General features: G+C 36.9%; 2 protein-coding genes across 2 annotated transcripts; one reads left to right on the top strand and one right to left on the bottom strand.

The window, feature by feature from the left end:
• Positions 1 to 8,146: 8,146 nt before the first annotated feature.
• On the bottom strand, positions 8,147 to 12,945 carry LOC142336719 (uncharacterized). Its single transcript, XM_075385631.1, has 3 exons — positions 11,559 to 12,945; positions 9,360 to 11,306; positions 8,147 to 8,805 (listed from the first exon to the last, which is right to left on the bottom strand). Exons 1-3 carry the CDS (start codon positions 12,943 to 12,945, stop codon positions 8,147 to 8,149), a joined length of 3,993 nt encoding a protein of 1,330 aa, XP_075241746.1.
• Positions 12,946 to 32,880: 19,935 nt separating this feature from the next.
• On the top strand, positions 32,881 to 64,851 carry LOC142337256 (uncharacterized). The gene is made up of 4 exons (XM_075386411.1): positions 32,881 to 32,899; positions 38,306 to 39,215; positions 49,831 to 50,517; positions 64,596 to 64,851. The coding sequence occupies exons 2-4, from the start codon at positions 38,309 to 38,311 to the stop codon at positions 64,826 to 64,828; spliced, it is 1,827 nt and encodes a 608-aa protein (XP_075242526.1). The 5' UTR covers positions 32,881 to 32,899; positions 38,306 to 38,308; the 3' UTR covers positions 64,829 to 64,851.
• Positions 64,852 to 72,089: the final 7,238 nt, after the last annotated feature.

The following is a 72,089-nucleotide window of genomic DNA, read 5'->3' as shown; positions in this document are numbered from 1 at the left end:
TTGCAAGAATTTCGAAATGTTTTGAAAGATTAAAACCAGAGAAAAACCTGTTTTTTTAAAAATCAAGCTTTTCTAAAAAGTTTTTCAACCCTTTTATCGACTATTTTGTAAACTCTTACCAAGTTCAAATTTAAAACAAAATTCAATTTCAAATTGAGGGTATGATTATAAAGCAATGATAAGAAGTGCAAATAAAATTAAAAGACAAAAATATCAAATAGCAAACTTTCCAAAGAATTAATAACGAACTGTGCATTGTTTAAACGCTGATAAACACACTATTAGAGTTCAATGATTTCTGTTGGCATTGCTCGAAAGGAAACCTCCAAAGCTATTCCACCCTTGGATAACTGGTTTACCACCCCAGAGAAATCTTTTTTTTTCCTTAAAAATAGTTCCTAAATAATATAGCATCTCCTGTCGTTGGAGAGGAATTCGTCCGATATTAGTCGATTTATGTTTTTTTGCTATGTTGCTCAAAACTTGCACTTTATCATGAAGGGGACAGTTATAGCTAATGCTTAACAGCTCGGATTGGAATGTTAACCTTGGAGTATCTAGCACGACTAACAGCCTCTGGCAAGATTTTCGCAATATTTTGAAAGATTAAAGCCGAGAATAAAAATATGTCTTTTTTTATATCACGCTTTTCTAATAAATTTTTCCAACCCCTTTATCTACTATTTTGAAAACTCTGACCAAGTTCAAATTTAAAACAATATTCAATTGCAAAGTGAGGGTATGATTATAAAGCAATGATAAGAAGTGCAAATAAAATTAAAAGACAAAAAATTTCGAATAGAAAACTTTTACCAAAGAATTATTAACGAACTGTGCATTGTTTAAACGCTGATAAACACTTTTACAGAAATCAAAGATTCTTCAAAGTTCTGTTGGCATTGCTCAAAAGGAAACCTGCATAGCTTTCCCACCCTTGGACAATTGCCTTACCAACCTAGAGAAATCTGCTTTTCTTCCTGAAAAACAGTTCCTAAATTAGATTGCATCACCTGTCGTTCACGAGGAATTCGTCTGACATTAGTCGGTTTATGTTTTTTTGCTACGTTGCTCAGAAATTCGTACTTTATCATGAAGCGGACAGTTATAGCGAATGCTTAACAGCTCGGGTTGGAATGTTAACCCTGGAGTATCCAACATGATTAACAGCCTTTTGCAAGAATTTCGCAATGTTTTGAAAGATTAAAACCAGAGAAAAACCTGTTTTTTTAAAAATCAAGCTTTTCTAAAAAGTTTTTCAACCCTTTTATCGACTATTTTGTAAACTCTTACCAAGTTCAAATTTAAAACAAAATTCAATTTCAAATTGAGGGTATGATTATAAAGCAATGATAAGAAGTGCAAATAAAATTAAAAGACAAAAATATCAAATAGCAAACTTTCCAAAGAATTAATAACGAACTGTGCATTGTTTAAACGCTGATAAACACACTATTAGAGTTCAATGATTTCTGTTGGCATTGCTCGAAAGTAAACCTCCAAAGCTATTCCACCCTTGGATAACTGGTTTACCACCCCAGAGAAATCTTTTTTTCTTCCTTAAAAATAGTTCCTAAATAATATAGCATCTCCTGTCGTTGGAGAGGAATTCGTCCGATATTAGTCGATCTATGTTTTTTTGCTATGTTGCTCAAAACTTGCACTTTATCATGAAGGGGACAGTTATAGCTAATGCTTAACAGCTCGGATTGGAATGTTAACCTTGGAGTATCTAGCACGACTAACAGCCTCTGGCAAGATTTTCGCAATATTTTGAAAGATTAAAGCCGAGAATAAAAATATGTCTTTTTTTATATCACGCTTTTCTAATAAATTTTTCCAACCCCTTTATCTACTATTTTGAAAACTCTGACCAAGTTCAAATTTAAAACAATATTCAATTGCAAAGTGAGGGTATGATTATAAAGCAATGATAAGAAGTGCAAATAAAATTAAAAGACAAAAAATTTCGAATAGAAAACTTTTACCAAAGAATTATTAACGAACTGTGCATTGTTTAAACGCTGATAAACACTTTTACAGAAATCAAAGATTCTTCAAAGTTCTGTTGGCATTGCTCAAAAGGAAACCTGCATAGCTTTCCCACCCTTGGACAATTGCCTTACCAACCTAGAGAAATCTGCTTTTCTTCCTGAAAAACAGTTCCTAAATTAGATTGCATCACCTGTCGTTCACGAGGAATTCGTCTGACATTAGTCGGTTTATGTTTTTTTGCTACGTTGCTCAGAAATTCGTACTTTATCATGAAGCGGACAGTTATAGCGAATGCTTAACAGCTCGGGTTGGAATGTTAACCCTGGGGTATCCAACATGATTAACAGCCTTTTGCAAGAATTTCGCAATGTTTTGAAAGATTAAAACCAGAGAAAAACCTGTTTTTTTTAAAAATCAAGCTTTTCTAAAAACTTTTTCAACCCTTTTATCGACTATTTTGTAAACTCTTACCAAGTTCAAATTTAAAACAAAATTCAATTTCAAATTGAGGGTATGATTATAAAGCAATGATAAGAAGTGCAAATAAAATTAAAAGACAAAAATATCAAATAGCAAACTTTCCAAAGAATTAATAACGAACTGTGCATTGTTTAAACGCTGATAAACACACTATTAGAGTTCAATGATTTCTGTTGGCATTGCTCGAAAGGAAACCTCCAAAGCTATTCCACCCTTGGATAACTGGTTTACCACCCCAGAGAAATCTTTTTTTCTTCCTTAAAAATAGTTCCTAAATAATATAGCATCTCCTGTCGTTGGAGAGGAATTCGTCCGATATTAGTCGATTTATGTTTTTTTGCTATGTTGCTCAAAACTTGCACTTTATCATGAAGGGGACAGTTATAGCTAATGCTTAACAGCTCGGATTGGAATGTTAACCTTGGAGTATCTAGCACGACTAACAGCCTCTGGCAAGATTTTCGCAATATTTTGAAAGATTAAAGCCGAGAATAAAAATATGTCTTTTTTTATATCACGCTTTTCTAATAAATTTTTCCAACCCCTTTATCTACTATTTTGAAAACTCTGACCAAGTTCAAATTTAAAACAATATTCAATTGCAAAGTGAGGGTATGATTATAAAGCAATGATAAGAAGTGCAAATAAAATTAAAAGACAAAAAATTTCGAATAGAAAACTTTTACCAAAGAATTATTAACGAACTGTGCATTGTTTAAACGCTGATAAACACTTTTACAGAAATCAAAGATTCTTCAAAGTTCTGTTGGCATTGCTCAAAAGGAAACCTGCATAGCTTTCCCACCCTTGGACAATTGCCTTACCAACCTAGAGAAATCTGCTTTTCTTCCTGAAAAACAGTTCCTAAATTAGATTGCATCACCTGTCGTTCACGAGGAATTCGTCTGACATTAGTCGGTTTATGTTTTTTTTTACGTTGCTCAGAAATTCGTACTTTATCATGAAGCGGACAGTTATAGCGAATGCTTAACAGCTCGGGTTGGAATGTTAACCCTGGAGTATCCAACATGATTAACAGCCTTTTGCAAGAATTTCGCAATGTTTTGAAAGATTAAAACCAGAGAAAAACCTGTTTTTTTAAAAATCAAGCTTTTCTAAAAAGTTTTTCAACCGTTTTATCGACTATTTTGTAAACTCTTACCAAGTTCAAATTTAAAACAAAATTCAATTTCAAATTGAGGGTATGATTATAAAGCAATGATAAGAAGTGCAAATAAAATTAAAAGACAAAAATATTAAATAGCAAACTTTCCAAAGAATTAATAACGAACTGTGCATTGTTTAAACGCTGATAAACACACTATTAGAGTTCAATGATTTCTGTTGGCATTGCTCGAAAGGAAACCTCCAAAGCTATTCCACCCTTGGATAACTGGTTTACCACCCCAGAGAAATCTTTTTTTCTTCCTTAAAAATAGTTCCTAAATAATATAGCATCTCCTGTCGTTGGAGAGGAATTCGTCCGATATTAGTCGATTTATGTTTTTTTGCTATGTTGCTCAAAACTTGCACTTTATCATGAAGGGGACAGTTATAGCTAATGCTTAACAGCTCGGATTGGAATGTTAACCTTGGAGTATCTAGCACGACTAACAGCCTCTGGCAAGATTTTCGCAATATTTTGAAAGATTAAAGCCGAGAATAAAAATATGTCTTTTTTTATATCACGCTTTTCTAATAAATTTTTCCAACCCCTTTATCTACTATTTTGAAAACTCTGACCAAGTTCAAATTTAAAACAATATTCAATTGCAAAGTGAGGGTATGATTATAAAGCAATGATAAGAAGTGCAAATAAAATTAAAAGACAAAAAATTTCGAATAGAAAACTTTTACCAAAGAATTATTAACGAACTGTGCATTGTTTAAACGCTGATAAACACTTTTACAGAAATCAAAGATTCTTCAAAGTTCTGTTGGCATTGCTCAAAAGGAAACCTGCATAGCTTTCCCACCCTTGGACAATTGCCTTACCAACTTAGAGAAATCTGCTTTTCTTCCTGAAAAACAGTTCCTAAATTAGATTGCATCACCTGTCGTTCACGAGGAATTCGTCTGACATTAGTCGGTTTATGTTTTTTTGCTACGTTGCTCCAAAATTTGTACTTTATCATGAAGGGTACAGTTATAGCGAATGCTTAACAGCTCCAGTTGGAATGCTAACCTTGGAGTATCTAGTACGACTAACAGCCTTTTGAAGATTTTCGCTATTATTTGAAAGGTTAAAAACTAAAGAATAAAAATATGTCTATTCTTTATATCAAGCTATTTTAAAAACTTTTCAACCCCTTTATCGACTATTTTGAAAACTCTGACAAAATTCAAATACAAAACAATATTCAATTTCAAATTGAGGGTATGATTTTAAAGCAATGATAAGAAGTGCAAATAAAATTTAAAAATTTCAAATAGCAAACTTTTCCCAAAGAGTTATTAACGAAATTTGCCTTGTTTAAACGCTGATAAACACACTAACAAAATTCAAAGTTTTTGCAACGTTCTGTTGGCATTGCTCTCAAGGAAACCTGCAAAGCCGACTGAACAATAGTTTTTTTTGCTAAAACACAGATAAAGAATGGATTTTTGGTTTATTTATATTTTAAGACACTCACGTCTATATCTCATGATTTTTCTGCTCAAAAACTAAAAGGTTGCGTTTGTAACATCTAATGACTGTAGAGTTTTTATGGAGAAAAAAGTTTGTGTCAGTTTCTCGGCAAAAGTCCTGCTAGATCTTGCTAGATGACCCCAGTTATCCATAAACTTGAGTGCTAAATCAATTATCTGATCAAGGTTTCAGTTTTTTTTTAAATTTGGCCATAGACAATTCAAACTGAAAGATTTTTATCCGCCATGCTATTCCAAGTGGCGAGGCCCAGAATGCTCTTGAATCAACAAAATTTATTTTTACAAAAATCACCTCACTGTTTTTCAAAAACTGTATTCCATTTGTGGGGAACATGAGTTACAACTGAAGCTGCCACTGTTCGTAAACAATTCAACATTTTTTTTATTGCAATCAACTTATTAACTTATCAAAACTTTTGTTATCAGAACTTAGTTTAGATTTTTAATATATTCTTACGCCCAAAACTAAGCGCAAATAAGTTAAATAACAGATGATATAGCACAGTCGAGTTGATAAATGCGGGAATAATAATTTTTTGTTCAAATCTAAAATAGATGTGTTTATTGTTTAGGATAGAGGTATTTTTATCTTGAAGCATAAATAGGAAAGCAATATATTTACTCCAAATGACCCAGTAGGAATTGGTTTGCCCTTCAAAAACCATAGTTAATCTAAAACATGCCTAATCTTGTCAAGATCTAACTGTGTTAAATGACATGATAAGATCAAGATAGGTGCAAACTTGTACATATTTCAATTGGTATTAAGAAACAAGATTTTGAGATGATAACAAAAAAAACTACTTCGACATTGCAAAATATGCAACGTTACAAAGAATTGTCAAAAATGTCAGAAAAATCTGCTCCCAATAAATAATTTAACAACAATTTAGCCAACTTTTCCCAGTAAAATTAAATCTATAGACAGATGCAAGCTCTGTATGTTCATTTTACACACCTCATACAAGACCACCGCCTGGAGGACACCCTCACTAGGGTCACATGAAAAAATTTTCAAAATTTTTATAAAAAAGTCAACATCACAACTAATTGAAGTTAAAAAAAATAATATAGCAAATTTGAGAAACAATCTGCAATTTTAGGCCAGGTACGTTACACATTTTCAATTTATATCAAATTTGCATTGAAATTTGCAAAAATCACAAGGCATAAACTTCTTCCTCTTTTGGGGCAAGGTTCCACTAAACTTTCTTCCCAAAATTTAGTAAATTTTATGGGAGTCAAATTTTGGTCCTTTGTGTTTGGTCTCTGTACATAGTACCCTGCATCAATTCTTAACAAAAATCACAGGACTAGTGTTGATCATTTTCAACTGCAAATTTGATTCAGAAAATGTTTTTTTCCATATCTTACTTCCTTAAAAATTTGTTTTTATGTGCCAATATTGATCAAGGTTTTACCAAGTTTCGCTTGGAAATTTTCGTGACATGTCTTGATAATATCTTGGCAAGATTTTAACAATGTGTTGCTAGAAAATTTTCCCTATCAAAATCTCTCGCAAGATGTTTCAAGTTTTGCAAGAGTTATCAAGATCTGAATGTAATTAACTCTTGTGGGTTAAGAATGTTTGACTGTATCAACTGATCTGTTTGACTTGATCTTCATTTATGTCTGCAGAGTCAAAATTGAAGACATGCTGCTTGAAATTTTGTAATTCGTTTCCTCATTGAGCTTTTTAACTGTCTTCTTGCTGTGTTCTTAATTTTAGATGGGTCATTACGAAAAACAAATGATTTTTATAGGTAGCTTAAAAGCATCAAAAGTTGTTTTTTTATGTGGTAGTTGATCAGCTTTTCAATGATCCGATTCTGTTGTTATGGTGTACTATCATATCTTAAGCTCTATTTTTTTGTAAGTATCCATCATTTAACTTTTGAAATTTCTCGATCACATTCATTTTGCTTCAAAATATTATTTTTGTGCTTTTTCTTATATGAGGCTTCACTTGAAATGAGCTTTTGCCGGCAGAATTTTAACTCCTTTTATTTGAAAAAGGAAAGCTTCAGTTCCCAGATTTTGAAAAAAAAACGTCTCCTTTAGTGGCTGACTATAGTTTTTATTTGTTGACGAGAGTGCTCTGTCAAAAGCTACCCAAATGTTAAAACATGTATCAGTGCTGCGTGGAGTGACATTGCTTCTGTCATGAGAATACGAAATGGAAATCAGTAAATAAAGCATGATAAATCCAAAAACAAACCCAAAATAACCACACTCTTTCGTGTGCCATTTCAGCATACGTTTCATACACCGTGTATGGCTCACTAAAGTTCATGCTAGACATGCAAGATAAGATAAGATTTACCCCCCGGTGAGTTGGGGTTGGGAACGATTGAAAGGTATACGGAAGGCTGACGAAAAATAAATTAAATTTCGGAAGCTTAGTTTAATGTTAATTCGTAAGAAAGACTGTTCACCGAGTTTCTTAACAAATTTGGTTAGTTGGTGTTTCTTTTCTTTCAATCGTTTTTTTCCTGTTGATTTGCTCTTGCTGTATTGATTTCCTCGATCTGTGTTTATCTGTTTGTTCTGTGCCAAAAATAATATGTATGATTAACTCCCAGTCATTATCATTTAGGTTAAATTTCTTTTGTAATTCATCATTATCTCATTATCTCTTTATCCGGTAGGTAAATCTTTCAAACGTCATGAGTTACTCACTCAAATTTATGCCTAGTGTAGTGAAAACATATTTCTAGCATTGAAAAGGTCAAATTCAGATGTTTTGTTTCCATGTTTTTTGGTAACTGACAGTTAGCAATGTGGGACATAAAGTCAAGTTTTTTGCGGCAAATCATCTTAACTTCCGTATTTAGCCCTCTTGAAGTTGCATCCGCAACATGCTCCACGGGGGCAACAGGTATAAGAGGGTAAACCACGAATAAATCCACCAAATAAAATATTGTTTGCAATTCCAGTTAGAATCCATAAACCCAAATTAATTTGAATAAAACTATATGCAAACCCATTTGCCTAAAACCGGAGCGCAAAAAATATTAACAAAAAGCTAATCAGCGAAAACACGGGCGAGACCGGACACGGGGCGGACGAAGGTGCCGTAAGCCGTTTTCACTTTAACTACTCTGTTGTTACCATCTCGTCCAGGGAACACTTCTTCTACTCTTCCCAGAGGCCAAATACCACGTGGGGTGAAGTCTTTCAGGACCCACACCACATCGTTGACTTTGAGTGAATTCCCGTCGTTTTCGGTCCATTTTGGTCGCTTTATCAAGGTCGGTAGGTATTCCCGGACCAGTCTCCTCCAGATGTGGTTGAGGAATTGTTGAACATTCTTCCAAGACTTCATGTTAGCTGGCTTGGTTGACGGGAAGATACCAGGGGGAAGAGAGTTGCAAGGACGCTGAATTAGAAAATGGTTTGGCGTCAATGGTTCTTCGTTTTCCATGGCGTCCGACACGTTTGTAAGTGGTCTGGAGTTCATCATAGCTTCTGCTTCAACCATGATTGTGTGGAAAACGTCAAAAGTAAACTTTCTTGACCCTAGAATGATCAAGAGCGTCCGCTTGACACTCTGGATCAGCCGCTCCCAAGCGCCGCCAAAATGAGGGCCATAAGGTGGGTTGAAGTGCCACTTGGTGTTCTGTGCTGCGAGTGCTTTGTGAATTTTGTCCTTGTCGAGGTCATTCAGACACCTTTTGAGTTCTTCTTTGGACCAACAAAAGTCTTACCGTTGTCACTGTACAAATCAGCGGGCTGACATCTTCGCGAAGTGAAGCGGCGGTAGGCGTTCAGAAAAGTGTCTGTATTCAAATCTGGACAGGTTTCCAAGTGAACAGCTCGCGTTACCAGACAAGTAAAGATGAGGCCGTAGTGTTTCTGAAGCTTATCTTTTTCTTCCTCAATGTAAAATGGGCCGAAAAAGTCTAATCCGCAGTTGGCAAATGTAAATTGTTTGTTTTCAGTCGGGAAGCGGCAATCAGGTAGCGGTGCCATAAAAGTCTCAATGCGTTGCGGTTAAAAACGTCGACAAAGGAAGCATTTGTATCTAATGCTCTGCAGTGTTCTGCGGAGACCAATTACGTAGTACCTTTGCTGTACAAAAGCCTTAGTGGCTTCTGTTCCCTGATGCACACAGATGCGATGGGCATGTTCGAGGTATAAACGACAAATGTGATCTTTTGCATGAAGTAGTATTGGCCGCTTGGCCAACTCGAGTTCACTGGGAGCAAAAATTAGCCTTCCACAGACGCGTAATATACCGTTCTTATCAAGCACTGGGTTTAACGACCTGTGTTTGAATTTCGGGTCCAGTTTACGGCTACTTTTTAGCAACTCGATGACGGTTGGGAAGCTATTGACTTGCGACATTTGTATCAAGAAAGATTTTGATAATTCAATGTCGTCAACAGTGTATTGATGGTGGTTGTCACGCTGTTTTTTCGCTCTGTAGATCAGATTGAAAACAGTAGCTATCGTTAGCAAAATCTTTGTCCATGTTGAAAACTGTTTAGGGTCGAGTACTGGTTTCTTGGTTCTTAAGGCGGATCGTGTTGTTGCAGCACAAATTTGCATTTGCTTTGTAGATCTACAAAAGACATCATTTGTGGAGAGAAAATCTGGTGGCTTAAACCATTTTGCTTCAATTTCCTTGGGTTCTAAACCACGAGTACCATGATCTGCAATGCGATTAGCAACAAAAACTGGTTGCTTCTTGGAAGAACCAATCCAGTCAAGGACAACTTGACTATCCGTCCAATAAAAAACATTGCTGATTTCAACAGAGAGTTCATGTCTAACAAAATTCAGGAGTCGAACACCTGTGACAGATGCCTCTAGTTCCAACTTTGGAACGCTCAACTGTTTTACGGGCGCTACTTTGCATTTCCCGATAACGAATGCAGTTTGTACTTCGTTGCTGGTCTTATTCAAGCTCCTGAGGTAGACAACAGCACACGTTGCAACAATCGATGCATCAACAAAAAAATGCAACTGGTTCTCTTTCTCCAGTAGATTCTGTGTTGTCATCTGTCGTGGAATTTCAAGTTGAGGCATAGAGTGATAACTGTTAAGGAGCTTTTGTAAGGGATGTAGAAGTTCAATTGGGAGTGGCTCGTCCCATTTTCTACCTAACTTCCAAAGCTGCTGAAGAAGAATTTTGAACTTTATTGTCATTGGACCAAGAAACCCAATTGGGTCAAAAATCGATGACACCAGACTGAAAAGTTTCCGTTGACTGTATTGTTCAGCTTCTTTAGGGAATTCTCCTAGGGATTTCATGAAAAATGTATCTTTTTCAAGGTTCCATTTTTGTCCGAGGACTCTTGTTTCACTCTTGGGCTCCTCGAGGTCTTCTGGAGTAATACACTGAAGAGCCTGTTGATGATTTGACAGGAATTTTGTGAGGCGGAAACCACCGGCTCGCAGGCAGTTCTTTACTTCAAATGCAGTCGCGTTGGCATTTTCAGGAGAGTCGAAGGACTGGATGTAATCATCCATATAAAAATAAGACTTTATAGCGCTCTGTGCTTTTGGATATGTCTCGACGTTGTCCTCTGCGCATCTGTTTAAGACAAAAATTGCACAAGATTGTGAGCAAGTTGCACCGAAAATCAATCTGGTAAATTGAAACTGTCGCACATAATTGTCAATAGACCATAGAAAACGTAGTGCAGATTGATCTTCATTTCGGATGCCGATTTGCATGAACATTCCTTCAATGTGTGCCAAAATAGCAATAGGTTTTTCACGAAATCTGACCAAAATTCCTATTAGACTGTTTAAGAGGTCTGGTCCTGTTAGAAGATTGGAATTTAGTGACTCGCCTTTGAATTTTGACGCTGCATTGGCGACACGACGCACTTTGTTTGGTTTGTTTGCGTTTTGAACAGGGTGATGCGGCAAGTACCATATTTTCTCAGGGAGTGGGTCTGTCATTTCCACCGGCTTGACGTAATTTTTCTCGAGATCTGTGACAAGAGTCTCTTGGTACATATCATTTAGTTTTGGATCATTATTAAGTCGTTTGTTCAAACTGTTTAGCTGATTGAGGGCAGAAAAATAGTTATTTTGAAGATTGGCAGGTACTTTCCATGGAAGACCAATTTCATACCTTTCGCCTGTGTGGTTGATAGTACTCTCAAGTATTTGAATTGCAGACTTTTCATCTTCAGTGATAGTATTATCTTCTTTTCTGGTACCATCGTTCTCTATTGATCAAAATTCTTGTATCAAATTGTCCAAGGTTTGTTCTGGACTTTTCCGACAGACATGGTATACAAATAGTTTCGATTTGTTAGAAGATTTTGAAGAGCGGCTTCCTAGTGTGTTCAGGTACTCTCCTGCAAGTGTCCATCCAAGCTTTGTCTTTACTCCAAAGGGGCGGATTTCGGTGCCTTGAATTACTTCAGTAGGATGCGTAAAGGCAAAAGCATTGACACCAAGGAGTGCTCCAATCTTACCTTCGGCAATGTCTGGGAAATATATGTGTCGAAGTTCATTGAAAGCATCGCAAACATAGTTTAGCTCAGTGACATTGGCTGCATTAACGTTTAATGTAGGGGTGCTGTAGGCTCTGGATATTTGGAACTTTTCATCAAACTGATTGAAAGGGCAAACTGTTATTTGTTGCTTTATTTTTGATAGGGGCATTTCGTAATCAACGCTTAGATATTGAACAGTAGTTGAAGATTGATATTCGCGTGGGAGTTCCAGATAGTCAGAAACAGCATCTAATAAAAACGTAAACTGACTGCCGGGGTCAATGAGAGCATACGTGTCGAATACTATATCTTCTTTGATAAAGGCTACTGGCAGCAGCTGTAACTGCTCAAACCAATCTTTCGGTGTACTGGATATTTGGTTGACATTGAAATTTTGGCTGGTAGAAGGTCCATTCAAATTCGCACGTTTTGATGACTGTTGATTATCATTATTTCCAAAATTTTTTCCGTACCTGAGATTGCCTTTGGGTTTGAATTTTGTTGTTTTATTCTGAGTTGCTTCACTACTTTTTTGCGTTTGTGAGTTGTTGTCGTCTTTCGATGACCAATTTTGTTGACCTGGGGATTTAGTTTGCTGTTGGACGTTGCTGGTAGTAAAAGCGGCATGTGTTCTGCTGAATTGTTTAGCTGGATTATGTAGTGTTGTATGGTGAAAACCATTACACACTTGACAACGCTTCGAGGAGGGACAAGTGTCTCTGCGATGTTGATTACTTAAACAGTTTGTACACAAGCTATTTTTCTGGATAGTTTGAAATCGACCTTCAGGGGACAATTTATGGTAGTCTGAACAAGTTGCAACAAAATGCGGTTTGTGACATTGAACACAATTCGTGTGATTGTTTGCAAACTGTTGCTCATTTTTCGAGCCGTTGTGATTAACCTTTCCTTGATCTAAATCGTTCCTTTGAGACTGTCTTGCAGTTGTTTGCTTAAACTGTTCTTGAACCGATTGTTGTGCTGTCACAGCAGGATAATTACCGTTTTTGTTGTGAGTGAAGGTACTGGTTCTATTTTCCTGGTTTACTTTGTCATAAACCCTTGCTTGAACATCAAGCCATTTTTGAAACTCAACAAGGGTAGTTGTTGTAACATTCTCTGTCAGGGTGTATTCAGTCCATTTAAGAAGCAAGTTGTGGGGAATTTTTTCCTTCGCTTTCCTCAATAATGTAGACGATTGAAGGTCGGCTTGAAAACCTAGGTTCTGAAAAGCCTGGACAAGTCTCCTTAGAAATGAAGAGAATGTTATGAAGGATTGCTTGTTGTAAGAACTGTTACATTTCCAGCTCTCTAATTGGTTGATAAAAGCGTTGACAACAGCTGAAGGGTCGCAAAAGCGGCTCATTATCTCGTTGAGGGCTGTATTATAATAGGATGGATCACAAGAGTAAGCATGTATCAGATCCTTTGCCTTACCCGACACTGAATTCTGTAGGTAGGTTATTCTGTGAGTGTCAGTAATTGAAATGTTATTGTGAACCATTGAGAAAAAATTATTTATCCACTCGTGATAGTGCATGGGGTTACCATTAAAATTTTGCAATTTTAATGGCGGCAATTTGATCGAGCATTTTAGGTCGACAGATGTTGGCTGAAGTTCACTATTGGTCATTGAGGGGACAAATTGTCCAGCTGTAGCAAACACTGGAGCCTGATGTTGCCTTACGCTTGAAGTTGGCAAGATGTTAGTTGGATAAAGATTAGGTAGAGGGGGAGGCCGCAACTGCGAAATTTCGTCGTTTGAATGACTTTGATTTACAGCGGGTTCAGCTGCCATGTTCTTGATCGGTAAAGGCTATGATAAATAAGCGTTTGCGTTGTTCTGACCAATGTCCACCATACTGGTTTGAGTAGCCGGATTGAAGCTATGGACTGGTTTGTTCGCTTCTTGAGAGGTTGTGGAATGCGTTGTAAGAAGTTGTAGATCGCTCTGCACTGACTGGATGTTTGCTTGCGCTGGGGTAGTGGATGGGTAAACAGGAGGCCTTTGAACTGGTAAACCCTGAATTGGGAAGCTGTTTGTCAAGGTTGTGTTTTTTACAGGATCATTGGGACCGATGTTGAAAGAACTGACACGTTGCACAAAACTGTTTTCAGGCTTTTGAGGTTTGAGTTGAACATCTTGACCTTTTGAAAAACAATAGCTCTGGACATCCGAAACTACGTTTGCAGTTGTTGTTGGTTTTAGATTGTTTGTGAAACAATAATGCATAGGCTGAACGTAGTTTTGTTTAGATGAGTGAGGGTTATGATCTATTGTCACGTATTCAGGTCCATGATTAAGAGGTTTGCCACTAATTGCTTTGCCAAGGAATGGGTTTCCACATTCATCTTGAAGGTTTGGACAAGGTACGTTGACGTTTCGGAAGCCTCTCTGACTTTCAGGGGTCAGAGATAAACTGAAACGGTTAACAAACTGCTTTTGTTTGGATTGAGAACCATTGAATTCTAAATCCTTTGCCGTTAGAAAATTGGGTTCTTGGTTCAACTGGTGATCCAAGTCTGACATGTTGAGGGGCGGCAAAATTAAGGTTTCTTGCTGCTGACTAGCATTGGGTTTTTCTTGGGTGTTTGATGTCATTGGATAATAATGACTAGCATGATGTGTTGAGTTGGAGTCAACAAACTGGTTTCTGTTCTGTTGATGGAAATTTTGTTGTTGATTTATCAAATGGCTAATAAGAGGATCCTGGATTTGCTGGTTGTTCAGGAACATTGAAGGCTTGACTGGTCTTGGAGGAATGGGCGGTGGATTAATGAAGACTGTTGTGTCGTTCGGTTGTGAACTGGCTGCTTGCTCGACAAATGTTTCTTCAGTGATAACATTACGGGTTGGTGTTGATCGTTCTGAATCCAGTCGTCGGCTGCTTGGGCGAGAGGGAATTGTGACGTCATCGCAAAATCTTGTTGAGGACTGGCTTAAAAGACCATCATCGTCCAATGTGTCAACTTCCAGTTCGGATTGCTGCAGTCTGGATGTTAAGGCTTTCTGTCTGTCGAGAATCGAAGTTGCTGTACTCTGGTGAGGCTTCGCCCTCAACACTGCTTCTGTCTTCTTGTCCAATTCTGTTTGCAGCGTTTTGGCTCTGCTTATCAGTAGATTTAATGATCGGAAGCTCTTTCTATCGTTTATTGCCTTCTGTAACAAATCAAGCTTGCTTCTCAAAGAACTTTCCGTTGATTTAAACATGTTTACTGCAAACTGACACTCGTCGTTGTTCCTTTGCGACATCGTTGATCTCTGTTGTTGTTGTTGTTGTTATGCTTGTCTTTCCGGTTAAAATGAAAACGGATAAAAACCGGAGCGACGACTTTTTGATGTCAAAATCTAATTTGGCTAATCAGCCAAAATATTTCCTATAAAATTTCAGCGACGCAACTTTTTTCGAAAACAAGGATCCTAAGGTTGTGATGGTGCTAATTATAGTAGATTTTATTTGCTAAAAAGAGAAAAAAAACTCGTTCGAAGGTTTATCGCTTTTTTTTTAACAGGACCAAATAACTGCTACGAATAGATTTTCTTTTTTTTTTTGTTTTCAAATGGTTTTTTTTTCTCGGACTATGACTGTAAACTTTAGTTTGTGCTTTCTCCCTGAATGTAAGCAAAAAAACAATTAGTTCTGCTGTTTTACTTTTACGAGAAGCCCAAAAGGAGGTTGCTGAAAAAAAATTATACTACAGCTTTTCTTTTTTGCGGAGCGACTAGGCAACGAGGGTTACAAGAAAAAACGTTGGTTGTTGAGTTGTCTCTGTGTTGATTTAGAAAAACCCACTAAGGACTTTACTGTGTAGAACTGCTTGAGGTGCTTGAGAGATGTTTTGCTCTTCTTGAAATAATTGAAATCTTCTAAATGGGGTGACTGCTGATACCAAAAAGAAATGGCTTCTCATTTTACAATGGTGACTTCTGAAACCAGTAAAAATTATCGATTTCTTCTCGGTAACTACTGGAAGCGTGGAAAATTTGTTCTTCTGATTGGTGACTACTGAGACCAGCAGGGGAATAGGGACTTCTTCTCGGTGACGTTTGTGACCGCGGACAAGGAAAAAATTAAACGGTTCTTAAAGTTAACAGGGGGAAACTTTTTGCTTTTTTTTGCTGAAGGCTATATTTTATATATATCGTTTTGCAAATCTTTCAAAAATTCAAAAGCTTTCTTCTAGCTTGGAAGTTGTTTTATGTGTTTTGCTTTCTTTATCGGAGGTGTTCTTGGGATTTTGTAATAAGAGTTTTCTATTTTTAAAGAAACCTGTTTCGAACTTTTTTCTGTAACTCTTATTGATAATATATTCCAAAAAAAAACAATTTGAGACAATTTGAGTTAGACTGTTTGATTTACAATTTAGGTTTTTTTTCGTGCAGTCCGAAAATCGAAACCGTTTTTCTTTTCTTTTTTCGAAAGGCCTTTTTAACTTCTTTTTTTTCTGAGGCTGACTCATATATCTACTAAATATCAACTTTCGGCAATTGCACGGTAAGTCAGAGGGCTAGTTTGACAATTTGGTTTGCTTTCAAGGCGATGTGTAGTCAGAAAAATCAACTATTTTTCTGAATTTTTTTTTCTGATTTCAAAAAAGTTTTCTTGGCAGTTCGAGTTATTGAGATCACAATTCGATGTATTGACCTAAATCGCTTTCTCTCCAGTGTAAAATTAACTCACAGGGCTAGCATAGGAGTTCAAACTGCAAATAGACAGGATATAAGGTCAGGAAATCAAAAGGAGTTTTTTTTTATTTTTCTGGCTTCAGAAAAAATTTTAAAAAATTCCTGATCTTTCTTGTTTTTGAGATCCCAGTGTACTATATTGACTAAAACATTTTTCTGGCTACTGCAAAACTAACTCAAAAAGATAGTTTAAGAGCGTATTTTGTGAATTAATAGGGTATGGGGGTCAGAAACTTGAAATGGGTTTTTTTGATTTTTTTTTGATTTCAGAAAAAATTTTCTGACATTATTCGTGTTTGATGACTCCGTATACTAAATCGACCAAGATAGCTTTCTGGCTACTGCAAAACTAAGTCACAAAGATTGTTTAAGAGTTTATTTTGTGAATCAGTAAGATATGGGGTCAGAAAATCAAAATGGGTTTTTTGATTTTTCTGATTTCACAAACAATTTTCTGACAATTCTCGTTTTTGATGACTCAGTATACTATATCGACCAAAATAGCTTTCTGGCTACTGCAAAACTAACTCACAAGGATAGTTTAAGAGTTTATTTTGTGAATCAATAAGATATGGGGTCAGAAAATCAAAATGGCTTTTTTGATTTTTCTGATTTCACAAACAATTTTCTGACAATTCTCGTTTTTGATGACTCAGTATAATATATCGACCAAAATAGCTTTCTGGCTACTGCAAAACTAACTCAAAAAGATAGTTTAAGAGTTTATTTTGTGAATCAATAAGATATGGGGTCAGAAAATCAAAATGGGTTTTTTGATTTTTCTGATTTCACAAACAATTTTCTGACAATTCTCGTTTTTGATGACTCAGTATACTATATCGACCAAAATAGCTTTCTGGCTACTGCTAAACTAACTCACAAAGATAGTTTAAGAGTTTATTTTGTGAATCAATAAGATAGGGGGTCAGAAAGTCAAAATGGAATTTTTGATTTTTCTGATTTCAGTAAAAATTTTCTGACAATTCTCGTTTTTGATGACTCAGTATGCTATATCGACCAAAATAGCTTTCTGGCTACTGCTAAACTAACTCACAAAGATAGTTTAAGAGTTTATTTTGTGAATCAATAAGATAGGGGGTCAGAAAATCAAAATGGGTTTTTTGATTTTTCTGGTTTCAGAAAAAACTTTCTGACAGTTCTCGTTTTTGATGACTCAGTATACTATATCGACCAAAATAGCTTTCTGGCTACTGTAAAACTAAATCACAAAGATAGTTTAAGAGTTTATTTTGTGAATCAATAAGATATGGGGTCAGAAAATCAACATGGGTTTTTTGATTTTTCTGACTTCAGAAAAAACTTTCGTACAATTCTTGTTTTTGAGACTCCAGTATGATATATCGACTAGAATGGCCTTCTCGCTATTTGAAAACTAGCTCAAAAGAAATAGTTCGAAGGCTTTTTTGGTATTTCATTAGAAAATGCAATCAGAAAATCGAAATGGGTTTTTTTTATTTTTCTGATTTTGCGACCATTTTTCTGACTTTTGGCCTTTTTCTCACCAAATTTTTCTTTCAAAGTAGTTAAATTGCTTTTACTTGCTACAAGAAAAATAAAACTAGTCGAAGTTTATCAATCGAGGTGTTATAGTAACAGAAAACAGGTTTTTGGGGGACAAATTTCAATTTTTTGGTGGCTTTTTGTCGAAAAAATTAGAGATTTTTGGCTCGATCTAACCGGGGAACAGGACATCAGAGGTGGCGTCTGAGACCTCGGGCGGACTTCTGCTGGTGAAGTCTGAAACCAGTAAAAAAACTAGAACCTCTTGTAGGGGTGACGTCTGAAACCCAACTTCCAAAAAAAATTGTTCTTGGTGACATCTGATTCCAGTAAAAAATCCATGCAGGAGATCGTTGTCTGCTCTTGTCACAACCAAGTAATCGTTAGCGTCTGTAATTGTAACATCAGAAGGTTGAATGTTGGTTAGTTACCATTAATATGTAGTGAAAACTTATTTCTAGCATTGAAAAGGTCAAATTCAGATGTTTGGTTTCCATGTTTTTTGGTAACTGACAGTTAGCAATGTGGGACATAAAGTCAAGTTTTTTGCGGCAAATCATCTTAACTTCCGTATTTAGCCCTCTTGAAGTTGCATCCGCAACACCTAGAAATACAAGTCAAAACTATCAGCTTCGTTCTAAATATTTTTCTTTTCAGTCAACTCAATTGCGTCTTTTTATTGATTTTTAAAAATTTGTAAAGCAATTTTTTTCAGAAAATAAAAAGTTTCCTGCTTCTAATATATCTTAATCGTTTGATTCTTGCTCCAGCTCATTCTTCTTACCTTTGCACATAATTTCCCGCGTGGATTGCAGAGTTGTTAAGTTGGGTAGGTCTTTTTTTCTGTTGATTTTCCTTTGGATGTTTTCTCTTGGTTATTCATCCATCGACTCTAATTTGGTCTAATCTTCGCTTTCGGACCCTATCGTTTGTTCATTTACTTTGTTGACTCACTTGTTGTTGTTTTGGTTGTTGTCATTGTGGTGTTTGTTCTTGTTGTTGCGATTTACGACGGGATGCCGTATTTTGTTTTTCCTCGATGTTGATTCTTTATGCAAACTCAAAGTCATTTTGGAGATCAGCTGTTTGGAGCTCTTTAGTATCACTTTGGTTGTGAAAAATGTATCGTTCTGTAGTAGGAAGCACTTTGAGCTTTTGGAAAATTTCTCCTCCCTTAGCCTTTATTATGGATACCTTGCTTTAGTTTTATTGGTTCGGTAGACTTTTCGCCATTACGAACATCTACTTGTACCGAACTTAAACTAATTTCAAAGAATGTAACAAGCGCTTTCTGGCGCCAATTACCATTGAATGCGGAAAGCGCTTAAATTTTTGAAGGTGGTTTCCATAAAGCAATTAAGAGCCTTAGAATGAAAATTATGATCAATTAAATGTGAAAAGTACTTACGTTTGGCTATGAGGGCATTTCACAAAACTTTAATCCTTTTAATCCTTCTGCCGCTCAATTTTACAACTTAATGTTTTATGATTACTAAAATGAGAGATTAATCTGCAATTATTCTGCAGCAAAACTCTTTGCGAAACACGCTTCCGTCACACATATTTTCCGGTGAATAGCAGTTATCATTTTTCAACTGCCTGTTTGAATGTGAAAAACCCTGACAAGAATTTTCATCAAAAGAACCACCTTTTGCCCAAATGTTTGAATGTATGTTTAACCTGCACAATATTTTAATATAGCGAAAGTGCAATCTGGTCAAAAATAAATATACTAGAAAATTTGGTACCGGCAGATTTCTCGTAAGGGTTGATTTCGTTGTATGTATGAAGATGTCGCTGTATTTCTGCAAAGGTGCAGGCTTGCTGACCGTTACATGGCCTGTTGCGTTAAGAATCGATAAAGGGAAAGTGATATTTTTCTCTTATGTTCTATTGACTTGTCTATCAGATTGCATGTTGACTTTATACTTTCATTGCATTTGAACCAAAATTTAAGTTCTAGTTGACCATCATTTTATTTTGTGTTCGTTTTCCAATCTTCCCAGCTTCTGTTGTTCAGTTTTCTTTCAATTTTTGGCAATTTTAGCAAAATGTGTGCTACATTTTTTGCATGAAGTCTATTCCGATTAGACATTTTTTGCATGAAGTCTATTCCGAAAAAGCAACTTGGGGTTGCTTTTTTACAGAGAAATGCATTTTCTGCTGTGATTCGTTTCTTGGTATTTTTTTCTTTTCGACTGCGTTATCGTGTTCTCATTCTTTTTTCCACATATTCATCTGATTGAATCAGAGATAATAGTACCAATATTTTTTCCACTAACATCCACTAGTCTTTAGGATGTGCCGTGCCACTAGGTTAGAATCCTGCATAAATTTGGGTATCGTCAGCAGGAGCTGTCTTTTTTATTCTTTTCTGTCTGCAGCTTCATCAAGATCGTGTCTAGAGACCCAAGTAAAATAACATCAGATTCTATTCAAACATTGTTTTTATTATAGCAAAAATTGCGCGCGATAGATAATCAGCTGAGAGCAATTTTAGCGAATATTGATTTGCAAATTTTTAAGAGGATAAACACCATATACGTTGGTTGATTTGCTTCTTCTGGATCGAGTTGCTCATCTGTGCCTATCACTTTTAGACTGTACGATATATACTATAAATGACTCCCAGTAGTTGTACTCATTTAGGTCGCGCTCTGAATCTCGACTATGTGGAAATGCCTGCGTAAATGTGGACATTGAAAGCAGTTGGCTCCACATTTGACGAATGTCTGTCTGCAGTTTTAGGTTATGAAACCGCATATGGGGTACATAAAACATTGCAAGACCGACTGTTCTATAACAATATCATGGATCTCGCATTTCCTGTACGAAAACCTTTCAAACATCATGAGTGACTCACTCAAAGTTATGCCTAAAAATAGAAGTAAAAAATATCAGCTTCATTCTAAAGATTCCTCTTTTCAGTGAACTATATGTGGTTTTACTTTATTTGATTTCTTTTATTTTGTACAGCATTTTTTAAAGAAATTAAAAAAGTTTTCAAATTTTTTATTCGTTTGATTCTTGCTCCAGCTCATTCGTATTGCCGTTTCACATAATTTCCCGAATGGATTGCAGAGTCGTTAAGTTCCTTTTTTGTGTGATGATTTTCTCTTGGTTGTTTTCTCTCGGTTTTTCAACCAGCGACTTTGATTCGGTCTAATCTTCGCTTTCGGACCCTATCGTTTGTTCTTTTTATTTTGTTGACTCAGTTGTTGTTGTTGTTTTGGTTGTTGTCGTTGTAGTTTTTGCTCTTGTTGTTGAATTTTTCGATCAACGACGGGTTTCTCTACTCTGTTATTCTCATGCTGTTGCTTCGTTATACAAATTCAAGGTGTCATTTTTGGGATAACTTGTTTAGAGTAGTGTAGCTTCATTTGTGTTCACTTTCGGATTTCCCCAGCTTTTATTGCCCAGGTTTAGGTCCAGACCCAAATTGAGCTATGATCAGACTATGCAGACTGAAATAACCTCTGATCAGACTTTCAAGACCGAAGTTACCTCTGATCAGACCTTCCAAACCAAAATGATCTCTGATCAGACTTTCCAGACCAAAATGTCCTCTGATCAGACCGAAACCAGACCACTGTCCAGACTATAGTGCGCTTATGATCAGACCCAAATTCAGACCATTGTCCAGACTATAAAAAGGCTATGATCACACCATCTTCAGACCATGGTCCAGACTCAATTTCAGATCTTTGCCCAAACCTTAATCAGACTATGATCAGACTCAAGTGTGCACAAAATAGTCTGATCAGAGAAAGATAATTATGAACAAATCTCTTAATTTTGCTATAAAATATTCATTTCATAAAAACTGGTGTTTGCAGTATTAAAATCATCTAAGGAAACGCCAATTCTAAAAGTATTGCTGATGAAAACGAAACCTAACTGTTTAGAAAAAATTTTATTTAATATACCCCTTAGTTCATATTTCTGACTCAATGGATGAATTTAGAAAGCTTTCCACAAGAAATGTTGTGTTCTTCAGTTAATCAAAATTTCCTCTTGAGGGAACCGGCATTTGCTATCAGCTGGACTGCTTGTTTCTGATCAGAGTCATTGGACTTTAGATGAGTTACTGATCGGAACGCTGCTATATTGTTGCCTCTTGGCAGAGCCAACATCCCTCAATAAAAAAACAAAAAATATTGAAAAAATAATGCACTCGAAATCAGACCTTCCAGACCGAATTGACCTCTGATCAGACCAAACCAAGACCATGTTCCAGACTATAAAGACTGTGATCAGACTCAAGTGCACCCGAAGAGGTTATGATCAAACACAGTTGAGCTTGCAGCCATTTATGATCAGACTCAAGTGCGCTAGAAATAGTCTGATCAGAGAAAAATTTTACTTACGAAAAAATCTCCTAGTTTTGCTATAATATATTCTTTTCATAAAAACTGATGTTTGCAGTGTATAATTCATCTAAGGAAAACTGTTGAGAACTAATTTTATATAGTGTACAGTTTAGTTTATATTTCTGACTCAATGGATGAATTAAGACAGTTTTCCATATGAAACATCGTGGTCTCCAGTTGATCAAAATTTCTTCTGAAGGGTACCGGCCTCTGCTATCAGCTGGACTCCTTTTTTATGATCAGAGCTATCGGACTTATGATGGGTCTTTGATCAGAACGCTGCTTTGTGGCTGCCTCTTGGCAGAGCCAACATCTCTCAGTAAAAAAAACAAAAAAAATGAAAAAAATTTAATGCGAAACGGTCTCTGATCAGACCAAATTGCGTTCGAAAACATTTCTGATCAGACCCAAGTGCGCTCGAAGAGGTTATGATCAAACCCAATTGCGGTCGAAGTCGCCTCTGATCAGACAAAAGTGCGCTCAAAGAGGTTATGAGCAGACCAAATTGCGCTCGAATTCAGCTCTGATCAGACCCAATTGCGCTCGAATCCGCCTATGATCAGACTTTTCAGACCAAATCGACCTCCGATCAGACCGTCTCCAGACTATCGTCCAGACTGTAGTGCGCTCGAACTTCCTTCCAGACCCTGTAATTTCGGTCTTGGAACACACGGGTGTGCGCTCGACTGCCCAGGTCGAGGTGTGCGTTAATGATCAGACAATAAAAAACGCACTGGGGGGTAAATTGCGTTTTTGATTACATGGACGAGCGTCATAATAAAGTCTGCTTACATGAACGAGCTTCCTAGTCAAAGTCTGCTTAAATTTTGATCATTAACGAGCTAAAGTCTGATCATTAAAGAGCTAAATTCTGACCAAATTCGAGAGAAAAATCATTATGAAGCAAAAATGTTTTAGGTCGCAAATTTCTTCTATAAATAATGTGCAAAATTTAGTAGACGTGCCGTCCTGTTAAAGGACGAGTTTAAAACGGATTGGAAGGTTGAGAAATGTTACGGTTTACGATTTTAGAAAGGTACAATTTTTATCAGTGAAAACATTATGTTATCGGAACACAAAACTTATGATTGACTATTTTGCAGGTACTACGTGTTTTTTACTCTCAACAGATCTCAGACAGTTGGTTTTTGTGTTACTTCATACCTTTTATTGATTCAAAATGAATCCACTCACAGAAATGTTCACCATTTTTATGCACTAAAGTTTGACTAAAACTTCAAAGAGGACGTTACTTATCAAAAACCGTCCAAAAATTGTTATAGGTTTAAAATTTTGAGTTTACATTTTACGCTTAAGTATGCAATAATCAACAAAAAGAAATGACTTTTTTATTATTAATATTACTTTTATTATTATTATTAATATTATTCTTATTATTATTATTATTATTATTATTATTATTATTATTATTATTATTATTATTATTATTATTATTATTATTATTATTATTATTATTATTATTATTATTATTACTATTATTATTATTATTATTATTATTATTATTATTATTATTATTATTATTATTATTATTATTATTATTAATATTATTGTTATTATGATTATTATTATTATTATTATTATTACTATTATTATTATTATTATTATTATTATTATTATTATTATTATTATTATGATGTAACAACCCAATTTTTTTTTATTCTTACAAAAAATATATCATTCATCAATTATCAAGGATATGTTTGGCCCAGAGAAAACTTTGGTTCTTAAAAGTTGTTTCATAATTAAAAAATAAGTCTATAACCAGAGTTTGGAATTCTTTCTTACTGAAAAAAATTATAAACGAGCGGAAATTTTTAAACCCGGTAAAAACGAGCAAAAAGCTTTAAAATGAGATAAAAACGAGCACAATTTCTAAAAACGAGCTAAAGTCTGTTCATGGCTGATTATGGTCGGGATGGGTCTGATCATGGCAACACTAAAAACGAGTCAAAAACGAGCACGTATGAAAAACGAGCTCAAGTCTGATCATGGCAGATTATTGTCTGGATGGGTCTGATCATGACCGATTTTAGTCTGGATGGGTCTGATCATTAACGCACACCTCGACCTGGGTGGGTCTGATCATAGCTCTCAATTTGGGTCTGGACCTAAACCTGGGTGTCCAGTTTTTGTCATTTTTCGGAATGTGGGGCAAAATATTTGCGACCGTTTTTTGCTTGAAATCGATTCCTATTAACTTGACTATTGGGGTGGGGGGTCCTCTCTTCCGGAGAAATGCATTTTCTGCTGTAAGTCATTTCTTGACATTTCCAGCTTTCTTCTTTCCGATTGTGTTGTGTGTTCGTGTTCTCAACTTTTATTCCAGTTATATTTATGCATCAGGTAGAATCGGACCATAAATAGTGTTACTAACTCCCACTAGTCTTTTAGGATGTACTGTGCCCCTAGGCTGGAATCCTGCATAAATTAGGCATAATTAGCGGGTGCTTTCTCGTTTAATTCTTTTCTGTTTGCAGCTTCATCAAGGTGAGCTCTAGACACTCAAGTCATGAAAATATCAGTTTCTAAGAAATTATTGTTTTGAACGTTGCACTTGATCTAGCAAAATTTTCATGCGATAGAAGATCTGAGAGTATTTATTGTAGATATTGATATACAAGTGTTTAGGGGGATAAACACGAAATACGTTGGTTGGTTTTGACAAATTCACGACAAGCAGCCGCCAGTAATAAAAATACTTTTTGTTTTAAAAGATCAATTTTAAAACCAAGGCTTTTTGAGACAAAATTCCACTTCAGATCAAAGAAAATATTTGTGCAGAAACACACAGATTAGGTCAAAATCCATTTTGCGGAGAGCATTTTGTTTTGCAGAAGTTACTTTTTTTGTGCCACAGAGTTTGCGGAAGCCTTTGCTTGAACTTAAACCATCTTTTGAATAAGAAGTCTGAAGATTATTTATATAACAAACTTTTTGTGGTATTAGCCTATCAAATTGAATGCCTAGATTTTCAGTTACTTGTGGGAAAGGAGACCCCATAGCATCTGCTTCAAAGTGCTTTAACGAAGAAAGAAACTTTAAAAATTTTCAGTTTGCAAATGTGTATCAAAAAAGCCATCCTGCAACCGCTGCCCTAAGAATCGATTAAAAATACCAGAAGTTATCACTGTAACGTATCGTGTCAATCAAAAAATGAAGAACACTGTTAATTTCCTCTGATACACATAAAAATAAAATGCAAATGGTAAAAGAGGCAGTGTAAAGTTAAGAATATAACATTATATAAAATTATAAAATCATTAAATTACTTAACTGAAAATATGACCTCACGTTAGTAAAAATGGCATGAAATGGGAGCATAAAATGTTATTAAATTTTTATATGTACACCAAGAAAATTTTTAAAAAAAACGAAAATCTAATGCTCTCAATGTCATCTTTCATATCAGTTTTATTTAGGACCTTCAAAAATTCTTTCCAAAAATATTCTTTCAGTTCTTTTTTATGGAAGATTTTGATGTTGTTTTCAGTTTAATATCAGTAGGCAGACTATTATAAAATAGAATGGCTTGTGCAATAAAATAATCAGTTAGAAACTTATTGTCTTTTTTTATATCGAATGTTATTTTTTTGACCTGTCATGTTGTTTTATTCTCATGGTAAAGAGAGGTTCAATTTTATATGCCGGTAGATCGTTGCTGAGTAAGCAAAAAAATATACTGAGCATTGATGTTTTGAGAGAGAAGAGACCAGTAATATTTTGTTGCGAAGTTTGAGATCTGTGGACCGATCGTATTTTCTCCTATTAAAAATGGTTGTTCTTCCCTCAGTTCAGTTATTTCTCTAAGATTGTGAGTCTTGACTTTTGCATCCCCATCAAAATAAAAGCAAAATAATAAAGATGACTTATTACTATTGCATTACCTAATAAGATTTTCGTTTTTTCTGGTAAACTTTTACAAACTTTATTCCAGAAGCCATTCTCTGAAGGGTCTTTTTCACTTCTTCATCAAATTTTAGTTTGGCATCAATTATTACGCCAAGATACTTCACACTATTTGATTCTGCTTTTTTGTCGACAATCAGAACACTATTCTTTAATCTCCTGGTGGTAAACACAATATATTCTGTTTTTTGTTTGCTCATCACTAATTGGGACTTTGCAAAGAATCGATAAAATTTGAGATGTTATATTCAAGTTTTGTTTTTGATGATTTTTCATCAGTGTCGGATGTAAAAAGAATTGTGTAGTCTGAATACTGGACGACGGTGCAATCCTTTTCTACAGTCTATGCTAAATCGTTGACGTAAATGTTAAATAGTAGAGATCCTAAAATAGTACCTAGTGAAACTCCTCTTTTCAAATTTATCCAATCTGATTCAATTTCAAATAGGACAACTCTTTGCGTTCTATCACTCAAATAGGTCTCTTTTGAATTGGTAGCAATTTCGTCCAAACCTATAATTTCAAGTCTCCGTAACATTATTTTCTGGTTTATATAATCAAAGACCTTTGAAATATCTAAAAACGCACCTCTAACATTTTTTACTTGTTGAGATCTATTCTATTAATGAAATTTGCTTTCTATAACCAAATTGACTATTAGACAATAATTGCTGCCTTTCTGGGAAAATTGTAATTTGAGAACTGAGCGCCTTTTCAAAAAAGAAGTGACAGAAATAGGTCTATAATTGAGTGGGTCTTCGGGATTTCATTTTGAAAAGTGGAGTTACCCAAGCTATTTTAAGATCTTCTGGAAATTTTCCTTCTGTAATGAAATGATTGTTGGGATAACATAGTGGTTGCGCTAGTGCTGTTTTAGGAACTTTTATTGCCTAAGCTGATATTTTTGAACAACCAAGTGGTTTATTTGTTTGCAATGAATCTATGAGCACATTTGTTTCCTTTGTTGTTATGCATCGGAACTTGAAACACTTTCTCGGAGAAGTTTCAGGAGGAATGTTGTTTGTCTGCTGCAAGCCAATGAACTCTCCTAGAGAAGAAAATCTACAATTTAGAAGAATTGTAATTTCCATAGCCTTGTTATCTTATTACCAAAACTGTTTAATAAGGATTGAATTTTTGTTTGAGTCTTTTCTTTATCACGAAGATCTTGAATGAAGTTCCAACTGGCTTTTTCACTGTTGAGCCCCAAGAAACTTGAGAGAAGTTGTTTTTTTTTGACGAATTAAATCATTTTTGGTTTCATCATGGCTAAATCTTGAAAACTGTTTTTTTTTGTTTGCTCACATAGCCATTCTTCTTGAAGCAAACGTTTTGGTTTGTTTTTTCTAATACAACAGACTTTAATGGGAGCATTTAGTGCTAATGCTCTTTCATTGACTCTTTGAAATTTCAATTACATCATATCTTCCGTCACTGCACCGTAAAAGTGTTCCAGTCTGAATTTTCAAAAAAATTTGGAACGCTATAGCTGAATAGTTTTAATGTCAAAAAAATTCTTCTATGTTGTTTTTGATTTTAGCTTTACAGATTTAAGAACTGTGATTGTTGCAAAATTATCAGTTTCCAAAATTGTATCCGCTACTGTGCCTGTTTCGTAATCGTCTATTATGATGTAATCGATAATATTGGAAGAAAAGTTAGTCATTCTTGCAGCTGTATTAATATTCGATGATTTAGGATCATATGAAGAAATTACATATTGCAGCAGGCTTTTGTCGCGCTTTAAAAATATTGCTTACCCATCGCGTGTGATCACGCTCAGAGTGTTTTGATTGACAGGTTCCAAGTTCTGCTCAACTTCATAATTGATGTCCTCGTAGCGTTTCCACACCCTTCTGGATATCTCGTTTCACAATTGCTCACTGGCAAGTAACAAATGGCCTGATTCAGCTCCTTACTAATTCGCTAGTGAAGGATAAACAAATTATTCCATTAATTAAATAATTTCTTTGATTTACGGCCATTACAATAATTTCTAAGACAAATTGAGCAACTGGGTACACCAGAAGCATAGGGTGAGAGATATTATGCGAGAAATTGATTGAGTAAAAGCTTTCTGTAGCCATTAGGGACAAGTTTGCACCTAGGTTTATGAGGATATTGGGCGAAAATCAATCAAAACACCTTACGACTCTATTGTGTTTTCATGATAATAGCTTACAATTACATAGACAACGTTTTTTGTTCCGACCCCACATGTGGGCTGAGGAACTATATAATCAAATGGTTTTTCTGTTCAGACAATTTTGGCCGATCGATATATTCATCGTAGAGAAATGTGAGTGGTATCATTAAAAAACTCGACCAGCGTAAAAATTGAAAGTAAGAAGATTTTTTTGAATTTCGTTTTTTTTTTTCGAAGAATTATCGAGGATTGAAGTTTTGTATGAACACGTGTTTTGAGAACACGCGATAGTTTACATGATTCGAAATTCCATTTCACGCCGAAAAAGAACCAATTTTGAGTTCCTAACAGACGAAAGGCGATAAAAAGACTGGTTCTGGTCTCATAGGGAAGTTTACTATCAAAAAAATTCGAAATCTATTTGAGATCTCTCTTTTTAGAAAGATTTTGTTTTTTTTTTGCTATTTTAAGTCATCTAGTGACTAGCAACTTTTTAAACCGAAGTTTCGTTATTGACAAACTTCATTTAGAGTCAAATGAAGCCCAATGAATAGCGAACTCGTTTTCAAAGATAGGTTCATGTTTTTTTTTGGCCTCGACTCTGTGTTATCGTAAATTTAAATGATATTTTGATTTTCTTTTTGAGACTCTACTGAACCTTTGGAGAACTGGTGCAAAAAATTACTGTCTAAAAGCAAAACGTTTTGCATTTAGTATTCAGTGAACCTATCTAGTCCTTCAAGTGGACAGCTAGTGGTTATTAATAAGACTTTAAAAAAATGATTTTTAAAAATTTTTGGATATTTTTATATTATCGGTCCCTCTTGAAATCTTATCACATTATCCTGATATTGATATCTTTCATTGGCTTAGAGAAGATCTTCAATGGATAATGAATAAAGTTTTAAGAAAAAAACATATGATTTAAATGGCTTCAACACCTTCTTTACGCACTTTTCCAATGAATTTTTAGTTTTTGCCTGTGTTTGTTGTTGTTTCCATAGTCGTAAGAGCTATTGTGATAAGTCTTATGACTATCACTATAGTGATTAACTATGCATGAGAAATATCCTGGTCACTCAACCGAGGGATAACTGAGCGTACTTATTGACTTCCTTTGAAGCTATTGAATTTATCGGCTGTTAAGGTTTTAAAATTGATTTTTCCAGAAATTTTTGATCGTTAAAATATCTTCACCCTTTTTTTGTGAGCTGTAAGCCAGTCTCAGTAATGAGTGGACCCCGCGTTTCTACTTCAACTAAAAACGAATCTAGCTGGCGGTATTATGTTCTAAATATTGGTGTAATGACTTCGATGCACGGGTTTTCATCAATTCCTTTTTAATTTTTGGATTAGTTTTTGTAATTTTGATTCCATTGGGAATCTTAACACCTTATCCTAACATTGATAGTTGCATTGGCATATAGAAGACGTTGAATTGATCATACATAAATTATTCAGAGAAAAGCTTTTGGTTTAAATGGCATCGACACTTTCTTCTCGCACTTTCCTACATATTTTTTTGGGATTTTGCTTGTGTTTGTTGTTCTTTTCATAGTCAATGACTTTTCGATTTTTTCAGTTTTTGTTGTTGTTTCTGTCAACTTGCATCTTTTAATCATCATTGAGAGGTCCCATACCATTCCCTGTGTTTTAAAAATTAACCTGTTGACGTAACTGATTTTATGACGTAACTGATGTTTTGCTTGTTGGACAACAAGCGTTTTCATTAAAAAATATGTGAGTGGCTCTTGATTTCAATGGCTTCCTTAATTTGTGTTTTTGAAAAGTTGGTAATTTGTTGTTCGTAATTTTTTGAGATGTTCTGCATCTATAGTCCGTTCCTATGGCTTAGTCTAACCAAAGACAGGTCCTATTGGTTTCATTATGACTTTTTAATAAATTTATCAAGAATTATTTCGTTAAAAGCTAATGATTTTTGATACCTAAAATTACTTCGTTTATAAAATGTTGATTGACATTCGAATTTCGCCTCATTTTTTCCTCTTTTTGTCGAAATGCTACCTAGTCTCATTAATGAAAAATCCCATCTGCTGTGTAGTTAAGAAAACTTAAATTTGTGCAGTTAGGTTTTTGTCTGATTGTAATATGACTTTAACACCAGGTGCTTTTAATTTTAGATATGAGTTTCTGCCGTGAAAATTTTTAGAAAATTTTTTTTGTTGTTGTTTTTTTCTCGTAGTCTTTTCAATGAAGATCTTGTTGTAATGAAGCATGGCATTATTTAATTCAGTCTTTAGGTTGGTTCTGTAAGGTATTTTTGAACTCAAACATCTGTTTTTATCATCTTTTTGTCAAAAATGTAAGTCAAAAGACAGTTAAGTCAAAATGTAGATGAGCGCGGGTCGGAACAACCAGTGTGAAAGCAGATTAGCGAGCCTCCTTGTTTTATAAATATTGAGTATTTCCAATATTTTAATTCAGATCGATCTCCCTTTTTAAAATGATGATTTATGATGATAATGAGAACAATAATAAATATAATAACAGCAGCGCTTTTTAAAAGTGCCTCGTTTATATATTGTACTCACTTCATTGCTCTACTTGCTAGATTTGAGAAATCTGATCTAGCTAATATAGCCAAGTGATGCTTAATAATTTTGCTTAATTTTGCTTAATGATTAAACTATGTTGCCAGTCAATGTATTTTTAATTGGTCTTGGTCTCGATTATTTGATATATTAAGTATTGTGTTGTTTTACTTTTACCGCACGCCACAATGAGAGATGCTTTCTTTATTCATTCACTCTTAATCGCAACATTGCCTATTTTAAAACGAGTATCAAATTTTTGGTTTTTGGATCGCCGTGACGTTGAAATCGGGTTTTTAGTTCCATGTTTTTGCCACTCCGGACATTCCGACATGATATCAAATTGCAATCGATAACCACGGAAAAGTATGCGCTCTACCGCCTGCGACATTTAGATACTTTTTTAAACCATTGCAACAATACCCCCCCTTCCCTTCAACGAGCCATGCTTAAAAAGTGTATAAACTACTCGCAGAAAATGGAGACAGCAATTGTTACAACTATGCCAATATTGTGAAAAATACCCTGGCTGAGGTTCCCGACCGAAATGAAATATGTCCAGACCTGAATGAACGCACCAGAATTACATAATGCTGAACCCACGCTTCAATCAGCACGTTTGATGAACACATCAAAACTTCTCTTATAACTGCACAATATTTATTATATCCACTTATTCGACCTGTTTAACTCTTGGCTCCATCAAACATCTTTAAATATACATTATATATAATGAATTCCCAATTAGAAAACAAGTTGACCGTAATCCCGCCGCTACCGAACGAGTTGGTAGAATTGAGCCCCTTTGTTCAGTGCACTTTGACCCATAGCAATATAATCTCAACGCTCCTTTTGATAAAACAGAGAGGCTTAATTGTTCGCGAACACCCTGAAAATGTTTTTGATCTTACTATAACGACATCAAAAAAGCAAAAAAAGATTTCACTTGGATGTTTATTTATTCCCATTCCAAATTTTGGTAGAATCTTTGTCATCAAAGCAGTTAGTGACCTCTCTCGAGATGGGGCTGTTGCCGAAGTTTGTCATCAGATTCAACAACAGCTGACATTAATAAACCGAGATTTCAAGAATATAGACAGTTTAAAAACATCAGTTTTAAGAATCAATTGCCGAGATTTTTATTACAATCTGCATTTTAATTTCATCAACCGAGACACTATTGGACAAGAATTGAAACCAGAAGCTAATTTCCGTTCCGTAAAGCCGGTTTTTATAGAAAAGCTGATAAATTACTACTGCGAGAAATTAAATTACGAATGTTTTTATTGTCCAAGCTCAAACAAGTTAAAATTTGGTAGTAACCCATGTTTTGATATCGAGAATAAAGACGCAGCTCTGGAGGTTTTAAACTTTTTCTTTCCTCAGCGTCATCAAAAATTAGAAACGATTCCTTGTTTCAACCGCATGACAGACAACATGCTGTTCAACTATTCTGGTACTGGTGAAGTTGGGAGCTTCGCAGGTTACGCCGCTTACATGGGCGAAGTTAGGCTTTTTTCTGAAAACTTCCTGAATAAGCTGAGAAACCACAGTGGCCTTTTTATCAGAGGTTTTTCAAACCAGCATTTAGGAGCAATTGCCGAAATCGAAAATTCAAAAACTGCGAATTTTGAAATTGATTGGCTCTACCTTGGAACAGAACAGATTGTTGCCTTTGAAGTCGGTATGTCTGAAAACCCCTCAAATAAGCACCAAACAGCAATCAGAAACAAAATAACCCAATGCCTGGAAAACATAATACCCCAAATGCAACTAATCATTTCCTCTCTTTGGCGTGTGTATCAGAAAAAGACAACAACCTCAAAACCGAGTTTTCAAAATTTGATTCAGAATAGCTTCAAAGTTGTAATTTTCCTTCCGAACATAGAAACTAAAGTTCTTGTTAACCAAATTGGTGCCATCAAAAAGCTATTGACAGATCCAACTCCTGGTAACTCGGGGCAGCATGACTTCGTGGAGCTCTTAAAACAGAACGGACAGCAAGTTACCAAGTATTTGTCATTTCTGACAAGCAGTGAGGCATCTGGAGGGGGTTTTGCGTGGATCCACGTTAACGAAAACTGGGATATCGAGGAAACCAAAGGTACCATTCACAGGTTAATTGAGGGAGTTGGAGTTACCGATTGGCCTAAATGCAGAGACAGCTTCGTTGAATATGTTTCTGCCTGTTTTTGCTGCGCCAGTCTGAGTTTTTCACGTGTAATTTCCGAGCAAACCGGCAGAATTGAGCGAGCTCCGTTACAAATTGAAGAGCATTATTCACCATCGTTTAAAAAGTTCAAAATTAGCAAAGTTTATACAAACCTCAACTTGCCTCAACATCTGAACTTTATTTTGAGTCCTCAGCAATATCAAATTTTATCTGACAAATCGAACCATCATCTGATAATAACTGGTCAACCCGGAACTGGAAAAACAACACTTTTAGTAGCCAAATGTGAACTGCTTGCTTGGGAGGATAACATTAAAAAGATTCATTATTTCTACACCTCCAAGAGAAAACTTTTTGGAAAATTCTTGGAAAACTTGATAGAAACAAGCTGCAGTGAACACTGTAAAAACAAAATAATTGTTCGAGGGATACACGACGTGTTTGACATATCCAAAAAATGCCGAAAATTAACTCAAGTTCTCACCTAGTCACCACAAATTGATTTCTCCGCTTCATTTTAATCAATTGTGTTTTTTTTGTTTTTTTGATGTTTTCTATTTTGATTAACAAGGTTTTTAAATGATTTTTTTGTAATCAAACTCCAGATAATCAAATAAAAAATAACTCCAGATACTTTTTATGATTAAAGAATAACGTTTTGATTGAAAATATAGCAATCATGATCAAGTTTCCCACTTTTTCTGAAGCCCAACTGCTTTCCTGCTTTTTGACTAGACTATTTTTTCGGCTTCTCCTTTCTCGCCACTGTCTCGCATGTGCAGAGTGGCGAGAGCAGAATGGAGGAAAAATTGTAGTTTCCATCATTTGAAAGTTATTTTAAAAATTTCATAAAGTTCTATAAAGATCTCAACCAGGAGTATGACACGAATTGTGGAGTTTGCTCAAAACCATCCGTCCTAAGCTCAGATGCGTAAAATATTATGGACAGTTTTAGTATTGAAACGCCAGATAAGCTAATCAGTCCGGTAGCGGAAAAAACTCCCACGGAAAAAAAATCTTAGATAGGAAATAATCCCCCCGGAAATTAACCCCCACGGAAATGAACACCCAATTTACTATTAAAGAACTGCGCTTCTATTGCTTTTGGCCATGTCTGGCGGGCAATGGCCAAGCCTTAGCGGCCCGACTTGATAAGAAACTATCTGTCGTGGTCGATAACATGGGTTCAAAAAAATTCAAAAAGTTGAATTTTAAACTAAATTTGGAACTAAAAATATACGAAAAATAGCTCGTATTCATAGTAGTTATCTAAAAATTTTAGAGTAGCAAAAAAAATGTTTCACTTGATTGACATGTGAATTGATCTTAGATCCGAATCCCTGAAGTGATTTGCTATTTTCATCAACATTTCATGAATATCATATATGGCTTTCATTAGTTGGAGGTCGGTGGCTGATAGAATCAGGTTCCTGTTTGTAGCAGAATTTACCTCTGACATATGATTGATAGGTCTATAAGATAATGAGAGCACCAAAACAAAATTAGAATTGAGTTGAGTTTTGTGGCCATTACATCGACATAGCAACAAAGTTCGTCAGGTAAGTTCTACTTCTTTTCTTTGACACTTTAAAAAAAGAGAAGTTCTAAGTTTCTTGATGTCTCTTTGAAACCATCACATTCTCCTTCTTTTTCAAAGCTAGTTCGTGGGCTCAGGTTCTCCAAATCTGTCGGGTTGTTTTCTGTTTCTTGTTGATGTTCGTGAAGGCTCTGATGGGTCGGGTTGTTGGTGCTCTGCAGCTGATGTGGCTGCAGAAGTTTCATCCTGATGTGAAGGTCCCACATCTGTGTTTTGAAGTTGTGGTTCTTATTGAGATATGGTCCACTCCACTGCTGATTCGGTTTTCACACTGTCCTCTTCTAGTCTGGCAATTCACTTGTTGCTCACTAGAATAGTCCGTGTCGAGTTTTTGGGCTGTATGAAAGATGTGTTCAAGCCCTTCCTGATGATGATGAATGTAGCAGCAACTGTCTTTGTCTTTTCATTGGCCTTGAATAGAATGGGTTCGCACAGGTCGAAATCTGTGCTTGCTGGTTGTCTCACTCTACGTCCCAACAGGAGTTCAACTGGAGTTTAGCTCCTTAACTTTGAAGTATTGCAATGTTTCATCAGCATCCTTTACAGGAATGCTCCAAATGACACATTATGATTTGGACTCCATGCTTGAAGTGCCCGCTTTACTGTCTGAACTGCTCCTTCAGCTAGTCCATTAGCTCTTGCATGATAGAAGGGCGATTCTATTTTCATAATTCTCTGTGATTCACACCACTGTTTAATGTCACACCACTTACAAATTCAGGACCATTATCTGATACTAAAGATTTTGGTATTCCGAATCTTGCAAAGATTTGACCAAGATATACTTTAACTGTTTCTGATGTTCTATTTCCCGCGGGGAAAGCTTCTATCCAGCCAGAAACCGCGTCAACAATTACTAAGATCTTGCCCTGATCCTTAATATAACCCCAGTACATGTGGAGCTGTTCCCAAACGTAGGCTTTTTTCCCAGGCTATGCCTGTTCATTTGACAAATTTTTTATTTACCTACAGAATGTTGAACGTCTTGGGTAATGCCAGGCGACCATGCTATCATTCTGACTGATGCTTCAATTGCATTCTTTCAAAGAAGTGTTTCGTGCTTTTTGCAAAAACTAAGTGTCGTAGTTTGGTTGGAATAAAAAGAACAACACCTCTAAAGATTATTCCATTATTGAACGTCAGTGCATCTTTTTGTTGATCGAATCCTTTTTCCGCTTCTGAATAATGCCGCTTTTGATTCGTTTCATTATGTCCTGGAAGAGTCTGTTTCTTCCAAGTTCAGTTTTGATTTCTGCTTGGGTCACCAAATCACTCTTAGTGAAGCAGATGTTATTGATTGCGAAGCACACTCAATCGTTGTGGGATTCGTCTTCGTCGAAACCCATTCTGCTCAAAGCATCTGCATTAAGTATCTGTTCCCCTGGTGTGTACTTCAACTCATAATTGAAACCCAGTAAAGCTATTGCCCATCTTGTGATTCTAGCTGATGCTGTCATCGGGATCTCTTTGTCTGGAGCAAAGAGATATTTGAGTCTCGCAAAGTCTCAGTTTTCGACTCTTCTTTCTCTACCTCACCACTGGAGCTGCAGTATTGACTCCTCCTGGCTGTACTGGTTCAAAGATGCCCTGTCTGACCATCTGTTCCAGCTTCTCTGTGACCTTGTCTTGAAGAGGTAGAGGAATTCTTCTGGCTTTGCAGAACATTGGCTGTGATCCTGGTATCATCTTCACATGAGCTTTGTAACCCTATACAACGGATAGGTTTTTGGATGTGATGATGTTCAAACCGTGTTTTTAGGTAGAAGGTCTCTAACCAGCAGTCCAAATTCTTTACCAGACTGCACAACTGCTAATTGTTTTTGTGCGAGCCTGCTTCCGTTACATTCATTGTCCCAAGTAAGGGATCCCTGAAGCGTTAATTGATGATGACAATCATACGCTTTGAGATGTCTAATTTTACTATCCAGCTGAGGTTTACCAAGCTCGGTCCATATTTTTGATGATATCACTGTGCTATCTGCACCTGTGTCTATCTCCGTTTTTTTTTGCAATTATTTATTGAGATATATTCCCATGTCGCAGACAGGCTAAATCTTTGTTCTTTAGTATATTAGTATAGATCATTCCTATCTTCGATGCTTGAGCTGCTTGCTCTGAAGAATTGTTTTCTTCTTCCCAAAAGTTTTCTGTTTTTTTTGTACCTACCTGAATTTGGTTGGGAGTTGCTACTACACATTTTTGAGAAGTGTCCTACCTTTTCACAGGTGTTGCATTGTTTACTTAGCGCTGGACAGCGTCTACTATAATATGGCTCACCTCCACACCTAGCGCACATATTGTTTTTTTTGTTAGCCGTAAATTTTTCATTTGGTTTTCGAGTGGTCTTTTTGAAGTTGAATCCAACTTCCTCTTTCACAGTAAAAGGCCTATTACTTAATGAAGAACTTGCAAAAGCTATTGATTGACTTCTGAGCTGTAAACTCGCGGTCATTCCAGTAACCTACATTGCTGGTTTTGCTTGAATACCATCTAGTAGTCTAAATTTCGCCTCCGTGTCCCTCAAACCTGAGAAAGATTATTTTCACCAGCTCCTCTTCGAGGTTGGCCGCTGGTTTGAGTTTTTCGAATTCACAATAACGTCCTTCCTCTCCAGGACGTGGTGCTAGGAAATCGCCGTCTGACTCCCCTACACCTTGTATTACGGACAGAAATTTTGTCCTTTCTGCCGTTACTACCCTCTCTTTAGGAGAAATAAAATTTCGAATTGCCATTCTGATGTCTTTATACGAAGTTTGTATAAAACTTCTAGGACTAATTAGGTTCCTCAGTTTAATAATTGCATCTTGCCCGCGCATACTAAGAAAAAAATTGGTTACCTGTAGGTCCTGTACAGTACCATCGGTGTTGATTTTGTCCTCTTTCTTCTCTGATCGATATTTTGCCAAAAAAGACATAAACCACGCAGTAGCTGATTCTGCATTCTGTGTAACCAAAATTTGTCGGCCTGTAGTTGGTCTGGACACCATTGTCGAGGTCGATAACACGGGTCAAAAGAATTCAATAAGTTGAATTTTAAATTAAATGTGGAACTGAAAATATACAAAAATTAGCTCGTATATATAGTAGTTAACTATGCAAAAACATACAGAGAAAATTTAGATTAGCAAAAAAAAAGGTTTTACTTGATTGACATGTAAGTTGATCTTAGTTCCGAATCCTGATGTGATTTTCTATTTTCATCAACAATTCATGAGGATCATATATGGCCTAGATACAATCGAGTTCATTAGTTGGAGGTCGGTGGATGTTAGAATCAGGTTTTTGATGGTGGGAGAATTTATTTCTGACATATGATTGACAGGTCAATAAGATGATGATAGCGCTAAAACAAAATTAGAATTGAGTTTAGTTTTGTGGCCATTACATATCGACATAGCAACAAAGTTCGTCTGGTAAGTTCTTCTTTTTATCTTTGAAACTTTAATAAAGAAAATTTCTCAGTTTCTTGATGTTTCTTGGAAACCATCACATGACCATGCCTTAGCGGCCCGTGGGACTTGATATGAAACTATCACAACCGAACAAATTATCACGACCGAAATTCAGTTTTAAAATGGGGGTTTATTTCCGTAGGGGTATATTTCCTAGACCCAATCAGTCTCATAAGTGCTGTGTCCTGAAGTCTGTACTATCAATTTGCGGAACGTATAGTTTAGCAGCATATATAAAATAAATATCAATTTGAAAATTACATTTCCCAAATTGTAGTGTTTGACTAGATGAGAACTTAAGAAAATGCAACGAGCAGTGATTCTTGATGAAATTGAGTTCTTCAATATCGAGAAGAGTCCCTACATTGAGTTCAAAAGCTGCTGGATGGCTTTCACTGAAACAGGTCAAGACATCCCTTGTCCAAATATACCCCCCGCTGATTTTAAGCGTGAATACTTAAACATTGTTTTCAGAAGTTCCAGTCATATAAGTACTGTAACGAATAAACTAATTGACCAGGAACAAGTATACAGACTTCCTTTATCAACAAAACCAGTGGAATTTCCCGGTTGCTTTACCGCCGAGCAACGTGAAATAGACGTGAAAAAAGTCATTAATTTAGAGAACGAATCATTGCGCGAGATTATCAGAAACTGTGATGACAAATTTACAAGTAGATTACTTGTCATTTTATCTGAAACACCTAAAGAACAACGGGAACTTAACGTTAAGGCGGCGATTTTGATGGCGACTGAAGTTGTGCATTGTTGTCGCATGGCGGATGTCGAATGCATTTCCGGAGCTGAGTTTCAATCGGTTTTTGTTGTTATTGACAAATGGAAAACACAATTGCTACCTAGGTCACTTACTACGGCCATTTCACGGGCGCAATACGAAGTAGTAATAATTGTTGTTGAAGAGAACGGGACGAATTCTGAATTTTTCCAATATTTGTCCGATGGTCTCCCACAAATAAAGGACTACGTGTCGCTTTTCAAAGAGTTTCTTCATGCGTCTACAGATATTACAGAAATGTTTGAGCCACATGATACATACACTCGTCAATATGAATTTTGGACAGAACAACTTGAAAAACACCTGGAAGAAAATGGAACTGGAATGATAATGATGAAGCCAGTCAGTGTCCGACTTCAACTCACAGTGATCTACCCACAGAAATTTAACTTTCCTTCATCAATTGCCAATCCAGGTAGGGAACAAAACAAGACGGCTCGTGCGAGTCTGTGCGTACCACAGAATGTCCCAACATACATCTCAGGGTTGCAAAAACAGCTTTTAAAAATTGTCAGAAAAACCATTGTGAGCATCCGAAAGCAGCTGCATTGGAGAAAATTACTTGTACTGTTTCAACCAAATAATATACCGTCTTTTTGACAGAAAAAAAAAGAAAACTTCGCCACATCCTCGAAAGATAAGTGTAGTACAATTTAAAACAAATAGACACAGAAGAACCATACAAACCAACAAACAACACATTTTTACACAAAAAACACCAACACCAAAAACACTTTTTTTAAAAATAGTTCAATTAGACCTCTTTCTTTTTTTTCAAAAAAAAACATTACGCGATTACGCGTGGACGTTCGGAGGCAATTGTATCGAGAAATGTAATTTCGACCCTAAACTTTGAAATAATTTGTTTTCCCGAAAAATATCAATTTTGATTTCCATGAGCATAATGGACAAAAAGGTTTTTTAAAATTATGCAGAAGTGTCGTTAGTAAGATTGTGCAATAAATCGTTTTAATTTTCGACTCAAATAAGGCCCGTTTAATCTGCCCAATAAACGAAATGATTTTTTTCCTTTTCAAATATTCTCTTGAATTACAGAGATTCCCCTTTTTTCCAACTTTTTAAAACAATAATCAAAACTACATCCGTTGGGCTACAAAATCGTGTTTTTCTTTTTTCTATAGGGTGCGTAAACAAAAAGTTAAAGTTCGATTGAGGAAAAAAAGCCAGCTTCAAATATATATTCCCCCATTTATGAAAAAATATCGGAAAAATAACAAGCGCAGTTTTTTACCTGGTCTGTACAGCAATTTATCAAAAATTTCCCGAACTTTTGAGATAAGCGGTGAAAAGTTGCTTTTTTTTCACTGCGAATGTCGAACAAAATTTTGCGGTGAAATGCGTCATAAGCGGTGAAATTATGTAATTTCACCACTATAGTGAGCGGTGAACTAACAAAAATTCACCACAATTCACCGCTAAAACATGTAAGTTAATCGCTAGTTTAGAACCTCTAAAGAGCTTAGTCTTTTTTGAAAATCTTTTCAAGGGTTCTGAAATCAACAAAAACATATAACAACAGATCAAAATAAATAGTTCTAATGGTCTTGCTTCTAAAGACAAAAGAGAGATGCTGGATTGTTTAAACCAACACCTTGGCTCAATTTTCTCATAAAAAAATTAAATTTTTTTCATTTTTTCATGACAAATTTCACCAAAAAAGCAAAAAGCTTCTTTAGCTCAGTTTGCCAAGTTTTTTCGTGGCAGAAATACAAAGACTGCTGAATCAATCTTCATAATTCAAAGAGTTCTAATTTAAAAGAGTTCTATTTTAACCTCAAGTTCCTGAGAAAGTTTTGTTGGAACTCACAATTTGCTGGATTTTCCCATTTTTATATCAATAATTATCCAAATTACTTTAATTAATTTGAAAATATATTATTTTCTTTTAACAAAAATTTCTACCTTGCAACTATATGAAACAAAAACATTTTTTTTCAACAGTGAGCAGCGCAACGAAAGAAAGGCCCGTTTTGGTGTCAATCTGCCTTTCAGCAAAAATGATTCGATTCCAATTGTACTGGGGTGCTGTCTTATTTGAAAGCGGTTTTCAATTTTGTCCCAATTAACGACAAGTCTTTTTTCAATAGGATACAATCAATGAGAGAGAGAGAGAGAGTTCTTAAAATTTGCTGCGTTTGTTGCTTTTTAATTTTATCTCTCTAATAAAACGTTGCTATCTACTGCGGTTTTAGTGAAGTATCCAATAACTGCAGTTGATAACTTTTGGCTATTATGTTCTTTAAAAAGCAGTTTTTTTCGGAAATATTGTCAATTTTTTTTATCTTTGTCACCTTTTAACCTTTTTGTGCAAATGTTTAGCTTAGTCTCATTAATAAACAAACCAACTTTACTAATGTGAAACTAGAAATATTACATATTGAGCGGTACTTTTACAACAAATAACTCTCATGATTTTAAACATATTTCTTGAAAAATAAATCTGTGAATTGTCAATATTGCCAATTTTCAAGACAATTGTGTCGTGCCGACTTGAAGTTTTTTTTTGTAGAACAATTCTTTTTATTCGTTTGATTTAGTTTAATAGTTCGGTATTTCAACTAATGCTTTTATGCCTTCGGTATAACAGGTTTTCATCAACTTTTTAAATACTTTTTTGATACTCGGCTGCATTATCGGTTCTTTTTAGGTCTCTTATGACAATATCAAATTATTTACAGGCCTCATTGCGGTCTTCAAGAGGCGCATATCAACACAATGACATTTTCAATAAAAAATTAACGTTTCAATGGCTGGGACACCTTGACGCAAATTTTTCATGATCTTTGCAGTTTTAATTGTTGTATGTATTTGTTTCTTTTTTGCAGTCGGATGACGTATTTTGATTGATACAACGTCTCAAGGGCTATTTATTGCGATGAAGTTTAATTTTTTATATCTTTATTTCCTGATTCATGATTTTAGAGACTTCATATTTACTTTTAAAAAAATCGTCATCTATGCAATTTTGAACTTTTCATGTTTTCGGCCTCTTTTTCCCAGTTGTATATTACTATCTTTCACGAAAATTGCCGTGCAATTTTTTGTGGTGTTGATGCTCGTCTATAATGTTTTTACACGTCAACTAATGCTCTTTTGAGTTTGACAATATGAGTTTTTATTTTTTTAAATGTGAGCTTTCGATACTGGTGAATGTTTGTTGTTGTTCTTGTTGTCTTTCGGTATTGCCTTTCTACAACCGGTTCTATGAATATTGACGTTCAGAATAAGCTCATGTGAACTTTGTAAGTTTTTGTGAACAACTTATGACCTCAATGGCAGTGCCACTGAAATCATGTGATGTTTGCTTTTAAATCAGCTGACCAAAGTGGCTTTGTGGTACAGTAGTACATCTCAGCAATACTGGGGCTATTGATTTGGTATTGCAAATCAAGTTACTTTAGTTAAATTTATTTAGTTCACTTTCCTTCGCCATTTAATTTTAATCATAATTTTAGTTCTTGTTTGAAGATCAAATCTTGAGTTTTCACGTTTTAACAATTTGTTTATATCCTATGCCTGATAACTTTGTCTGTTCATATTGTTCATGTCGTCTTGTGATCTTGAATTGCCGCAATTGGGATTCAATTGTCGTGATTAAATTGTTGATCAATTTTAATTATTTTAATTTTATTTCATTCTGCTCGTTTTCTTAATTCAAATTAGTTGTCTCTCTCTTAAACTAGAATTTGTTCCGCCAAAGCATTAATTTGTATCAAACAATTTTGAGTCCTATTTCGCTAAGTGAAATACCAGTCTAACAGTAGAGCTAACTTTCGCTCCGCCAAATCTACGCATATTCTGCATTCAGAATATTGAATCGTTCAGCTACAAAATTAATAGTAAATTCGCCCCGCGAATTAACCAATTATTTTGGAAAAGTAAATTGACTAAATCGGCACCGCGAATCAACTCAGATTACAGAATGCGAATCCGTATGACATGGCGCAGTCAGCTCGTGAATCTAGAAAGACACCATTGTCGATAGAGCCATTCTGGGAACGCCCAACATCGGACCCACCAATCAGATGGGAGAAATGGCGGATCCAAGTAAAGCTTGCGATTGTCGCGCGAGAGAAAATCACACTGGACACGCTACTGCAACCGAAACCGACGATGGTACGATTTCCAGCTGAACCCAACAGTTGAAACGGAGAGAGACCGTCAGATACGAAACAGCCAATTGACGTTGCAACGGGACTTAAAATGTCAAAAGATAACAGAAGCGTGAGACCATGGCATCTTTGCAATCAAAAATGTGTGTCTCTTTTGTACCTCAGCATCGGTACAGAGGGAAGACGCTTACTAACACAAAAATTCCCTCATGACAATATTTATGACCTGACTACCCTCAAACTTTGGGAGATGATGGAGATATAGCTTTTATCCGCCCAAGAAATATCACATTCAATCGGTATGTGTTTTTTTCACGAAAGCAGAAAAAGGGAGAAACGGTAGAACAATTCTACAGCATTTCGAAAGAATAGGCGGAAAGTTGCGAATTTTTTTAAAAATCGTGAGGAGGTGATCATCAGGAATATTTTCATCACAAACATGTTGGATGATGATATTCAACGCGAACTTCTCCGCGACACAGTTGTCCCCGAAAGAGCACTTAGTATTGCAGTCAAAATGGAAATGGGCCATCAGAATCAGCAGAGAATATCATTAAATAACGGCGCAATTGGCAGTACGGTGAATGCAATACAATCATTCAATCGATTTCGAGGCGCGGGTGCTCGTGGAAATCAGTCAGGCAGAGTAGCAGTTAACCTTGCCTCAGTTGGCCAATGTAGAGGTTGTGGTCAAGCTTGGACAACAACGCACCGCCAGGTTTGCCCTGTTATGGGTAAAAAAAGCAATCATTGTGGTTTGCTCAACCATTTCGCCAAGGTATGTTGGAAAGAACTTAATAATGTACGAAATTCACGTCAAAGAAATCGTATTAACAATGTAGAAACTGCTGAAACCGCAGATCAAAATACAAGTCAGGAAAATCAAAACGTCAAATATATAAATTATAATGAACAATTTAATTCTAACTATGATTCCTCGGACGACAATTACGTTGCGACAGTAGAAAACGTTAGATCACCACCAATAGCGTTGCAAAATATGAAGATAACGATTGGCAACACAGATTGTCACTTGCTCCTCGATTCCGGTAGCGGTTGTACGATTATCAATATGATGCTCACCAGAGAAATAATGTATAACTGTGCGCAATCACAATGGTCGGGGAAAGAACCATTAGAATCAAAGTCTTTTTCTAATCAAATTGTCGAAAATCTAGGCTCTTTACAAACGTCAGTTCGGTGCAATGATTGAAAAATTCAGAAATCAAAAATCACGGTCGTAGCTGATGGTTTTCGACCAATTCTCGGACGAGACCTCTTTGATCAATTAGGCATAACAATATCACAAAAACCTTGCCCGATTACGGAAGTCAAAAATATAGAACCACCTTGTGCAATTAAAAAATCGCTAGCAAAGGAATTTCAAGAATTAATCTCCCGAATAGGAAAATCTAAAAATCACACGGTCAATTCAAAATTCCCCAAAAATTATCGGGTTACACATCAAAAAGGAAGAACAGTGCCAATTCATCTCCAACCGAAAAGTAAATCGAACTTGAAAAATTGCTAAACGAAGGACATATTGAAAAACTAACTAACTGCTCTAATCAATTTTTTTATTTCTCCAATAGTCATTACGGTCAAAAAGGATCAATCAATCAAAATAGCATTAGATTCCAAAATCCTGAATAAAGCCATTCACAAAAACAAGTATCAAATGCCGAATATAGACTCGCTAATTCAAACGATTTCTCAAACACGGTCAACCGCGCCGCAAGAGACGGCTTATTTTACGACTCTTGGTTTGCAGAACGCATACAGCCAGCTCGATTTACACAGTGATACGGCCCGTCATTGTAACTTCAACCTCGTAAGCGGAGATATGACCGGTACATATCATTTTAAAACTGGACTTTACGGCCTTACAGATATGCCGGCTGAATTTCAAAAAGCGATTGATTGTACTCTCACAGGCCTGGATAATACTTTCTGTGTTTTGGACGATATATTAATAGTGAGCAGAGGAGGAATAGAAAAACTTCTCAAATTAGTACGAAAATGTCTGAAAAAGTTAGATCAAGAAAATCTCCGAATAAATCTTGCTAAATGTCATTTCGCAAAAGATAAAATCGAATGGCTCGGACATAATATTACTCAAACAAGTATAACACCATTGTCGAATAAAACGGATGCAATTGGAAAATTATCAGCACCTTCCAGTCTCAAAAAACTCAGATCCTTTATGGGCTCAGTTCATCACTTAGGAAAATTCATTCCAAACTTGTCGCAATTATGTTACCCACTTCGACCTCTGCTTAAGAAAAATAAAAAATTTATTTGAACGGATGAACATAAAAAACAGTTCACATTGATTAAAGAGAAGATTGCAGAAACAACCGAATATAAGCATTTTAACGCGGACTTAGAATTACGTATAAAATGCGACGCTTCACGTAAAGATTTGGTGTGTGGAATAGAACAACGAACCCCAAATGGTTGGCATACTGTGGCATTCTTCTTTCAATCTTGAGGGAAAATAGAGCTAACAAATCCTACAACAGTCGATTGACACGTTGGGTAGATCGACTACTGCCATTTGATTTTACAATTGATCATCTCCCTGGCTCAAAAATGGGATTAGTGGATTATATCTCTGGCGACCCGCGACAAAAAGCTGTTAATATATCTGCATATGACGAGCAATTTATAGTAGCAAAATTGAATGTGATTAAACGCAGCGCGAAACGCATCCTACTAAAAGCGAAAAATTACGTCCATTTCGCAGCGCGAAATCCGATTACAAAACAAGCCTCAAATACTCTTAATTCCACTAACAAATTATGCTGTGAATTCGCACCGCGAAATCCAGAATATTCTTCAATTACGGATAGTGATAACTCATTTAACAAATTAACATCAAATAACTCAAATTCTAATATCCAAATCGAGACAGCTAACGTTCCTCACTCGCTTTTTGCCTTAAATCGCCCTACCGATCAGTTGCTATCTCAATTGAGCAATTTTCAACGAATTGCCAATAAATTTAAAACAGTCTACATGATGTCACACTCGAACTCAGATGAAGAAACTTTAATGCACGTCAAGCAATCGACGCCCTCCAAAGTGAGATGTGCGGACGAGGCAGGACCATCGACAGCTCCAGCGGTGCCAGCAACGCCAGTCACCCCTAATACAGACACAATGACAGTAACGTCACCCTCAGTAGACGACCTCTACTTGGATTCATTTAACTTCGCCCTTTCGAAGATCTTTTCTAGCACGCTAATGGCCAGCCTCACCAACAAAGATGCGATTTTAATGGAGGTACGGGACTGCTTCTTAACTGAAAAAGAAGATCGCTTCAAACAAATATCGCCGTACATACACTCATTCTGGAAAGATCTTCATGTCAAGAATGGATGTGTATGCATCGACGACAGGATAGCTCTCCCTCATGCATTCAAAGATGCATACGTTGAAGCCATACATGCCACTCACCCTGGAACATGCGGGATGACAGATATGGCAACCCATGCATGGTGGCCGTACATGCACAAGGACATAATCACAAAGACGGCAAAGTGCAATTCCTGTGTAAAAATTGGTAAAAATTTAAAGTCTATTATTCCAGCTAATAAATTGGCACCATTAAAGTTATGCAAAATTCCAAATGAAGAAATATAAAATGATTTTGGAGGACCTATTTATAATGAAAAAATCAAGAGATTTACTTTCTTGCATGTATAGATTGACAGCAGATGTATTCGATAGAGCTAATGCAGATAACATTTTGAAATTCTTTCAAGAGTATGTTTTGCTACACGGAACACCCCTTTCAATTAGATTAGATCAAGCTCGATGCCAAACGGGACAACAAATTAAAGCATTTTGTAGTCAAAAAAATATACAGTCAATTGAAGCTCCAATACACGATCACAGAGCAATTGGCTTAATTGAGAGGCTAATACAAACAATCAAGAATCGCCTAGCTTGCATTAAAACGGCGACGCCAGATCAATTTAATGTGAAAGCATCAATAAATTCAATTAATTACCAGCTACGAATATGCCTTCAAAAGACTATTAATGTATCACCATTTGAAGAACATTTTGGTAGAAAGCCTAATACTCCTTTAAGTAATATATCGACGAAACCTAATGTAAGTAGTCTGCCATATAATTTTTTTAAAATAAATATTTAGATTTGGAGACAGTCAGATGGGAGGAACTAATCTCCGACGAAAACTGGGACAACGAGGAAAGGAGTGACACAGAACTCGAATTGAATAGAGATAGATTAAGCAAGTACGCAGCAAAACGGAAGAATGAGGACCCAAACAAAGAATCCAGAGTGATCCCTCACCCAGAAGTCGGACTGTCGGTGTCACGAACTGAAGCCTCCCTGGAAATTAAGCTCGCCAAAAAGAGACCACGAACGAAACGTTCCAAGAAAAGCCAGGACGGGCTATATGAAGTGTTAGCGCCCGGTTCTTCGGTGATAAAGACAGATACTTTTACATCAGTGATAAAGGAGCCTCTGGAAAAAGAGATGGGACCATCCGTAATTCACATTTGGCTAAATTTGGCACAAAGGCCGAACGCCAAATTGAATTACAATTGTATGCGAATCGTCAAACGAAAACACCAACGGGAAAGATTACTGAAGATCTTATTAGTCACCATGCAAAAGAGACCAGGAAGAAATTAGAACGAAGCAAATGAATGAAACACCGAAAAATAGCAGACGATATCAACACGGTCTCCTCGATACATTCAAATGTAACTCGAGCTCTTCGAGTACAAATGCACACAAACCAAAACGAACAGTTATAACAGCGCCGCCAAAGCCACCAGCAGAAGTAACAAGTGATTTCGCGTTGCCAATGGAGATGCCGTCGACATCCATTGTAATCGCGGAGCCCCCTAGTAAAACGAAACGAAAAGCTGCTACCAAGGCTTCAGCGGCACTGAAACCGTTAAAAAGACAACGCTCAACGCCTTCAGTAACTGAGTCAGACGAATCACTTGCATCTGTGAAAACTTGTCCACCCACAGCTTCAAGTTCCAGTGCACCCTCGCAAAACAAAAGGAGAAAAATTATTAAACAAACACAGATCAAGAACAAGTCAATAATTTCAGCTATAAAGACGGCCGCAGCTCAGAGTCAGCACAACGAATCAGATTTTACAGTCGGCCCATGCTCCCCTGCACAGTCTTACCCCACACAGCACTATATTTCGCCTAACTACGAGGGACCAGAGGCATCAATGACGGTCGGCGAGACGGAAAGATTTTATGAGAGTGACAGTGATTAAAACTTGCCGAACGTTAAACTATTTTGACTAAAATTTTCTGAAATAAAAACAATATAGTAGTAATTATAGTAACCAGTACATATGTTAATAATTTTATGATAAATAACTTCGTCATTTATTTTGTCGAGGGGGAAAAGTGGTACAGTAGTACATTTCATTCATTCCGGGCTGTTGATTTGGTATAGCAAATCAAGTTATTTTAGTTAAATTTAATTTAGCTCACTTTCCTTCGCCATTTAATTTTAATCATAATTTTAGTTCTTGTTTGAAGATCAAATCTTGAGTTTTCACGTTTTAACAATTTGTTTATATCCTGTGCCTGATAACTTTGTCTGTTCATATTGTTCATGTCGTCTTGTGATCTTGAATTGCCGCAATTGGGATTCAATTGTCGTGATCAAATTGTTGATCAATTTTAGTTATTTTATTTTATTTCTTCCTGCTCATTTTCTTAATTCAAATTAGTTGTCTCTCTCTTAAACTAGAATTTGCTCCGCCAAAGCCTTAATTTGTATCAAATATTTTTGAGTCCTATTTCGCTAAGCGAAATACCAGTCTAACAATAGAACTAACTTCCGCTCCGCAAATGTACGCATATTCTGCATTCAGAATATTGAATCGTTCAGCTACAAAATTAATAGTATATTCGCCCGCGAATTAACCAATTAATTTGGAATAGTAAATTGAATAAATTGGCAACGCGAATCAACTCAGATTACAGATTGCGGATCTGTATGACAGGCATCTATAAGAACTGAATCCTTCAAGTATTTGTTAGTTGAAAGCTGACGGTTGTTAAGAGTTTTGAAATAATTTGGTTTCAAAGTCTGGATGGAAATCTGATCTTTGCGCCTTCGTTCCTATTTTTCAACTTTATTGTCTATATGAGGACAAGTCCCATCTGCTTTGTAATAAATTAAAAAATATTGTTCTGCCGAGGATTTTATCTGTGCTCTTTTATTTTTTTTTCAATCAAAGATAGTAATTTTTATCCGTAAATAATGTGTTACACTCCCTTGCTCTTCTTGTTATTTAGTCTTAATAATGGCAGTTCTCAACGCTCCTTTAATGCGTTTTTTGTATTAATTTAGTGGTTTGAGTTTACAAAGTTTTTACTTGTGCACTTTTTCCTGATCAGTTTGAAGGAATTTTGAAATTGTCATATCTCTTCCTCATTCAGTTAATAAATTACGTCAATGGTAGATTAGATTGATTTGAACAATATGTGCAAACGCACATTACCGAGCTTTTATGTTGAACTGAGTTTTAGTTATTTCATAGCCGCGTTTTGTTAGAGTAAGGTTTTTCATAACTCTTTTAATCGAGCATGATCTTTTAGTAGCGGTTTTTTTTCATCAAGCAAAATTTTTTCATGCCGTTTTTGGTGCAGCTTTGTCTTCTCACAAGTCGAGGTCATAACAAGGCTTCGCAGCAGCTTTTTTCTCATCTTTTCAACTTTTCTCTATGCCTTAAGTTTGGCTTAACACAAAGAAAATAATGTGTTGCAGGGTATCGAAGTCAGATCTTTTTAATAAAACTGTGGACAGTCAGGTTTAATCACTATTTAAATACACCAAGATTGAACAGTTTTTCATGAAAAAGATTTTGGATACCCTGTTTAGGTTCGGCAAACTTGTCCGTTGTATCCATAGAGGAAATTGGAAACATTGAATGCCTTGATGATGAAACAGTCCTGAAGCTTAACCTTCTCTATTGGAGTGTTGTCTCCCAAAACGCACATTCTGTATCAGAATGCATCAAATTTCTGCGCAAACGAGATTTACTGACGATCGAAGTGAAAAAAAAGTACCCGAATGCTACTATTCTTGATATATCAATTAGATTGAAGGATTCAAATAATTGCAACCAAATTCTACAAATTCTTCTCGGTGTCAAGGAAATTGAAAAATCTACACTTTTGAACAAGTTTGACGATCAGAATATATTCGAGTACAGCCTTGATTTCAGATTTTCATCGGAAGCCTTTTTGCTTTTATTTTCCGACCACGAACTCCCGACCACTGAAAAATGTCGGAAAGTTGGTTTGTCCATTGAAAGATGCGATGCCTTCTTCATGGACTTTCTTGGATTTGTAGATGGAGAAAGCCAAGCACGAAGAATTGAAAAGTACGAAAGTTGGAAAGGCGATATTTTGTTTAATGTAGTGAAAATGGACAATTTGAAGGCTTTCTTATTGGCCATTGACATATTGAAGAGATACAATTACATTTTCGATTACGAACTTAAGCGAATCAAAAACAACAAAACGCTTCTACAAGCCGCAATTCACAGGGCTTTCGCGTTCAGTGGTAAGTGTTTACTTCCCAGTCATTTTAAGAGAAACATCTTTAGTGTTTCTGCAAAATCTTTACAGAATTTGCAGGTATAATATCTTTAAAGACTTTTAGCAAATTGAATAGAGCTGAAGTGAGGATAGGAATATTTTTTCCGGCTGAAAATTAGTCAGACGCATTAATATCAGTTGTTGCCGATATTAAGCGACCTAGTCTTCTGAAAAGTCGGATAATGTCTACAAGCGTACCCATAAAAAACTAATAATAAACAGAGTATTTGCTTAGTTAAAATCTCAGAACTGCATAAAAAACCAGTTTAGGCATCTGGAAACTGCAAAAGGCTTGTAAAAAAAACAAAGGCGATCAGTGACTTGTCTTTGGAGATAAGTTTCCATTTACAACCATTCATATCCAAAAAAAAAATGGAAAGAAAACTGGAAAACAAAACATCTCTGTAAGTGTAGACCCTTTGCGACAGACAATCGTTTGAATGTAGTCCCACTCCTACTACAAAAGCTCGTTGGACAGTCATTATACAGAACCATTTTGTTTACTCTTCTACATAGTGTCAGTTTTTCTAGTAATGTACAACACTGACAATTAGCAAAAGTTAGAAAAAAATTAATTTTTTTATTTGGTTTTTGAAAAAAACAACATTTATTTGATCTAAGCGTTTCAAAAACTGGTAATCAGATATGATCAGAATTCGTTCTTGAATCCGTTATAAGTAAAAAAGTATAATTTTTCACCTCATTGCAGTAAAAAAAACAATTGTGCTTTCAAAATAAATCATCTGCAAAGCTTTTGCTCGAAAAGCACAATAAATTCCTATTTTTGTAAGTGCTTTTGAAATCTAAAGATTGTGATACGATGTTGCTGGATCTTTTAAATCGGAACTTTTATAGGAAAAGTCACAAAGATTAGCTTCTCTTTTTAATCATCCGTTGATCTTTAAGCATTTTTCAATGCTAAAACATTTGCATCGTTCCACAAATGATGTTGACCGGTGCTTAAAATAAATGAGATCCGGGACTTGAGTCCCAGAGCACTTCAGCGCTGAACCACGCTATATCCATTTTTAAGCTCAAAATGATTTCCAAAAAAATGAGTGTCAAGCGGATTTTAAGTTTTAAATGCGCAGTTTATCCTCAATGTGACAAAAACTAAGGCCATTGAGCTCACCCAGCCATTGAGTTTATCATACACAGCCTGAAAAAATAATAGTGCATCGAAAATAATTCACAGCAATTCTAGTGCATCGGAACTAATTTCAGAGCAATTATAGAAGTGACTATAAATGGTAACAAGATTCACCATTTATGAGACAAAAAACAGAGTCCATTCTTTGCACCGACTCGGTCTCGAACCGATGCCCCTCGCTTCACAGACACAAGTCCAATCCCTTGCACTACCGACGCCTGTTATTGTTGTCTATCCGTTGTGGCTACATACGAATATTGGTCGATGGCTTTCTGTCTCGCTTGTTTTTGCTAAGCCGTATGCTTAATGAGCAAAAAAACATTTACAGATCAGGCACTTAAGCATGGTTGTATAGGCTGCATGTTTAAGGATCGTTAAAACATGTGAAGATAGGAGCGTTGTTAACCGTTGCGTTCAAGTGCGACGTACCTTTAATATATTAGATTACTACAGTAGTGTACATGCTCTTCATACTTAAGCTACTCTGTTGGTTATTTCCGCCGAGCCCACTTAGCGTAGCCCACCACTTATTTGAAATTATATGTATGCAGGCTGAAGTTCCAATTGCTAAAAACGCAAATTTGCGGGAGTTAAGCTGGTCATATTATTTTGCATGCAATAAATATAACACAAAGACCAAGACCAGTCAGTGTAATTCGGGATATGAACAGAATACTAGCCATCCACTATGCCACCAAACTATGCCACCAAACTACTATGTCACCAAACTCTGGGTGATCCTACAAAAAGTTACTATGCCACCAAACTCCGGTGACCCTACAAAAATTTGCACAACAAATAGGGCTGCTAACAGGGAGACTTGGAACAAAAAATTTGTAAGATCAATAGAAAAGACCATATTTTTGTCTTAATTGGTAAAAAATGTCAGTTATTTCACTTTATAATTTTTTCACAAATAATAATTGTAACTAGCAATTTTGTTTAGATTCCATTTCAAAACAAATAAAGCAAGAATCCTTCCAAAAAATCTTCCTATCTTCCTGAACAAATTTTCTGGATAGTTGTAACACATACAAGATAGCACACCAACCGCGTATGCAATACTCACGGTTGCTCAGACCCACATTGGTGGCGGAGAAACTACATTCTCAATTGAATTTTTTTTTGTTCAGTCACTTTTGGTCGATGTTGATAGCAGAGAGTTGGGAGTTATCGAGGTTAAATTTTGTGAATAATTGACTGAGTTCAGTTGTTTTTGTTCACGTTTTCCCTAACTTTGATGTTTTTTTGTCAATTTTGCTTAAAGGTAAGTAAAAATGCAGAACAAAGGTGCTCAACATTTTGATTGGAAAATTTTGCAAAAATGGGGATAAATTCAGCTTTTTTTAATCAAAAAAGCAGCGATAGAGAGTATTTTCTTTGAATTAGCCTGAAGTGTAAACCTAAAAAACTGAAACAATTAATTTTTTCATATGCTGACTTTTTTGTGCATTTTTGCATTTCTCTAACAATTGAAACATTATTTACTTGCTTCTAAAGGACAAAACGATATTAAGGCTAGTTCTTGTCTATTCATGTGTTCGAACTGTAGAAGATGCTGATTTTTCTTTAATTTTTTTTTACTTTTTTAGGGTCTATTAATCGATTTAAGACATTGCCCTTACACTGAATGATTTCATTTCTTTGGACCAATTACCATTTTTTGTACAAGCAAATGAGGCCCAATTATTATATACCCAATATTCAGTGAGATGCTTGTAATTTTGATGGCTTCGTAAATACTTTGTTTGCGTAAAATTGTTATTCTTTCTAAATTTGTTTTTGTTGCTATTTTGTAGCCATAATACATAGTTTCGCTTTTGACCTATCGTATTGACGGCCTAAAGAAGTAGGATTAAATCCATTCTGTTTTATAGTTGAAAGCTTATTGTTTTAATGAGTTTCGATAATATTTTATTTCAATAAAAAAATAGTGAACTTTCGAGTTTTAGCCATGCTTTTATTCTTTTTTCCGTCAGTTTGCAGCTCACTACCGACAGATAGGTCGCATCATTTTCCTAAAAAAATGAAATTTAGCCATCACTGCGTTTTAAATTTTAAATAAAGGTTGTTTTGTTTCAGGAGAGTATTTTATTGTTTTTTTTCCTATTGATCATTTTTTTTAGCTTTCAACATCTTTTTTTAGTCGTGTCATATTTTAATGCTAACGACAGAACTTAAATTTCAACATTGGCTTCAAATGACGGCACTATGGAACAAAAGTACAACTTTCAGTGAACAGGTTCTGTTTTTCAGGGGCTGCAACATCGTTTTCTTGCAGAACTTGATCGTAATCGATGTTTGATTTCTTTTGTTAGTCTTTTTCTGTAGTCTTGTTAATGACATATGTTGGCGCCGCTTCAAATCAGCTACAAAGTCATCAGAAAGCAAGATTTAACTTTTGAAACTGATGAAGTTGAGACTTTGTCACAACTCAAAAATGGTCAAAACTAAAAATTGTTACAAGTTGGGACCGAATTTTTGTTCACCACCCTCCCGATTTCTGAGAGGGAAAATCTGAGGAGCCCGACGTTATCGCACACGGTTGGGGTAAACTCTAAGACACTCAAGGAACGAACGGACGTTATTGCATCAGACCCACAAGTGTGGCTATTAGCACTTATATGGTGCAAAATTAGCTTTTTTCGGTATTTTGTCAATTATTGTTAAATTTCTTAAATTGTTTATTTTATAATTTTTTAAATGATCATTAAAGGTCAATTAAAATACATTTTAGTCAGTAATAGCCATTCGTGCTGATGTCAATAAAAGTACATATTGCAGTAATTTGACAGTTACTATGGAAACCATGACCTAAGTCACTTTTTTGACTAACCAATTAGAAATAAGTAGCGATGATGATATAAATGATAAATTTCTGATTATTTACTTTAACCCAATTGTTTGAATAGAGAAACCGTATTGTACTTAGAACCATTAGAAACTGTTATGAAGAGCAGTTGGTTCTCAGTTTGGACTAAAGTCTGATTCTTTAACAACTTTAGTCTTTTTGATAAAATTTGCTAGATCGTAAGACTTTGCAAGTTTTAAAGTTAGTTGAGCTTATTGAAGAAAAGTTAGCAACAACGCTAACGCTGGCTGAATTCTATCAAAATTCAGCACGAGATCGAACATAGATTATCTTTAAGGATTTTCTTAACTTCAATCAACTAAATTAAATTACAGTTCTTTAATACGTCCGAGCGACTAATTTTTTCGAGGAGATTGTTAGTCAATTAAAATCTATGACAAACCGGGCCTGCGTAAAACTCTAGAACCAAGCTGTGATGTATCGGTTCCGCTGGGGTTCTTGAGCAGCCGCAACGTTTGGTCCGCCGACCCGATCAACAACACAAACAGCAACGAATCTTTAATTCAACAAGGTGGGCCAGAACGAAGTTCTTACGATGGCTGGAAAGAGCCCCGGGATGCATTGGAAAAGAACTTACTACACGGTGTAAGGCCAACTCAAGACGCTAGAAAATGAGCAAGCTGAAATGCTCGAATTTTTTGACGCACATCTAGCTGAAGTGAAAAGTCATTTGGCTCAGAAGAAAACAGTGTCCGCAGAAAGAGCATATCAATGGTGCGCTTAGACTTGCGATTAACTAAAAAAACAGACAGCAACGCACCTAACACCTGAAGCAGTATTCGAAGAGTTTAGATGCTGACACCGAGCGAAAACTGGGCTAAAGAAAGAAGACATTAAAATGGCTAGTTAAGCAAGTACCAATCCTTAAAAAAATTGAAGGATATTGCAACTGCGTTCTTAGCAAACGAAAAGACTCTATACAGTGTCGGAAGAACGTGAATTGTTTTACAGAAAAGCATTGAAATACGAAGAGGAGTTGGGATCAGAAAATTTAGACGACTCTCGCAAGCAAGCATAGTGCAGTAAACTCGAACAGCTAGTAATAAAACTAGATTCAACGCATGCAGCACTTATACAAATTGTCATTTCCGATATTTCTAAGGAATGGTTGACGACTTTAAGTGAGAATAAAAATAATCATCAAGTCATGCATAAACAGTACCTGCAAACCACTGAGTGTGGAAATCAAACGTCATTAGTGTCATCCACACCGGCTGTTTGAAAAGACCCAAACGATACTGTAATTGATATATAAAATGGAGCAATAGAAAACGCTGAAGAGAATGTCGAGGTCCCATCCAGGCATTCTGCTACACACGGAAGCCAAACAGAACCCGGTATTGCCAACTTGAGAAGACGATGGATCGACGAAATGAAGCTCGAAAACCTAAGAGCTAAAAAAAGAAGCAGAGTAAGGACTGCAAGAGTGGCAATTGGAGTTAGAGGCAATTGGCAATTGGTTGTCGGCAAGAAGACTTACGTTTACAACAACAGGAAGACGAATTGCGCGTGCAACAGCATGAGCAAGCTTTTGAAAACGAAAAAAAGAAAGCTGAAGCCGACGAAGAGCAAAGGCGTGTGGAACTCTAACCGACAAACGAAAATTCAAGAGCATCTGGGCCACAGGCAGACGATTAGAAAGTGTTGTAGCAAGATGCAGCCTAGAAAATACTGCAGGCTGGGAAAATTCAGTGGCCCAAGAGTCTGGCCCTTGTCGACCACTATCTTCAAATATTATGATCGACCTCTCCTAAGAATGTCACACTAGACAGAGGTGGCAATTGTTTCAGCGCTTATTGGAAAACTGCCCCGTTGTTCCAGTTGGTTAAAGAGCTTCTCTTAACGCAACTGCAAGAATCAAGCATCCTCAGGAAACGAAAAATCCCAAAATGAATTAGTGTAACAGAACCACAGACGTTATTACCCAAGACGACGTTCCAGCAACAAGGACGGCAGCATTCCAAAACACCACACAGTGAAGCCAGAATCCTAAGCACAACTCGCGCAACTGATCGATAGAGAGTCAAAATCAAACAAAACTGAGCCAACCTACTTCAAAAGTAATTTACCAGCCGAGTGGTGATCCAAGAGGAATACCAAAACTCAAGACAACGGAATTTTTAGGACAACCCTGGGAGTGGCCCGAGTGGGCAGAAATTTTGGATGCCATTGAACATCAAAAGTGGCTCAGCGATACTGAAAAGAGGTATTATCTAAATTTTAGCCTCATTGCTCAGGCGAAAGCTGCAATTTCTGGATTAGATTTCACCTCAAAGGCTTATTATCAAGCCTGGGACAATCTCTGCAAAAAATTTGGCACACAGAGTGTTAGTATTGAATCTCAACAAAAAAAGATATACAATGAGCCTCCAGTTTGACACAATGACTCCAATATCATTGTTCGATGATTTTCAAACGAAGTGACAAACATGGTTAACGTTTTGACTCGGCTTGGATTCCAGGCTGACCTGGAATTGGATGATGTTTTGAATTCAGCAACCAGAAAATTTTCCCTTCAGCTTGGAGAGCAGTGGCTGCGACACCTACAAGATTGCCGAATACTAGGGGCAAACTTGATTGTTTTCAAAGACTGGTTAGAATCAACTGCTTTTATACATGAAGACTTGTTAGCCCAGACAAACTCCAAAATTCAAAACGGAGAATAACCAAAAACAAGTACTTTTGCATTCAATGCTGATGATTCTACGAAACCAAAAAAAATCAGAATGCCAATTAAAGTATTGACCGCGCGCCATCTGGCGTTGTGATAAATTCAAATCAATGAGGCTGAATGAACGACGAGAATATATACAGAAGTCCAGACTGTGTTTCAATTGCCTGAGATCTGGTCATCGATCAAAGCATTGCAGAAAATGAACCTGCAGTGTGCCTAATTGCGGACAACGGCACAACAAACTTTTGCACAGTGACTTCTCAAAGAAGGAGGCTAAACAGGCGCCTTATGCTACGACAGCAGTGGCAACAAAAAATCACAAAAGTATAGCTCCATGTAGAGCGCGTAAAACTGGTGAATGGAAACCACAGCTTGAGTGTACTGGCAATGTGTGATGCAGGATCCTCAAATTCATTCGTGGAGAAGTCAATTGTGTCTACACTGCAGCTGCAAGGCCAAAAAGCGTCTTTATCAGTAGCTGGAATCCACGGATCACAAGATGCTAAGACGGAAATATAGCGGTTTCAGCAAACACAAGAAGTCCCGACCATTGAAAAAATTGCAATTTTATGTTCATAAGAATTTGAAGTTGGGCGACCAGATTGTAGATCTGCAAGGATTGAAAGATTGCTACCCACGTTTGAGGAAGTTACCAAGTCAGAGCTACAATCAAAACGAAATTCATGTAATTTTTGGACAAGACTTTTATGGCATCCATCACACATTAGAGATCAAAAAGTCTGACTGCACCATGGGGCAGTGAAATTAAAAATGGGATGGGCCTTGAGTCTTCCCCTACCAGCAAAGCAAGCAGTCAACCTTGCTACTACAGACCTCAGTATCAGAGGACAAGTTATCGAGCCAGTTGAGTGAGCGGTGGGATATCGAATTCTACGCCTCAAATGGTGATGTCATCTGACATTCCAAAGAAGAACAGAGGGCAATGAAAGCATTGGAGCAAGAACTCGGTTCACGGGTGAAAGATAAGAACTTGAACTTCCAAGTTGAGAAGATGAAGTGACGCTGCCAATTCATTTCTACTCTGCTATGGGGCAACTCAAGTTCCTGCAACGACGCCTAAAGAAAAGTGATACGTCTCAATAGGTTTATCAGGAGACTCTTGACACTGACGTCAAAGCTGGTTATGTTCGCAAAGTTGGATAAGTTGAACAGCATGAAATCAAAGACAAGCTTCGATGGTACTTGCTTGAATCATACTGTCATCAACAATCATAAACCTGGAAAGGTCAGAAGAGTGTGCCACGCAACAGCAAATTACCAAGGTGTGGCCCTCAACGACAAATTTTTACTTGAACCAGACCTGTTGCAGAGTCTAATGCAATTTATTTTTTGCTTCAGAGAACATCAAATAGCGCCTTCAGCCGACATAAACGCAATGTTCCTTCAAGATGCTGTCCCAAGTGATGAGAACCGATGCTTACAATTCATCTGGCGAGAAGATCCAGAGCAGAGGATAGAGAAATCTTTGAGTAGAGACAACAAGTTTTTTGGGGCGAAGAGCTTGTCGGCTTGTGCAAGTTTTGCTTTGCATCAAGTGGCGAAAGATAACACGAAAAACGACAGAAGTCTTCTCAGAACGGTTCAAAGAAACTTACAAATGGACAAATTTCTCTAGTCAGTCAGACCGCCTCAAGAGGCAATCGAAATCTACCAGAAAATTAGAGACATCTTCATTAAAGTTGGATTCAGACTGATGGAATGGATAACGAGTGACGATGTAGTCAAGTCACAAATCCCAGAGGCGGACAGGTCAACGAAAGTTGTGAAAACGAACCACGATCATCCTCAATTATTAGACTGATTTAAAATGTAGACAAGCAGAGTGCCATAGTCCGTATTGGAACTGAGCAAGAACATTCAGCAAAAAGAACTTAGAGATTTCTCCTATCCTTTGTCTCAGCAGTGTACGACACACCTGGAATATGTTCACCCTTCACCATAAGAATTAAGTTTTCACTCAAAATCATTTGTGCAGCAAAAACACAAGCATGGAACAAAGAGTTTTCAGTAGAAAACTCAAAAATTTTTGTCATTGCTGCTCTTAGTTGAGAGAAAAAAGGAAGATGTCGACAAATCGCCTTTGTTTCGAAAACGGATGTGCAAACTTGAGACTACACATTTTCAGAGACGCATCGGAAGAAGCAGTGTGCATCGTGGCATATCTGCAAGACAAGGCGCAGTTTAAACAACACCTATTAGATAGGAAAGTGCCGTGTAGCACCTATCAGACACACGACGGTTTCGAAGTTAGAACTTCAAGCCGCAGTTTGAAGAGTTCGCATCAAAAGGCAGATATTGAGAAAACGTGTTTTCAGAATTGACTAAACTTATCATTGGATTAATATCTCAACAGTTTCACAGTGGTTACAGTCAGCTCACAAGAAACAGAAAGCTCTTATTTCAACAAGCCAGCGGAAATACTGGATAACTCTTCAATGGATTATTGGAGACGCGTCAAAAGGGTTGAAAACCCTGCAGATATTGGCATAAAAAGGTGACCATCGAAGGCCTCAGGGAATCTGGGTGGTTTGTTGGGCAGGCATAGCTCCGGACAGATGAAGAAAAGTGGCCAAAGCCGTGGTGCCAAGTAAACGATGTGGAAGCTGAGCAAGCTACCAGTACTGTAGCCACAGAAATTAAACTAGGCCAACTATTTGACTGTAGACGATACAGTAGCTTCAACCGAATTAGAAACTTCAGTGCCTACAGCATGAGTTTCAAGAGGAAGCAGAAGAGACACCTAAAATCAGAAGTGATAAACCAAGCAGAACAAATTTTTCAGAATTGTTCAAAACGAAAGCTTCGAAATGTTTCAAAGTCGATAACAAACTGCAAAGAAATCTCCAACACACTGACAATTGCCAAACTGTCACCATTCATAGAAGCAAATGATGCAATTAGATTGAAAGGTCGATAGAAGCATTCAAACTTTGATTACAATGCGAAACACCCAACATTGTTAACAGCAAAACATCCAGTTGTACAACTCCTGTTGCAGAAAGCACATCAAGACAACATACAGGAAGGCATATAGTATGTGAGAAACATGCCCCAACAAAAGTACTGTATCAGTAGACTAGGAAAAGCAAGGAAAATCAAATAGAGATGTGTCAAATGCAGGCACAGAAGCCACAGCCCAATGCATCCACCGACGGTAGACCTACCTCGAGAACGACTTGACGAACAAGTGTTCCTATTCACCCATACGGTCGTCAAATCTTTCAAACCCTTCGAAGTCAAGTTCCTACGACTTACGTTGAAGAGATGGTGCTGCCTTTTTACTTGTCAGAATGAAGTTCCTAACTCAGAATCATTTTGGCAGCATTAAAACAAGCATGGGACAAAGAGTTTTCAGTAGAAAACTCAACAGTTTTTAGTGATTGCTGCTCTGAGTGGAGAGAAATAAGGAAGATGTCGATAAATCGACTTTGTTTCGAAAACGGATGTGCAAACTTGAGACTGCACATTTTCAGAGACGCATCGGAAGAAGCAGTGTGCATCGTGGCATATCTGCAAGACAAGGCGAAGTTCAAACAACACCTATTAGATAGGAAAACGCCGTGTAGCACCTATCAGACACACGACGGTTTCGAAGTTAGAACTTCAAGCCGCAGTATGAAGAGTTCACATCAAAAGGCAGATATTGAGAAAATGTGTTTTCAGAATTGACTAAACTTATCATTGGATTAATATCTCAACAGTTTCACAGTGGTTACAGTCAGCTCACAAGAAACAGAAAGCGCTTATTTCAACAGGGCAGCGGAAATACTGGATAACTCTTCAATGGATTATTGGAGACACGTCGAAAGTGATGAAAACCCTGCAGATATTGGCATAAGATGGATGACCATCGAAGGCTTCAGGGAACCCGGGAAGTTAAGTAAACGAAGTCGAAGCCGAGCAAGCTACCAGTACTGAAGCCAAAGAAACTAAACTAGACTAACTATTTGACTGGAGACGATACAGTAGCTTCAACTAATTTAGAAACTCCAGTGCTTTCTGCATGAGTTTCAAGAGGAAGCAGAAGGGACCTCTCAAAACAGAACTCTCAACAGGACCTCTAAAAAAAAACTGCAACGAAATTTCCAACACACTGACCATTGCCAAATTGTCACCATTCATAGAAGAAAATGGTGCTTTTAGAGTGAAAAGTCGATAGAAGCATTCAAACTTCGATTTCAAGGCGAAACACCCAACATTGTTAACAGCAAAACATCCAGTTGTACAACTTCTGTTGCAGAAAGCACATCAAGACAACATACAGGAAGGCATAGATAATGTGAGAAACATGCCCCACTAAAAGTACTGTATCAGTAAACTTGGAAAAGCAAGGAAAATCAAATAGAGATATGTCAAATGCAGGCACAGAAACCACCGCCCAATGCATCCACCGACGGCAGACCTACTTCGAGAACGTCTTGACAAACATGTGTTCCTATTCACCCATACGGTCGTCAAAACTTTCAAACCCTTCGAAGTCAAGTTCCTACAACGTACGTTGAAAGGAATGGTGCTGCCTTTTCACTTGTGTAACAACCGGAGCAGTACGCATCGAAGTAGCACAACCATTGGACAACGAGTCTTGTCTAGCTGCAGTGACAAAATTCATTGCAAGACGTGGCTACCCGAACACCATCATCAGTGACAACTGAACAATCTTCGTTTGAGCAGCCAATGAGCAGAAAGCATTCATGAACAAGTGGGACAAAGCTAAGATAGAGATTGACTTAGCACAGAAAAGGTTGTTTGGAAATTCAATCCCCCTCGAGCTCCACACTTTGCTGGAATCTTGTAGAGACTGGTTCAAAGTTGCAAGAAGGTCAGTATTGCAATCCTGGACAACTGAAGCGTCACCGACGAGGTACTCAGCACCACAATTTGTTCTGTAGAGTGAGAACTCAACGCAAGACCCCTGACAGCAGTAAGGGACGACACTGAAGACCTGACAGCACATACACCAAATCACTTCCTGTTAGGACGAGAGAACGCGAGTGCAGCATTCTTGCCATCCACTGAAAGCTACCATGACCTGAAAAAATTCTTCAAAACGTCTCAAGTTTATGCAGACATGATCTGGTAAAAATGGAATGGCAAATACCCTCCACAATGGAACCAGAGATCGAAGTGGTTAAAAGAACACGTGTGAAACCTGAAAGAAGGTGAATCTGTTTGGCTGGTACATGACTCTGTAAAATGCTCTGGGTAACAACTGGGGCAAATCATTGAGATCTTCATTGCAACGACGTTGTTGTAAGATCAGCGAGAGTCAAAATGGTACATAGAGAGCTAAACCGGCCAGTCCTGAAGTTAGCGCCAGTAAACTATGATGGTGTTTCTGAGATCAAAAACGGGGCCGGCGATGCTGGCGCTACTTCAATTTAGCTACAAATGCCATCAGACAGCAAGAAATTACCTTTGAAACTGAAAAAAATTAGAATTTGTCGAAACTCAAAAATGGTCAAAACCGAAAATTTTGGGAACGAAATTTTGTACACCCCCGATTTTTGGAAGGGAAGACCTGAGGAAACCGAGGTTACAGCACACGATTAGGGTAATCTCTAATCCACTCATGGACCCAACGAACGTTACTGCATCAGACCCAAAAGTGTGGCTATTAGCACTTATATGGTGCAAAGTTGTCTTTTTCGATATTTTGTCACTTATTGTTAAATTTCCCAAATTTTTTATATTTTGATATTTAGTTGATCATCAAAGTTCAAATACCGTACATTTGAGTCATTAAGAGCTACGTAATAAAATTTCGTGCTGATGTCATTAAAATCAAGTATTGCTGTAATTTGACATTCACATTGCAAACAATGGCCTAAATCACTTTCTTGATTAACCAATCAGAAACAAGTAGCAATGATGATAAATATTAATTTTTTGATTATTTCATTGAACCCAATTTTTTGAATAGTGAAACTGTATTGTATTCAGAACCATTAGAACCTGTTATACAGAGCAGTTGGTTCTCAGCTTGAACTAAAGTTTAATTCTTTAACAACTTTAGTCCTTTTTGCTAAGTTTGCAAGATCTTAAGATTATGCGAGTTTTTAGGTTAGTTGAGATTACTTGACGAGAAGTTAGCAAAATTACTAGCAATAACTGAAGTCATACAAATTTCAAAACGAGATTGGACATAGATTATCACTGAGGATTTTCTCAACTTCAATGAACAAAATTAAAGCTACAGTCCTTTAATACGTCCGAGCGACTAATTGTTTCCACGAGATTGTTAGTCAATCGAACCCTGTGATGAAGCAATTTGCCGTAAAACTCGAGAACTAGGCTGTGATATATCAGTTCCGCTGAGACTCATGAGCAACCGCAACAGAATAACTCATCTAGTAGTTTTCGTTTCTTTAGTCGTTTCAGTTTAAAGCAACTTTTTCATCCATACACCAACTGATTTCGAGATAAAATAATTTTTTTGAAAGTTTCCTATCTTTTCGTTTCTTGGTAGACAGCTAAATCAAAAATTTAGCTGAGCGAGGTCGGAACATTATGTGCAAACCCACATTACCGAGCCTTCTTGTTTGAATAGAATGTTAAAAAACTTTTATGAAAAATTTTTACCTCAACCCAAATTGTAAATTTATCGCGATGCAATTTCACGATCTACCTGTTTGAGCTCCGCACTCTAAAACTGCGTCTTTCTCGAATCCAATTTTTTTTTAAGTTCAAGCCATATTCCAGAATCACATTACTGAGCCAATTTAAAGTTCACAAATACTTTCAAGTGTCGAGCCAAAGTATTTAAATCCAACTGAAGGCCAGCTCGTCCTTTTTTGTACCTTTATGGTTGATCACTCTGCTTCCACATATAAATTTTTTTATACTCAAATTTCGACAAAAGAGTGATCGAATTCGCAGTTCTCAGACAAAATATGCATTACGTTAAAAAACATCGCTACATTCGTGAAAATTTTTTTGATGAGCTAGATTAGCTATGTACAAGCGAAAATAAATTCCCAGGTCGAGGTGGCCAGACCGAAGTGACCCCTGATCAGACGAGTTTCGAGCGCACTCATGTTCCCGCACAATGGTCTGGAACTATCTGATCAGGGGTCACTTCGGTCTGGAACGGTCTGATCAGAGGTCCCACTTGTCTGAGACGGTCTGATCAGAGGCGATTTCGAGCGCGACCTCAACCTGGGTTTACTTCTAATGTGTTTATTTGAATTTAGTTATAGTCTACAAAATATCAGGGAGAAATAATTTTATCCCATGTATTTCAAATAAGCAACAAATCCCTATACCCTGCCGATGAGAAGCCTCAAATTAGTTTTTCTGCATTTGGTATTATTGAGTTTAATTTTACAGATTCTCCTTCTGTGATTCGAGAAATGATCACTAATGGGTTTCCCAACAATCTGTTACCCCACCAAGATGATGAGGAGAATGCCTTGGATACAACTGTACGACTCCATGAAAACTACCCACAATACCCTCAATATCTTGAAATTATTCAGTTCCTTCTTTCAGATGATAACCGCACATTATTTTTTTTCACTGGATCCCAAGAAAATCCAAAAGTACCAAAAATATTCAATTAATCAATGAAACATTTACCGATATTTGACATCTAACAGAAAGTTTGTAAAACTATTACTAACTTTTTCGAACAACAAATTTTTGTATTGCAGAGTTTTAGTTAAAACATCAAAGATTTGCTTTGATTGCCCTTTATGAGATGCGTCAAAACAACAAGTTCAGCTTGATACGCTTATTAAGCAGAAAGACTTTCGAAATCAAATGAAGGCTGGCAACACATTGAGAGCCAAAACTATACTGGATGCCCAGAGAAATGGCTAGTGCTGACGAAACACGTCTATTCGTTTTAGTAGCCATTCATGTAAGGGTTACGTGACTCTACTTGAAGTCACTGAGAACTTCTGGATTTCATCAAGAACCGCAAAGCAGATCGAGATATTAAGTCCGAAATTCGAAGTGAAATTTCTGCAGAGTCACGTAACCATCCATGCTTAAAACACAAAATACACACGTTTTAAAATGACGAGAGGGTCAACAGAAGTCAACTTCTGGCTATCTGCGAACTTCCTGCATTTTAACTTCTGACAGTGCAGACTTTTCGCATTTTAAAATGTGCACATGCGTGCCCATATTGCTTGCCCATCCTCAAGTGCCCTAGTCTAGGCCGGGGGGGGGGGGCTAATTGTGATCAAAATTACACAGTCGAGTTTCTTTGTTAAAGTTGAGCAAAAGTGTTTTAATGGGTTGAGCAAAAGTCTTTTCGGCGAGACGAAGAAAAATATTTTCGGCATAAAAGGTTTATTGAGCTGATCACGACATAACTGGGCATGTTCTCAGAAGTAACATCCTATCTAAAAAACCTATTATCCTGAGAACAAGCCGATCTTCAATTTTTGCGCTAATTTGAAATGACAATTTGCGATTATTATGAAAATTAAAATGGAATCACATGGAAAGATTTTTTGGTCAAGCACTTTTGCATTAAAATCATTTTGCCTTGTAAAAGTATTACGTCAGTCATGTTGTTGGGTAATGGGTTTTCGCAAGTGGAATATAAGCGTTTTAAACTAAGTAGAAAAATTAGTTTCTCAAAATGAGAGAAACACAAGAATGATATTTTACAGTGCAATTTAGAGATTTACAGGAGAGATCTGATTATTCGATCAAGATAGTGATTTGATTTTGGGGACGAAAAAAGGCTCAAAAATCAGCTGTATATATATACCCGTTATCAGTGCGAGAAAGTCAATATACAAAACTATTCTTATCACAATTATTTAGAGTGGGGGTCGCAAGGGTTACCCAATATGGTTTGCTTCTGCAAATTTCCCAGAAATCAGTCGCAGGGGGTACCATAGATGGCATGCATTTACACTTCTCTAAAAATTCGTTCACATTTCCGGTGCTACCATAATCATTCAAAACATGCTGGGAAGATTTTACATCGAATAATCTCACTCTAATATTAGTTATTTAGATTCACCAATTTGCACCGAACATTGATTCTAAGCAATATTTCTTGACGATTCATTTATATAATTTCTCTGATTAAAATCAATTTGCTTTTGTCTTTCTATTCTGGTAAGTTAAACTTTCTTTCTAATTCTCACTAAGTTTAAGACTATAGTTTGATCGACATTCTAACACCCCCACTCAGACTTGAGTTGATTGCGTAGAGTCTGTTCCCATCAAAACAGTTCTGAATGTTTCCACTTTCCATACGGGTAACTATTTCGTGAAGATGTCGGCTGCCATTTTGTCATTAGGAACGTAATCAATTGAAATAGTTCCATCTTCCGTCTTGTCCCGAATGAAGTGAAATTTTTTCTCAATGTGTTTGCTCCTCTTGTGCATGACTGAGTTTTGGCACAATTTAATACAACTGTGGTTGTCCTCTCCAATTGCTATTAGATGTTTCTGTTGAATGCCGAAATCCTCCAGAAGTTGTTTCAGATATAATGCTTCTTCTGCTGCTGCTGCCATGCCCTGATATTCTGCTTCGGATGAAAAAGAGCAACTGTGGCCTGCTTTTTGACACCCCAGCTGAGTGCTGCGCTACGTCCGTTGAGCTTGAAGTAGTAGCCCGTCGTTGATTTCCTGTCGTTCACGTCACCAGACCAGTCTGCATCACATTCTCTCACTAAATCATAATTAGCTTCTTTTGTGTAAGTAAGTTTAAAATCTTTTGAACCTTAAAGATATCTCAGAAGTCTTTTTCCGCACAACCAGTGTTGATTGGTAGGTGCATTCATTTGTCTGGTTAGAATATTGACTGTGAACATGATGTCTGGCCTCGTCTGTTTGGCCAGATACAGAAGTGATCCAACCAAGTTTCTGTAGATCCTCTGGTCCACTTCTTGATCTCCGTTCTGTGCTGTCTGAAGTTTCAAATTCAAATCAACTGGAGTTCTCGAGGGTTTGCATTGATTCATTTGAAATCGCTCAAGCATTGTTTTTATGTAGCGTACTTGGTCGACTGTGACTTTGTTCTATTCTCGTCTGATTCTTAGACCCAGAAACCAGTGTAATCTCCCTCTGTCTTCCATGTGAATTGTTGCTTCGAGTGCCTTTTTGACATCGGAGATCACTGTCATGCTTCCTGATGCCACTATGATGTCGTCAACCCAGACAAAGATGAAAGTGTGACCCTCTGTCTTTGCTCTGCGAACAAGTGAAGGTCATTCCTGCTTCTGGTGAACCCACGTCTCAGTAGGAAGTTTGCCAATTCCTCATACCAGTTTTTAGCTGCCTGTTTCAAACCATAAATTGATTTACTCAATCGAAATACTAACTTCTCCCCGTCTGATCCTTTGTTTTACAAACCCCTGTGGCTGTTCCAGATACACTTCTTCCTCTATTGGCAAATGCAGGAAAGCCGTCTTGACATCAAACTGGTGCATCACATGGCCCTGCCTCGTTGATAGTTGAAGTAGAATCCTGAATGTCTCTGGCTTACAGGTAGGCTTAAGAGTCTCAATATTGTTCAGGCCTTCCACCTGTTTGAAGCTTTTGCCCACATAGCGTGCTTTGTATTTGTCCACTTGACCACTGGGTCCCAATTTCATTTTGTAGACCCATTTGCCCGGTATGACGTCCTTGTCTGTGGGTGGTCTCATTAGGTTCCAAGTCTCGTTGTCTTGGAGTGCCTTGACCTCGTCCTTCATTGCTCGGTGCCACTGGTCCAAATCATCACCTTGCTTGGCTTCGTAGACTGTTTTGGGTTCGACATAGTCACCCTCAGTAACAGCAAGATGGGTCCTGACTTCTCCAAAAAAATTGCGGAACATTCCTTGCTCGTCTTCCTCGTCGGGGCTCTGCCCTGTCCGCTTGCTCCAGTGCCTCTTCAAAGAAGCCAACTGTCTGTGAGAAGTCCTCCGTTTCACTGTCTTCCAGTGACTCTGAGTCTCTGAGACTCCCTCTTGTTGCAGTAGATTCTTCATCCAGTGCTGCTTCCTCAACGTCTGAGTCATCTCGTCTCAGTGTCGTTTCTTGAGTGTTCACGCTCTCTGCGTCATGCCACTCCTCCTTTATTGCAGTAGATGTGCAATGCTCATCTTTGTTGTCATCGTCTTGATGACCATCATCTGGGTGCCAGATCCCCAGTTGTTGTGACTCCTCATCTAGTAGGTCGAGCGTCTCTGTGTTGTCAGGGATTGAGCCCGCTCCGGACTCCTTGATGATCACATTTCAAACTGCTACAACCTTGCGTGTGTTGGGAACGTACACCAGGTATCCGTTGTCTCCTTCAGTGTAACCCACAAACTTTCCTTCCAGTGCCTTGGTTTCAAGTTTGCTGACATCTCTGTACCGCTTCCTCATGAAGACTGTGCAACCAAAAATAGATAAGTTACTAACTGGAAGCTTAGATTTTATACCTCGCATCAGTTCTGCTGGGCATTTCGCTTCTCCTCGTCTTACAACAAAGTTCCTGATCCTCGTTGCATGGAGAATTGCTGCTCCCCTCATCATCTTGGGAAGACCCGAGTCAATGAGCAAGCATCTTACCATCTCCAGCAGTGTCCTGTTGCACCTCTCAGCTAACCCATTCTGTTGTGGCGTCTCTGTTATGGTCTTCTCCTCTAGAATGCCTGCATCTAAACAGTACATCTTGAACTGCTTTGAGAGAAACTCTTCCGCATTGTCTTGTCTCAGCTTCTTGGGCGTCCCCACACTGGAACAAACTTCTTCAAGCTGACCATTGCTTCACTCTTTGCCTTAAGCAAGTCCACAAAACCAAACTTTGTGTACTGGTCTGCAAACAAAATGCAGAACCGGAACCCTGACAGTGACTCTACTCTGAAAGGTTCTATCACGTCTGTGAAAATCCTCTCCAGCTTCTGTTCTGCTTGGGTTTCTGCAAATCTTGTTACCGGAGTCTTTGTGATCTTAGCCAATGCGCACACATTGCATACATCATCGAGTTCCCCCACTGTCTCTTGTGCATTCCTGACCACATCCGCTTGATTCAAATGACCCAATCGTCTGTACCACTTCGTTGCACTGTCAAGTTTCACGCTGCTGCAACTCATCTTGAACTCTTGAATGCTGCAGCGTAGAACAAATTATTCTCTTGTGTAAGTTTTAACCGAGTTCCCCCGAGTTCCCTATTTCCTTTCTCGAAAGTGAATCTATGTCCCAACTCCGTGCATCTTGAGACTTATAAGAGGTTTGAAGAATAGTCCGGTACACACAAAACATTTTTGAGTTCGCATTGGAATTCCCCTTTATTGGAGGGTATGCTGATCCTCACACAGCCTCTGCCCACCACTATGGAAGCCTCTCCGTTGGCATTTTTGACCACTGGTTGAATGGGCACATAGTCCAAGAACGTATCGATGTTCTTCACAATGTGATCTGTAAAACCACTGTCCACCAGCATGCCTGCTGTCTTCCATTGGGTAAGAGCTGCCCAGTATTCCTCGTCTGGTAAAGCCAATGCTGGACCCATTGCCACTGAATCATGTTTGCCTCCCTCTCTTTGTCTCCTGCATGCCCTGTCTAGGTGACCTTTCTCACCACACTTGCTGCATTGTGCTGTTTCTCTCCTCCTGCAGTCCTTGGCAAAGTGTCCGGGGATCCCACAAACAAAGCAGTTTCTTTCTTGGGTCCCTTCTTGAAGTCACGCTTCACTGTCAGTGCCTCTGGACCAATTTGTCCCTTGTGCCTCTGTGCTGAGCTCTCATGGAAGTTCTGCAGCCTTGTCCTCAACTCTGTAAAATTCAATGCTGGGTTAAAGCTTTCCTGTATAACAAAACTTTCATACCTCATTGGCAGACCATTGAGGACCAAGGCGTTGAAAAGGGTCTGTGAGACTGCTTCCCCTGCTTCTTGTAGCTTTGTGAGCAACTCTAAATCCTCAGCATCCTCGAGCTGCAGTCGAGCGAGCTCTGCCACCAAAGTCACCACTGTCGACGTCTCCACACTCTGAAATATCTCTTGCAAAAGCTACCAAACCTTTGCTCCATCTCCGATGCCGTCATCTCCCACACAGTCATGTCTCATCAACATGAAGGTTGTTGCTTCTAGAGTCAGTGCCAGATGGCACCACACATTGTTCCGTTTCTCCTTGATGTCTGCAACTTCCTTCTCATATGCATCCTTCAGCACTTTGTGGTTCTTCTTTTCATCATTGCTCGCCCCCTTGGCTAGTGGTGCACGCTCATTGGGTTGCTCCTCTGTCCCAATTTGTGATTTGTAGGGTCCCTTCGTCTGCATCATTGCCACAAATCTTGTGCTCCAGACCGGATATTCCTGTGCCTTTCCTGTGTAGGCAGCAGCTTCACTGTCTGTTGTCGCAATCAGGCGCTGCGTTACATAGATATTAGACTGCTCAACATTAATGCACGCAGTCTGTGTTAAACAAAAATTAAAAACCTAACAAATCCCTAACCTTTTTTGTGCGGGATTTTGGTATCAGAAGTCACCAAGTCAAGTTCTTGTGTCTAAGATGATACCCTGACAAAAAACTTTTTTCGCGGTAAGATTTTCAGACGTCACTTCAACCAAATGGGTTTTTTTTCTATGGTTGCCAGGAGTCAACAATTGATGTCTGCCCAAGGTCCCAGACCTCAAAAAATATTCAACACAAAAATTAAAATTTGTTGCTACCTCACCTCACTTATTGCAGATTGAGATATTTTTGCTCTTAGAGAGGGAAATTGCAGTTTGTCATTTTTAAAGAAAAATCAAAAAGTGCCAAAAAAACATTTTGACACCACAGAAATCTGATTAACCATTTCCAAGTTCTGACTGCATATACTACAGAAACTAAAACAATTTTTTGATTTAGCCATCTGAGTTAGTTTTGGAAAGCCTGAAAAGCAATTTGCTGGATAGAATTTGTTCCAATCTTAGATCAGAAAATGCGTTTGATCTGATAAAAGAGAATTGTCTGAAAGCGTTTTTGGTGTCAGGACAATCAAAATAATCAAAATAACTTTGTAATCAGAAAAACCAAAAAAAAACATTTCGAAATTTTGAGGACATATCCTTTAGAGTTACAAAACGAAATTTAAACAAAATTTTTGAATTAGTTTTCAACAGCGAGAAAGAAGTTTACTGGATATATCATGTTTCGATTTCAGGAACAAAAATGTCAAAAATACATTTTCGGAGGCAAAAAAATTGAAAAATTGTTTTCATTTTTTGACTGCATGACCCTTATAATTACCGAAAAAAAATGTTGAACGAGCGTTTTAGTTAATTCTGATATATTTAGAAAGCGTTTTACTAGGTAGTCAAGGTCGAATCACAGCAACCAGAATTGTCCCAAAAAAATTTTGAAATCTGAAAATTTTTTTGATCTTCTGACGTCTTATCCTATTGAATTACAAAAGAATTATAGGCTAGTGCTTTGAGTTAGTATTGTATCAAACCTTATTGCATAGATCATGTTCAGATTGTCGAAACAAAAAACGTCAATAAATAGTTTTCAAATCAGAGAAATCTGAAAAATCTGTTTCACTGATTTTAAATTTCACTTTTTAAATTCCTGACGGCATATAATGTAGAATTTCGAAGCAAAGTTTAAAATAAGGCTTTCAAATAAATTTCAATTACCAAGAATGGAATTACCAGAAGAATAAGAAAAACTGTTTTGATTTTTTGACTGCACAGATCCGTAATTTAGATAAAACACGTATTTTTAATCTAGCTTTTTGATTAAAACTGAAAAAGTAACAATAAAAATTAATTAATTTTACTGAGTAGATCGTTTTTGATGGCAAAAACTAGACACGTCAATGAAATGATTTTCGATTCAGTTAAAACGTTTTAAATTCCTTACTGCATATCCTGAAATTTAAACAATATTTATTTTAGTTT

Source organism: Convolutriloba macropyga, chromosome 3, assembly GCF_964194025.1.
Source record: "Convolutriloba macropyga chromosome 3, txConMacr16.3, whole genome shotgun sequence".
NCBI classification, from domain to species: Eukaryota; Metazoa; Xenacoelomorpha; order Acoela; family Convolutidae; genus Convolutriloba; species Convolutriloba macropyga.
The sequence above is the reverse complement of the archived record's forward strand: the minus strand, read 5'-3'. Positions and strand labels throughout refer to the sequence as shown.

Coding starts and splice junctions, on each gene's coding strand:
- LOC142336719 (XM_075385631.1), bottom strand. CDS start 12,945: ATGAGCCGCTTTTGCGACCCTTCAGCTGTTGTCAACGCTTTTATCAAC. Junction 11,307..11,558: donor TTTCCCAGACATTGCCGAAG/GTAAGATTGGAG, acceptor TTTGATCAATAG/AGAACGATGGTACCAGAAAA. Junction 8,806..9,359: donor CCCAGTGCTTGATAAGAACG/GTATATTACGCG, acceptor GTTGGTCCAAAG/AAGAACTCAAAAGGTGTCTG.
- LOC142337256 (XM_075386411.1), top strand. CDS start 38,309: ATGCAACGAGCAGTGATTCTTGATGAAATTGAGTTCTTCAATATCGAG. Junction 39,216..49,830: donor TTCATCAATTGCCAATCCAG/GTAGGGAACAAA, acceptor TACCCTGTTTAG/GTTCGGCAAACTTGTCCGTT. Junction 50,518..64,595: donor CAGGGCTTTCGCGTTCAGTG/GTAAGTGTTTAC, acceptor TTAATTTTACAG/ATTCTCCTTCTGTGATTCGA.